General features: G+C 45.7%; 1 protein-coding gene across 1 annotated transcript; it reads right to left on the bottom strand.

Annotated features, from left to right (window-relative positions):
* Positions 1-48,985: 48,985 nt before the first annotated feature.
* LOC142589017 (sulfotransferase ssu-1-like) lies at positions 48,986-56,454 on the bottom strand. The gene is made up of 2 exons (XM_075700810.1): positions 56,104-56,454; positions 48,986-49,638 (listed from the first exon to the last, which is right to left on the bottom strand). The coding sequence occupies exons 1-2, from the start codon at positions 56,427-56,429 to the stop codon at positions 49,020-49,022; spliced, it is 945 nt and encodes a 314-aa protein (XP_075556925.1). The 5' UTR covers positions 56,430-56,454; the 3' UTR covers positions 48,986-49,019.
* Between the last annotated feature and the right edge of the window lie 15,635 nt (positions 56,455-72,089).

Raw genomic sequence — 72,089 nt, 5'->3', positions numbered from 1 at the left:
GGTGACGAAGTACTGCTTGCTATTGACGCACCTTCGAACTGTCTTGTGTGACAAGTTCCAACCCAAATTGATCGGACCATCCTTAGCCTTGGAAAATACGTCGCCTGTCTGTTATCGCCTGACTTCTGTTGTCGCTGCAACCGACCGCCATTGTCGCAGAACTGAGGTCGTTCACACTTCACGCGTAAAATCCTGCACGTGACGTTCTCCGTAGCCTTCCCCCTGGGGGGGGAGGGTAAATTAGTGTCGGCGTGTATTACGCGTGTCTTCTTCATCTGTATATTAGCTTCATCATCCTACATTTATCGATCCTCATCTTCACAGCCGTGGGATCATGATCATCAGGCGTTTGCCTTTGCCGGTTCGATGCCCAGTAGTTGGTCCAAATAAACGTCGCTCCAACATAGACGTCATAATATATAAATATATATATATATATATATAGTCATTTCATAAGAAGCCCACAAACACTGAAACCAAGGAAAACATAGGGGAAATTCCTTATGCTTAATAAATGAAAGAAAGAAACGATAAATTAATGGAAATTAAAGTGGATGAAAAAACAACTTGCCGCAGGTGGGAACCGAACCCACAACCTTCGCATTTCGCGTGCGATGCTCTACTAATTGAGCTACAGCGGCGCCGTTCCCCCATCCACTCTCTTGTGTATTTATGTCATCATCATCATCATCATCATCAGCCTGGTTACGCCCACTGCAGGGCAAAGGCCTCTTCCATACTTCTCCAACAACCCCTGTCATGTACTAATTGTGACCATGCCATGTCTGCAAACATCTTAATCTCATCCGCCCACCTAACTTTCTGCCGCCCCCTGCAACGCTTCCCTTCCCTTGGGATCTAGTCCGTAACCCTTAATGACCATCGGTTATCTTCCCTCCTCATTACATGTCTTGCCTATGCCCATTTCTTTTTCTTGATTTCAACTAAGATGTCATTAACTCGCGTTTGTTCCCTCACCCAATCTGCTCTTTCTTATCCCTTCACGTTACACCTATCATTCTTCTTTCCATAGCTCGTTGCGTCGTCCTCAATTTTAGTAGAACCCTTTTCGTAAGCCTCCAGGTTTCTGCCCCGTAGGTGAGTACTGGTGAGACACAGCTATTATATTGACGCGTGTACTTATCTTTATCGGGCAACTACGTTTCGCCGCTTAACAACTGTAATCCCACAGCGAGGGACGCGCCTGCATGTATCCGACGTTTTTGGAAAGTTATCGACGCTTCTATCCGCGTGTCTGTTGTCGCCGAACCTTGTGTTATCAGATTTCATCGCGTGACACGAATGGTGTAGAACTTTGTGGAAGACACGCGGGTCCCATCAGTTAATCTGGAACATTCGAAGACTGATCTATAAAAGCCGACGCGCTTGACCCGCTGATCAGTTTTCCGACAATCGCCGACCGTGTTCGCCGCTATCGTTGTGCTATAAGTGTAGCCTGTTTTTGTGGGCACAGGTTCGCCCAATAAAAGCTAGTTTTGTATTCCACCGTATTGCTTCTTTCTTCACCGTCACTACCACGTGACATCTGGTGGAGGTGCTTTTCGTCCATGTACGGGACGCCCATGACAAGCCGTGATCCCAGCCCAGACCGCAAACAGAACACCAACGTAGTCCCGGACCACCGAGCAAGCCGCCGTCTTCAACAGCTGCCCCCGGAGCACGGACTTTTACCTGAGAAGACCAAGAAGATTGTGGCCAAGGCAACCGCAATGGCAGCCCCAGCGTCCACCATCGTGCTGCAGCAGCCGAGGGAACCACCGACGTTCCGCGGTTCCACATTTGAGGACCCGGAAACCTGGCTGGAAACGTATGAGAGGGTCGCTACGTTTAACAACTGGGCAAGCGACGACAAGCTACGTCATGTCTATTTCGCACTGGAGGACGCCGCCAAGACGTGGTTCGAGAATCGAGAAGCCACCTTGACGACGTGGGACCTCTTCCGAAGCGGCTTCCTGCAAACATTTCAAAGCGTCCTGCGAAAAGAGCGAGCCCAAGCTCTACTGGAGACAAGAGCGCAGCTGCCGAAAGAGACGATCGCGATTTTCACTGAGGAAATGAGCCGTCTGTTCCGCCACGCCAACCCAGAAATATCCGAGGAGAAGAAAGTACGTCTACTGATGCGTGATGTCAAGGAGGAACTTTTCGCCGGTATGGTAAGAAGCAAACCGAAGACCGTCGACGAGTTTCTTCGTGAGGCGACGAGCATCGAGAAGACACTGGAATTGCGGAACCGGCTATTTGACCGACACACCAAGCCAACAAGCTACTCCGGAATTCAATCACTGGCCAGGGACGATTTATGCGAGACCATCAGGGCCATCGTGCGCGAAGAACTGCGCAAGGTCTTGCCATTGTCGCAGCCTCAAGTGGCCTCGATCGCCGACATCGTGAAAGAAGAGGTGCACCGATCGCTAGGAGTTCCTGATGTGCAACCACAATTACCGCAGCCCCAGCCAGAAGCGATGACTTACGCCGCCATCGCACGCCGTCAAGCGCCCCCTCCACGACAACGCCAGGGCCCTGTAACGCCGCAATTCCGTCGTCTACCGCCGCCGCCGCCAGCACGCCCACCCGTCGCCCAGCGCACCTACGCGAGGAAGACGGACATTTGGCGCGCTCCCGACCACCGCCCGCTCTGCTACCACTGCGGCGAAGCCGGCCACGTGTACCGCCGATGCCCATACCGCGACCTGGGATTGCGAGGCTTCGCCGTGAACGCACAGCGCCCGAGGGAAGGTGAACGCCCCCGTGACATCGCCGACTATCTCGCCGCTACTCTGTGGAGCCCTCGGCGACCGTCCCGTTCGCCGTCACCAGGCCGCTACCTGTCGCCGCAGCACCGACCATACACCGGCCCAGCCCGGGGCCGCTCTGCGAGCCCATATCCAGAAAACTAAAAGCAGCAACCGATGGAGGTGCGGTTGCTGTTAGTCGAACTGACGAAGATCCTCCGCCGCCGACGAAGACGACGAAGAAACCATCATCATCATCATCATCATCATCAGCCTGGTTACGCCCACTGCAGGGCAAAGGCCTCTCCCATGCTTCTCCAACAACCCCGGTCATGTACTAATTGTGGCCATGCCGTCCCTGCAAACTTCTTAATCTCATCCGCCCACCTAACTTTCTGCCGCCCCCTGCTACGCTTCCCTTCCCTTGGGATCCAGTCCGTAACCCTTAATGACCATCGGTTATCTTCCCTCCTCATTACATGTCCTGCCCATGCCCATTTCTTTTTCTTGATTTCAACTAAGATGTCATTAACTCGCGTTTGTTCCCTCACCCAATCTGCTCTTTTCTTATCCCTTAACGTTACACCTATCATTCTTCTTTCCATAGCTCGTTGTGTCGTCCTCAATTTGAGTAGAACCCTTTTAGTAAGCCTCCAGGTTTCTGCCCCGTAGGTGAGTACTGGTAAGACACAGCTATTATATACTTTTCTCTTGAGGGATAATGGCAACCTGCTGTTCATGATTTGGGAATGCCTGCCAAACGCACCCCAGCCCATTCTTATTCTTCTGATTATTTCCGTCTCATGATCCGGATCCGCCGTCACTACCTGCCCTAAGTAGATGTATTCCCTTACGACTTCCAGTGCCTCGCTGCCTGGAAGAAACCATCTCGACGACCTAATGACGACACGCTGCCGTCCCGACGAAGTCAAGAAGCCAAGACTACACCGACGAAAGACGACTTGAAAAGGCGACGTTCCAGCTTCAATTCAACACGACGCAGCCGTGATCCGAAGCCACGACCTAACTGCAACGCCAGACAAAAAACCGCCGACCTTGACGTGCTTCTCGACGGCCACGCAGTCACTGCCTTAGTCGACACAGGGGCCGATTATTCCGTAATGAGTGGACACATCGCCGCACAGTTGAAGAAGGTTAAGACTGCATGGGAGGGCCCCCAAATTCGGACCGCTGGAGGGCACCTCATTACGCCGACTGGAATCGGCACGGCAAGAATTACCATTCATCACCGGACTTACCCTGCCACTTTCGTTATCCTGCAACAGTGTTCACGAGACGTCATTCTCGGCATGGACTTCCTGAACCAACACGGCGCAATCATCGACCTGAAGTCGCAGTCAATAACGCTGTCGGAAGATCAAGCGATACCATCGGAGAGCCCTTGTAGTCACCACGCCTTGAGTGTGCTCGAAGATCAAGTGAGCATCCCGCCTCGCTCCAGCATCGTTATTTCGGTCGGCACCGAAACACCCGCTGACGTAGAAGGCGTCATCGAAGGCGACCAACGTCTACTACTCGACCGTGAAATTTGCGTCGCAAGAGGGATCGGTCGACTGCACGGAGGAAACACGAGAGTGTTGCTGACAAACTTCAGCCAGGAGTTCAAGCACATCAACAAGGGCACGACGATCGCATTCATCGAGGAAATACAGGAAACCAGCGATGCCTTTGGCCTCTGGGATTCTGTTGCATCTACCCCGACGACCGTAGTTCCCGAGCCAGACTTCAACATAAATCCAAGTCTCCCCCTGATTAAGCAGCAACAGCTCAGAAGTCTGCTTCGACGATACAAAGACTGCTTTTCGACGTCATCAAGGATTCGACAAACACCAGTCGCAAAGCATCGCATAATCACCGAAGAGAGCGTTCGACCACTACGCCAGAGCCCTTCCCGAGTTTCGACGCGAGAACGCGAAGCTATAAGACAACAAGTCGACGAAATGCTGCGCGACGACATCATCCAGCCGTCGAAAAGCCCGTGGGCGTCTCCAGTTGTTTTAGTGAAGAAAAAGGACGGAACCCTACGTTTCTGCGTCGATTATCGTCGAATGAACAAAATCACGAAGAAAGACGTAGACCCACTCCCACGGATAGACGACGCATTAGATCGGCTCTGCAATGCTAAATACTTCTCATCGATAGACCTCAAGTCTGGCTACTGGCAAATAGAAGTCGACGAAAGGGATCGCGAAAAGACCGCCTTCATCGCGCCAGACGGCCTCTATGAATTCAAGGTTATGCCATTTGGACTGTGCTCGGCGCCTGCAACGTTCCAGCGTGTGATGGACACGGTTTTAGCAGGATTGAAGTGGCAGACCTGTCTTGTTTACTTGGATGACGTCGTCGTCTTCGCCGGAAATTTCGACGATCACCTTAAGCGGCTTGCGACAGTATTAGAGGCCATCAAGTCATCAGGGCTCACCCTGAAGCCGGAAAAGTGTCGCTTTGCTTACGATGAGCTTCTATTCCTAGGGCATGTCATCAGCAAATCTGCAGTGCGCCCCGATCCGCAGAAGACAGCTGCCATCGCAAAGTTACCGCAGCCAATCGACAAGAAGGCAGTGCGCAGATTCCTTGGCATGTGTGCCTACTATAGGAGCTTTGTCAAGGACTTTTCGCGCATCGCGGAGCCGCTAATACATCTAACGAAATCTGATGTCGAGTTCAATTGGGAAACGCCGCAGGCCGACGCATTTCAAGAACTCAAACGACGCATGCAGTCGCCGCCGGTACTTGCACACTTCGACGAGGACGCCGATACTGAAATCCACACTGACGCCAGTAGCCTAGGCCTCGGTGCCGTCATAGTCCAGAGGAAAGAAGGACTTGAACGGGTGATATCGTATGCTAGCCGGTCGCTGTCAAAAGCGGAAAGCAATTATTCTATGACTGAAAAGGAATGCCTCGCCATCATTTGGGCTACAGCTAAATTCCGCCCTTACCTCTATGGCAGGCCATTCAAAGTTGTCAGCGACCACCACGCGTTGTGTTGGCTAGCTAACTTAAAGGACCCTTCAGGACGGCTGGCGCGGTGGAGCCTCAGACTACAAGAATGTGACGTAACGGTAATATACAAGTCCGGAAGAAAACACTCCGACGCCGACTGCTTATCACGCGCCCCAATCGATCCCCCGCCGCAAGACGACGTGGACGACGACGCCTTCCTTGGGATAATAAGCGCGGAAGACTTCACTAAACAGCAACGAGCAGACCCGGAGCTAAAAGGCCTCGTCGAGTTTTTGAAAGGGAACACCGACGTTGTCCCTAGGGCATTTAAGCGCGTGTTGTCTTCGTTCACGCTACGAAACAACCTGCTCGTGAAGAAGAACTTCTCACCAGTCCACGCCAGCTACCTTCTTGTGGTGCCGTCAGCGCTCCGTCCAGAAATACTGCATGCCCTACACGACGATCCAACCGCTGGGCACCTCGGATTCTCCCGGACGCTGTCGAGGATACAGGAAAAATATTACTGGCCGCGTGTGACCGCCGACGTCGCCCGTTACGTCAAGACATGCAGAGACTGTCAACGACGCAAGACACCACCGACAAGGCCAGCAGGATTACTACAGCCGATCGAACCTCCTCGACGACCATTCCAGCAGATTGGGATGGATTTGCTGGGGCCGTTTCCGATGTCAACATCCAGGAATAAGTGGATCATCGTGGCGACGGACTATCTCACCCGCTTTGCTGAAACCAAAGCTCTGCCAAAAGGCAGCGCAGCCGAAGTGGCGAAATTTTTCGTCGAGAACATCCTGCTGCGACATGGTGCGCCAGAAGTCCTCATCACCGACAGGGGAACGGCTTTTACAGCGGAGCTCACCCAAGCCATTCTGCAGTACAGCCAGACGAGCCACAGGAGGACAACTGCCTACCATCCGCAGACGAATGGTCTCACGGAGCGCCTGAACAAGACCCTCGCCGACAGGCTAGCAATGTACGTCGACGTCGAGCACAAGACGTGGGACGCGGTCCTGCCGTATGTCACCTTCGCCTACAACACGGCGGCGCAAGAAACAACGCAGATCACGCCATTCAAGTTGGTTTACGGCAGGAACCCGACGACGACGCTCGACGCCATGCTGCCGCACGTCACTGACGAGGAGAATCTTGACGTCGCTACCTATCTCCAGCGCGCCGAAGAAGCCCGACAGCTCGCCCGCCTACGGATCAAAACCCAGCAGCGTACCGACAGCCGACACTACAACCTCCGACGACGCTTCGTCGAGTACCAGCCCGGCGACGGTGTTTGGGTATGGACCCCGATACGCCGGCGAGGACTCAGTGAGAAGCTGCTGCGACGCTATTTCGGACCCTAGAAGGTCATCCGACGTATTGGCGCACTAGACTATGAGGTCGTGCCAGACGGCATTTCGCACTCACAGCGGCGCCGCGCACGATCTGAAGTGGTCCACGTGGTGCGCCTTAAACCATTTTACGGACGCTGATGAACTTCCTTTAGTTTGTTGTTTTCTTTGCTACGAGTGCTTTACTTTGTTACTTTCGTTTGTTTACAGCATCGGGTCGATGCTTTTTAAGAGGGGGGTAATGACACGTGTACTTATCTTTATCGGGCAACTACGTTTCGCCGCTTAACAACTGTAATCCCACAGCGAGGGACGCGCCTGCATGTATCCGGCGTTTCTGGAAAGTTATAATAATATTTGGGGTTTTACGTGCCAAAACCACTTTCTGATTATGAGGCACGCCGTAGTGGAGGACTCCGGAAATTTTGACCACCTGGGGTTCTTTAACGTGCACCTAAATCTAAGCACACGGGTGTTTTCGCATTTCGCCCCCATCGAAATGCGGCCGCCGTGGCCGGGATTCGATCCCGCGACCTCGTGCTCAGCAGCCCAACACCATAGCCACTGAGCAACGACAGCGGGTTTTCTGGAAAGTTATCGAATCTTCTATCCGCGTGTCTGTTGTCGCCGAACCTTGTGTTATCAGATTTCATCGCGCGACACGAATGGTGTAGAACTTTGTGGAAGACACGCGGGTCCCATCAGTAAATCTGGAACATTCGACGACTGATCTATAAAAGCCGACGCGCTTGACCCGCTGATCAGTTTTCCGACGATCGCCGACCGTGTTCGCCGATATCGTTGTGCTATAAGTGTAGCCTGTTTTTGTGGGCACAGGTTCGCCCAATAAAAGCTAGTTTTGTATTCCACCGTATTGCTTCTTTCTTCACCGTCACTACCACGTGACAATATACTTTTCTCTTGAGGGATAATGGCAACCTGCTGTTCATGATCTGAGAATGCCTGCCAAACGCACGCCAGCCCATTCTTATTCTTCCGATTATTTCCATCTCATGATCCGGATCCGCCGTCACTACCTGCCCTAAGTAGATGTATTCCCTTACGACTTCCAGTGCCTCGCTGCCTATTGTAAATTGCTGTTCTCTTCCGAGACTGTTAAGCATTACTTTACTTTTCTGCAGATTAAGTTTTAGACCCACTCTTCTGCCTTGCCTCTCAAGGTCAGTGAGCGTGCATTGCAATTGGTCCCCTGAGTTACTAAGCAAGGCAATATCATCAGCGAATCGCAAGTTACTAAGGTATTCTCCGTTAACTTTTATCCCCAATTCTTCCCAATCCAGGTCTCTGAATACCTCCTGTAAACACGCTGTGAATAGGATTGGAGATATCGTATCTTCCTGCCTGACGCCTTTCCTTATTGGGATTTTGTTGCTTGCTTTATGGAGGACTACGGTGTCTGTGGAGCCGCTATAGATGTCTTTCAGTATTTTTACATACGGCTCGTCTACACCCTGATTCCGTAATGCCTCTATGACTGCTGAGGTTTCGACAGAATCAAACGCCTTCTCGTAATCAATGAAAGCTATATATAAGGGTTGGTTACATTCCGCACATTTCTCTATCACCTGACTGATAGTGTGAATATGATCTATTGTTGAGTAGCCTTTACGGAATCCTGCCTGGTCCTTTGCTTGACAGAAGTCTAAGGTGTTCCTGATTCTATTTGCGATTACCTTAGTAAATAGTTTGTAGGCAACGGACAGTAAGCTGATCGGTCTATAATTTTACAAGTCTTTGGCGTCCCCTTTCTTATGGATTAGGATTATGTTAGCGTTCTTCCAAGATTCCGGTACGCTCGAGGTCATGAGTCATTGCGTATACAGGGTGGCCAGTTTCTCTAGAACAATCTGTCCACCATCCTTCAACAAATCTGTAGTTACCTGATCCTCCCCAGCTGCCTTCCCCCTTTGCATATCTCCCAAGGCTTTCTTTACTTCTTCCGGCGTTACCTTTGGGATTTCGAATTCCTCTGGACTAATTTCTCTTCCATTATCGTCGAGGGTGCCACTGGTACTGTATAAATCTCTATAGAAATCCTCAGCCACTTGAACTATCTCATCCATATTAGTAATGGTATTGCCGGCTTTGTCTCTTAACGCATACATCTGATTCTTGCCAATTCCTAGTTTCTTCTTCACTGTTTTTAGGCTTCCTCCGTTCCTGAGAGCATGTTCAATTCTATCCATATTATATTTCCTTATGTCAGCTGTCTTACGCTTGTTGATTAACTTCGATAGTTCTGCCAGTACTATTCTATCTATAGGGTTAGATGCTTGCATACATTGGCGTTTCTTGATCAGATCTTTCATCTCCTGCGATAGTTTGCTGATATCCTGCGTTGGGCCTAATGTGCCCCCCTAGTAGAACCCTGGGAGTTTTAGCCAGCGCCACCACTCGCAAACCTTGGCGGCGGACGTGGAACATCCGCCGCCAAGGTTTGTGATTTATATATATATAAATATATATATATATATATATATATATATATATATATATATATATATATATATATATATATATATATATATATATATATACTTGTAGGTTGAGGACACGCGTGGGCTGTGGTCCGCCTTTCGTTGGGGCGGGACCCTGGCCGTAACAAGGAAAAAATGCATCGATTTTTCGTACGTGCGTCCGCTAACAAATGGGCCTGTTCAACTAGCGTATGCTGGCACTTTCGCTCCTGTATATATATATATATATATATATATATATATATATATATATATATATATATATATATATATCTGTTTGTGTGTGTAGTTTTCAGGTCTTTGATTCATTGATTAGGTAGAAGTAATTTCCCGTATGTTTTCCTTGATGCCTTTCTTTGTTGGCGTCTTCTAGTATGATTAACCAATATCAGGCCCCTCGGTGCCCTTTCTTGTCGTTAGCACACACACGCACACACACGCACGCCCACACACACACACACACACACACACACACACACACACATACACACACACACACACACACACGCACGCACGCACGCACATGTATTTATATTTATTTATTTAAATAAATCAGCACAGAAGCAATTTATACTAGCAAAGAGTTCTTTTCTGACCTTCGGCGTAATAAGGTGGTAATTCGAGCAATAATTGAAGGTTAATAAGCTTCTTGCCTAAACCGCAGTGCCGGCGAATTTTCAAGTATCTTCTAGCAGTTAGTCAGTATTGCCTCTGTAAAATTTTATTGCAGTTGCTAACTTCTTTACAATACAATCAAGTAAATTATTGTCGATAAAAACTTTGCTGGTCTCGCGCTAACGCCCTTAAATGTGGTGTTTTCATTGCGAGCATGTGTGGAATCTCGATGAGGTGTTGCGACGGCTCCCATATTTTGTTTTTTCTGGCCTTCCAAGCGCCGTTTCAGGTGAAGGGTAGTTTTTTTGTTATTGTAGGATGCAATGCAATAACACCGCTAGGCTTTAATTTACCTTGCTGTTCAGTGTCTTTTTCAATAATAGAGCATGAATGCATGGAGATCGCTTCAAGAGGCCTTCAGCGTGCCTGTAAGCCGATGAATACGTTTAAATTAGCAGTTTAGAGTTATGACCCCAATTATTATGGCATGCTAACGCACGAAACAGTTCCAAATGCTCCGCAAGGCTGTCTTGCTTTATTCAGAGCTGAGGCGAATAACGAAGAGTTATTGATCTGTTAGGAGCGCGTAGGCAGGAACACTCTAGCAAATATTTTCCGGTGACACAGCACTTGCTTGACTGGGGAGCTCGGATAGGGTAATAAAAGTCGTTCTAAGCCGCGTGATCATGTATACCCGGGACGCACAGCGCTAGAGGCCTATGAAAATAAGCCGGATGTGGTGACGGTAATGTCATTCCCAGAAATCTGCAGTTGTTATTCCACAGCACGTGTGATAAGATCTACACTCACCGTGGTTTGTATTTATTGCTATGTTCAGAAAGCATGCCGCTCACTCGATGCAGCCATGCGTACGTCGCCTTTGCGAGGACGGCTTGACAGGCAAATTGCACCAGTGAGCGACGGATGTGTTCCGCCTGAACAACCTAAGCAATAAATGTGCAGAAGGAAATTGTATGAAATACGGAGTATTTACACAGCAACAGAAAGAATCCATTTGCGCCCAGATGGTGAGCAATAACACGATGTCGTCTTCCCCGTTTATTTACGGCCAATTTCATGCCCATATCGCCTATTAGAGCCCGTACCCCACAGACACAAAAAATGAAAAAAAAACGATAATTCAGCCAGGATGCGACTACGATGATTATCTAAGTTGAAAAATGTGTAGTTATGTTTTGATATTCAAAAAACGAAACAAATAGATACTTTTCGTACAGTTGATGTCCAACATTCTATTCGCATTCGGACCTTCGTATTGTCACCGACCCGCACTTCTAACGGGCTAGCGGCGAGTCACGCATGCTCGTCGCTATCACGACAGCACGACGGTGGCAGTGAAATTCCGCTGCACCTGTCTCAAGTATTGTACCCCTTTCCTCAACCGTTGGCGTAACTCTAAGCATACGTGCTTCTCTATTATGTTTAAAGCCTGGATTTGATTCATCGTTGTGGCACGACTGTCTTCAGAGTTTTTACGTGGTTAGCATATTGAGGCCTCACAGACAGACCAGAGTAGTCAAAGTACTGGATCACTGCAACACTTGGTGATGGACTGCCAGGCAGGCTGCGTGATCTTTCGTGCCTGATGACCCCAAACAACGTATTTTAACATGCAAGGACCACCTTTGTGTTTTGACACGGTGCCTCAATTTAGTGGTGCCCTGTGGCCATTTGTAGTCGCTTGACGAGGAAAGAGGGTGTGATTTCGTGCAGGCTTCAATGGGTTGTAGCACTAACGCCTCACATCACTGGCATATGCAGGCTGTGAAGTGAGCGAGATGAATCAAAGCATCCTGCCAGCTCTTCCCTTATTCGGTAGAGGAGTGATGAACTGCTATGCGCAAATCAGTTGCTATTGATTTCCCAGGCGACCACATTCAAGAGGGGTCGCCACGTCGGCCCGGCCTATAGGAGCACTTGAGTGTAAAATGGCATGCAAAATGGATATATGCTACAACATATCTGCTGATGCTCTCATACATACAGGAAGTCAATTGACACTCCCTTGTATAACACGTGAGATATATTCCTCTGTCCTTTTATAGGCATCGAATCGATCCCTGAAAATAAATATGTTTCACTACGTTGAGAGCGCGCCTTTTGTAACAGAAACTACATTCGGATGCGTATGGTGGTACATGTCTGTGATAACAAATGTCGGTATGTTTCAAGCATGTACGTACACGTCTCAGTAGTTCATTCGAGCAATTTCATAGCCATCTAATTCCTCGACTTAAATGTATAGTCGGTATCATTGTCACAAAATCTGCGCTTGTGCAGAACAAGGAAAATTTTTCGACATATTATTGTACAATGTTTTTTATTGCAGTATTCAACCGATGCGATTTCTAACCATTGTTCAGACACTCCAAAGTTCCAAATGCAGCAGTATATCATGAACTACGACAAGTCATTGAATTTATTCAACATGGTTTAAGGATTCGCGAATTTCTAGAAATCTAGCGTTGTAGTCGAAAGCGAGCTATGATATATATATATATATATATATATATATATATATATATATATATATATATATATATATATATATATATCGTTTCTACAAGTTATTGTGTTCTTTTAACTAATCGCAACTGTGCTGCAAGGTATACATTACTTTACCTCAGTGTGGGAGGCAATTGTTCAAGCGATTTCTGTCTTAATAACGTCCTCTTTTGCCGCACTTCGGAGGTTGCACATGCAAGTGCAACTATGTCTGGCCGAGAAATTTTAACAGAAATATTTCTTCGTTTTAATAATGCGAAATCTTTTTTTCTGTGTTCTCCACGCGTTGCTCTTTCATGACATTAAAACTTATTACATTGCGTTATAACTGACATTGCTTTTAGACATGAGAAAAAGCCGACATTTGCCGTATGTATTATTTTTTAGAGAAAAAATCAAATCGTAACTTGAGGAAGATATTCACAATATGGGTTTGGTATGTGTGTCTACTAGATGCAAAAAGTACTCTGAGAAGAAATGAAGCCTCAACTTTAGGTTAAGATCATGTCAATCAAAAACGGAATAAAATGACGCTCGGATTCACATTGTGACTTCGTTTTCACAATGTAGCGTTGCAAGTAAAAATGTGGCCTATTACGCATTGTATAGTACGTTTTGTTGCCAAATTATTCACACAGCTGTAAAAGAGTAAATTTTTTTACGACGAAAAAAAAAAAAGAACTGCACAATCACCATGTTGCGCGGAGCATGTCTTTGTTTCGCCTTCACTGCAGAGCACGTCACATATAGCCCGGCTCGTATTACGTGTTCCTTTTCTTTTATTTTTGAAGGCAAGGTGTTCTTTGGAAACGTCAGATTAATCTGGGGTTCGTGGGGTATGGGTGTCTGGCGACTTTTGTCTCGTAAGTTGGACAGTTTGAGGCATTCTAGAGCACCTAGGACAACGAAACCAGCCGAAAATGTTGTCTGGAAGGAAAAAAAGATGCGTGAAGTTACCCTAGAGCTATTTAAGACATGTGAAGTTGATCTATCGAAGACAAAGTTATGATGCTCTTTTAATACAAAAAGGGCCAAAATAAATGTACATGTGGCCTTTCACACAGCGCGGCCATAAAACCGGCACTGGAAGTATGATTTTATTCAGTGAAATGCCGTCTGTGTCGTTTTGTAAGTGTAAAACAATGAAAAGTGCCCGTGGCCTGCTGAATACCGAGAATGTCCTCGAAGGAGTTTCTGAAGTGGGGTTGGGACACGTCTTCAAATCGGCAAAAGCGTCCCGCAGAATCCCGCACCTTGGTTTGACAAGCGACAAGACGGCGACAGTAACGAACACTACGAGCAGACGACAAGCGTAACGTCTGCTACTAGTCTTCAATCGTCTGGGGAGATTTAAACCCGGCACAGAAGCAAACAAGCGTCCACGTTGGCAGTTTCTTTCTGATCGTTCATAAGTGACGAAAGTGTATCAAGTCGATGGTGTGCTCGACAATTCTGGTGAGTCTTATCTTTCTGAGAGTTCAGGCGCATGGATATACATCCTGATTGAGGATATATTAAAACTACAAGCTGTATTTAGTCAGCATCAGTGTTTGTTGGCTTCTTATATGTTGTCCATGGTGTCAGTGTTTGTTGGCTTCTTATAATATGACTAATAAAAATCGGGACCCTTGGTTAACCCCCTCTACTCGTTTATGCTGTGTTTAGCTAACACAATTTTCTGCGGAAACCCGCAAGGTGGAGGGAAGTAATTAAAGAAGGGAAATGAGACGTCCACCCAATCGTAACAATTGCTACAAAAAAAAAACCCATACGGGTTACACACACACAAAAAAAAGCCTCGCAGTTGAAGAAAATTTCGTCCTGGTCCAGGACTCGAACCCGGGACCACCGCCGGTGGTCTCGGGTTCTGGGTTTGAGTTTCGGACCATGACGAATTTTTCTTCAACTGCGGGGCTTTTCTTTCGAGCGCGTCACTGGAGGCACTAGGCCTAATCCCGGTGTACAATTCAGCTGCAGGGCCGATAGCGTGACATTCGCTGAATGTCAGAAAACCAGACTGCACGTGAGCGTCCGTAGCGTCTTCAGATGTCTTGGGGTACAATCTCTTGGTGTATGGAACGTATTTACGCGTAAGGCGAGGTTTTTCACAGGAGCGGTGAGCAGCCACCTTTGCAGGGACACTTCGTCGTTTTAGTACCTACACGTGCCAAACCCACATTGTGAATATATTCCTAATGGCACGACGGCCTTTCTTTCTAAGAAATAATGAATATGCGCCAATTGTAGATATTTTCTCATGTCTAAAAAGAAAATTAAAAATTACTACACTACCACGGTGATGGAGGAGTACCGTCTGCATTATATAAATAAAACAGTCACAGTAATAGGTGAAAGCAATGTTTTAGCGGAAATTTTTCTCCCAACAACGTGTCACTTATTTGCATATTTGTTAAGCGTCCTGACAATATTATATTTTTTTCCCAGAAAAACCCACTAAAATAACAAATTCCGACATTCACGTGAATTAGCATGATATTTACCAGCAGAAACTGAGAGGGTCGAAAAAACACCGATCGCCTTTGAAATGGAATGACCCACATAAGACTATTTTTTCACGAACTACGGTGCCTGCCGCATCTGTAGATCAATGCAGCTGGTGTGTATGGAAGAAGAATAAAAAAGAAAGTCAATGAACTGAAAACATAAAACACCCTATATAAGAAAAATAATCAATTCTTTGTAAGTCGACGAACTACTCGTTCACTAGAAATTAGAAGAAAGTAATTGTTGAATGAGAACGAGAATAAACTAAGTGTGTGCACCAATAAGCTACGTGGAAAAATGCCAGCGAAAGACATCACGTGTACAGCATAGCAAAGCCGACAGAAGAACAAAACATTGTCACGTGGTAGTGACGGTGAAGAAAGAAGCAGTACGGTGGAATACAAAACTAGCTTTTATTGGGCGAACCTGTGCCCACAAAACAGGCTACACTTATAGCACAACGATAGCGGCGAACACGGTCGGCGATCGTCGGAAATCTGATCGGTGGGTCAAGCGCATCGGCTTTTATAGAGCAGTCGTCGAATGTTCCAGACTAATCGTTCGGACCCGCGTGCCTTCCACAATGGTCTACACCATTCGCGTTACGCGATGGAATCGGATAACACAAGGTTCGGCGACAACAAACAGCCGGGTAGAAACATCGATAACTTTCCAGAAACGTCGGATACATGCAGGCGCGTCCCTCGCTGTGCGATTACATTTGTTAAGCGGCGAAACGTGGTCGCCCGATAAAGATAAGTACACGTGTACATGCGATGCTTTGCAACTGGTGTTTGTCGAATCCTCGATGACGTCGAAAAGCAGTCTTTGTATCGCCTGAGAAGACTTCTGATCTGTTGCTGCTTACTCATAGGAAGACTTGGATTCACGTCGAAGTCTGGTTCGGGGATAATGCTCATCAGGGTAGATGCGGCTGAATCCGAGAGGACAAAGGCATGGCTGGTTTCCACAATTTCCTCGATGTATGCGATTGTCGTGCACTTGTTGATGTGCTTGAACTCTTGGCTGAAGTTGGTTAGCATAACTTCCACTTGCCCTCCGTGGAGTCGAGCTATCCCTCTTGCTACGCAAATTGCACTGTCGAGCAGTAAATTTTGGTCGCCCTCGATGACGCCTTCTACGTCAGCGGGTGTTTCAGTGCCGACGGAAATAATAACGCTGGGATGCGGCGGGATGCTCACTTCATCTTCGAGCACACTCAAGGCGTGATGACTACGACAGCTCTCCGGCGGTATCGCTTGATCTTGTGACAGCGTTATCGATTTCGACTTCAGGTCGATGACTGCGCCATGTATTCAGGAAGTCGATGCCGAGAATGACGTCTCGTGAACACTGTTGGAAGATAACGAAGGGGGCAGGGTAAGTCTGGTCATGAATGGTAATTCTTGCCGTGCAGATTCCAGTCGGCGTAATGAGGTGTCCTCCAGCGGTCCGAATTTGGGGGCCCTCCCATGCAGTCTTAACCTTCTTCAACTGGGCGGCGATGTGTCCACTCATTACGGAGTAATCGGCCCCTGTGTCGACTAAGGCAGTGACTGAGTGGCCGTCGAGAAGCACGTCGAGGTCGGTGGTTCTTTGTCTGGCGTTGCAGTTAGGTCGTGGCGTCGGATCACGGCTGCGTCGTGTTGAACTGAAGTTGCAACGTCGCGTCGTCAAGTCGTCGTTCGTCGGCGTAGTCTTGCCTTCCCGACTTCGTCGGGACGGCGGCGTGTCGTTGTTATGTCGTCGAGATCGTTTCTTCGTCGTCTTCGTCGGCGGCGGAGGATCTTCGTCGGTTCGACGAGTAGCAACCGCACCTCCATCGGTTGCTGCTTTTAGTTTTCCGGATATGGGCTCGCTGACTGGCCCCGGGCTGGGCCAGTGTATGGTCGGCGCTGCGGCGACAGTTAGCGGCCTGGTGATGGCGAAGGCGATGGTCGTCGATTGCTCCACTAAGTAGCGGCGAGGTAGTCGGCGATGTCACGAGGTCGTTCACCTTCCCTCGGGCGTTGTGCGTTGACGGCGAAGCCTCGCAATCCCAGGTCGCGGTATGGGCATCGGCGGTACACATGGCCGGCTTCGCCGCAGTGGTAGCAGAGTGGGCGGTGGTCGGGGGCGCGCCAAATGTCCGTCTTCCTCGCGTAGGTGCGCTGGGCGACGGGTGTGTGTGCTGGCGGCGGCGGCGGTGGACGACGGAATTGCGTCGTTGCAGGGCCCTGGCGTGGTCGTGGAGGGGGACCTGGACGGCGTGCGACGGCGGCGTATGTCATCGCTTCTGGCTGGGGCTGCGGTAATTGTGGTTGCAGTTCAGGAACTCCTAGCGATCGGTGCACCTCTTCTTTCACGATGTCGGCAATCGAGGCCACATGAGGCTGCGACGATGGCAAGACCTTGCGCAGTTCTTCGCGCACAATGGCCCTGATGGTCTCGCATAGATCGTCCGCGGGCAGTGATTGAATTCCGGAGTAGCTTGTTGGCTTGGTGCGTCGGTCGAATTGCCGGTTCCGCAATTCCAGTGTCTTCTCGATGCTCATCGCCTCACGAAGAAACTCGTCGACGGTCTTCAGTGTGCTTCTTACCATACCGGCGAAAAGTTCCTCTTTTACACCACGCATCAGTACACGTACTTTCTTCTCCTCGGACATTTCGGGGTCGGCGTGGCGGAACAGACGGCTCATTTCCTCAGTGAAGATCGCGATCGTCTCATTCGGCAGCTGCGCTCTTGTCTCCAGTAGAGCTTGGGCTCGCTCTTTTCGCACGACGCTTTTAAATGTTTGCAGGAAGCCGCTTCGGAAGAGGTCCCACGTCGTCAAGAGGGCTTCTCTATTCTCGAACCACGTCTTGGCGGCGTCCTCCAATGCGAAATAGACATGTCGTAGCTTGTCGTCACTTGCCCAGTTGTTAAACGTAGCAACCCTCTCATACGTTCCCAGCCAGGTTTCCGGGTCCTCAAATGTGGAACCGCGGTACATCGGTGGTTCCCTGGGCTGCTGCAGCACGATGGTGGACGCTGGGGCTGCCATTGCGGTTGCCTTGGCCACAATCTTCTTGGTCTTCTCAGGTAGAAGTCCGTGCTCCGGGGGCAGCTGTTGAAGACTGTGGCTTGCTCGGTGGTCCGGGACTACGTTGGTGTTCTGTTTGCGGTCTGGGCTGGGATCACGGCTTGTCGGGGGCGTCCCGTACATGAAAGAAAAGCACCTCCACCAGCTGTCACGTGGTAGTGACGGTGAAGAAAGAAGCAGTACGGTGGAATACAAAACTAGCTTTTATTGGGCGAACCTGTGCACACAAAACATGCTACACTTATAGCACAACGATAGCGGCGAACACGGTCGGCGATCGTCGGAAATCTGATCAGCGGGTCAAGCGCGTCGGCTTTTATAGAGCAGTCGTCGAATGTTCCAGACTAATCGCTCGGACCCGCGTGCCTTCCACAATGTTCTACACCATTCGCGTTACGCGATGGAATCAGATAACACAAGGTTCGGCGACAACAGACTGCCGGGTAGAAGCTTCGATAACTTTCCAGAAACGTCGGATACATGCAGGCGCGTCCCTAGCTGTGCGATTACATTTGTTAAGCGGCGAAACGTGATCGCCCGATAAAGATAAGTACACGTGTCAATATGATCAGCATACGACAATGTGAAAAGAAATGTTCTCAGGCTCGAACAGCAAACATTCTTTTTCTTGCGTTACATTCTAAGACAGTTACTCAGCTCTATTTGAGAACTCTTCTGTAGTACTTTCTGATAATACTTTCTGTGCTCTGCAGCATGCAACTTGCGCAATTAAACAGAAATTGCGGCCGTCACTAAATCGGCTGTCTTTTGAAAGTGTGTCTGCTTTCGCTAATTTATTTTGATTTGGTCCTTCATTAGTGAGAACACAATAATTTTTAGACCATCTTGCTCTTCAACCAAAGGCGCAGCTCTCTCAAATCAATATTCTAATCTTAACGGGAAAAATACAGTGGATTTTAACGTCTAGATTTAGTTGCCGACAATGGATTGGCCATGAGCAATGGCCTGTCAAGCAGTCTTACAAGCTCAGTAAACGTTTGAAATTGCATGCAGAAATATATTATGCGCTTCATCTGCGTCTGTGCTGTCAACTAAAGGGCTAAAATTTATATCTTTGCTTTCCATGCGAAATTTTTTTAGAGTTTCCTTATTAATTGTTTGAATCTGAAATAGCACAGAACTATGAGACTTACAAAATGCGCGATTCACCTTATATATTATATATACGGGCCAGTGATCTCCTATCTTTCGTTCAAGTGCACCAGACTGCACATAGCCCTCCGATCTATTTGTGGTAAACAAATGAACCAAGATTTGGGAGTTGGTACAAGTTCGTGTGGGTGCCGCAATTACGTTTATGTAGGAGAAAGAATCAAGAATAACCTGAAAACTTCGCGACTTTAGTGTATTTACTAAAAGGATAATATTGAAATTCCCGGCTATGAGAAGTTGCATGTGATTTGTGGTGATAAAACACAACGATCTTTCAAGAAATGTGAAAAAACTCTCAATGTCGCCCGCTAGGGCGTCGACACACAACAGTGAAAAAACACTTGTGTGATTCTAGACTTAACACTTCGTAATCTGTTGTGAATTCAGAGCACTATGGAAGCATGCTACATGAAATCTACTCCGATACAAGAATCTATACACACCCCCCCCCCCCCCCTACACCTATCAGAACGGTTCAAATAAAACGTTTGGAAAACAGGCATTCGGAACACTTTCTCATCTGATCTATACCATGTTTCCATAATCATTACATTTTCAAATCGAAACGGGAAGTCACCGAGAAGTGCGATCAACTGATTGTGCGTTACAGTGATGAAATGAAAGGTAATCGCGCGAATTCAGCTTTATGACGTCCGTTCGGCTTCATGACGTTATAGCAGTCCATTTCTGTAGCCGGACGCCCAAAAAACCAAGGTAGGCTAGTAATATGCAGCTTTCGCTGTGAAACGTTTCCTGGTTACTCATCTTCTCAATTACCTATTGAATGGCCACACCTAGCCGCGCATTCCTTGTGGTAGCGGATGTGGTAGCGTAAAGGTTAACGTGCCCAGCACTCACATGCAGAATGCTGCGTATACATGGGCTCCAATCACGGTAGCTTGTTTGTGAAAACAGCTTTCACTGCTGTAGATGAGGCGGCAGCCTGACGAGAACGGTCACCGTCAGCGTAACAGAATAAGCGGGCGTGCCAGGCCACACATAAGCCGAAAGTATATTTGGAGGAAATACAGCATGCTCCTGTCGACAAAAAAAAATTATGAATAACGAGCGGTGTTGTCGAGCGAGGCTGTAAATCGATAATGTCACCAAGGACGGGACCACGCTCCTATCCCGGTGATCAGCGGAAATGTACATCGACAGCATGTCAACTAGCGTGTAATTGATGATTCATTATGGGCGATGCGTGTTTGTGTTGTGTACAGCACGAAGGAATTGCGTAAGAAATGACACTGGAGAGAAAGCGGTGAGCGCATTCGGCGAAAAGTAATTGAGGATAACCATAATGAACGTCAATGCCGTCTTGAAGAGAGCCAGCGACGTCAGTTGCTTGGCTCGCCTGAAAGGCTTAAGTGGTAGCATACCGTTGGGCGTATTTGGTAATACACTACTTGCGGAAATAAACAGAGGAGAGGAGCCCAGTGAGTTGGACGGCCTTTTCGAGCTCTGGCTTAGTTTGAAAAAAGGGTGTGGCAAAGTGTAACGCACAAAATAGTATATGCGAACGCAAAGGAATCAGCGTGGTCAAACTTGTGCGACACGCCATGGTGGCCTGCCACTAGGACATCATGGAATTGCGGCGAGGATCGTACACATCGGATGCTTGAGATTAAAAACAAGCACATGCACGTCCGAGACGTCCGAGGGAGGTTGCTACGGTACAAGATCAGATACCCCCCCTCTCCCCCGAAAGAAAAAAGAGCTTGTCAGTAGGGGCATCAGAAGATCGAGCACTACGGCGCTTGTTAATCTTGTTTAGGATAACGTCAGCGTTTTATCCAGCGTTTATTTCTGAGAAACTGAGTTCAAGTTATATTTTTCTGCATCAGAGCGGGCGTAATCTGGCAGAAATTGAAAGCGTTTCATTAGAGGGTGCTTGAGTACTCCGTGTAGATTACATGCCACAGTGATAGCTAGAGTACAACGTTATTGGAGAACATAATTTCACAAGTTCGCCTAATATTGCAGTGTAGTAAAAAAGAAGTACAGCCTTGGTCAAAATCTTAACGTGGCTATGAACGCTGCGGGGAACGGCTGCGCTCCGCCATCGCAGCGCTACCACCACGGCCGCGTGCTAGCGCTCGCTTGCGCTGAGGGTAAAAGTGAGAGGGTGCACTTCTCTTACTCTCAGGCAGCCTTTGTTAACAGAGCTTGCGAAAGACTCGGACGACGTTCGTTCTGCCAGCTGCGAGCTCGTCCTGCGACCGCCATGGTACGGCGCTTCATGCGAGTAAATGCAGGTCGCCTGGGCGAAACTGCCCATTTTCCATGCAGCGCATTATAGTATAAAAATTGTCCTAATTTTCGAAATTTCTTCCTACAATTTGATCCTACACATTCAAAGGCAGGAGCCTTCGCATTACGCTCTTAGATGTACATTTTGAATGTATTTCTGACTGCGATGAAAACAAAACATAAATCATAAACCTAACAACTCTGAGTGTTATCTATTGTTGTACAGGCTGCAATGTAATACATGGGCAGTTAACTCATCTTTCCTCTAAAAAGGCCCAGAAGCGGTGACTGCTGCTACAAATGTTCTCTTTGTAAGGGCCAGTAATCACCGTTAGAATATTTCAAACACCTACACCGCGGCTCTACACAAAGGAACGACCACATCATTGTGTGAGACGCTTAAGTTCTTTAAATAAACCCACATATCCCACAGGTAACGCCGGAAGAAGAAAAAAAAAGCCTTGGTAGCTATGCAAAGGGGGAAGGCAGCTGGGGAGGATGAGGTGACAGCAGATTTGTTGTGGGATGGTGGGCAGATTGTTCTAGAGAAACTGGCCACTCGGTATGCGCAATGCCCTATGACTTCGACCGTACCGTAATCTTGGAAGAACGCGAACATAATCCTAATCTATCAGAAAGGGGACGCCAAAGACTTAAAAAATATAGACCAATCAGCTTACTGTCCGTTGCCTACAAACTATTTACTAAGGTAATTGCTCATAGAATCAGGAACACCTTAGACTTCCTTCAACCAAAGGACCAGGCAAGATTCTGTAAAGGCTACTCAACAATAGACCATATTCACACTATCAATCTGGTGATAGAAAAATGTGCGGAATATAACCAACCTTTATATATAGCTTTCATTGATTACGAGAAAGCGTTTGATTCAGTCGAAACCTCATCAGTCATGGATGCATTGCGGAATCAGGGTGTAGACGAGCCGTATGTAAAAATACTGAAAGATATCTATAGCTGCTTTGCAGCCAGCGTAGTCCTCCATAAAGAAAGCAACAAATTCCCAATAAAGAAAGGCGTCAGGCAGGGAGATACGATCTCTCCAATGCTATTCACAGCGTGTTTACAGGAGGTATTCAGAGACCTGGATTGTGAAGAATTGTGGATAAGAGTTAATGGGACAATATATTCGTAATATGCGATTCGTTGATGATATTGCCGTGCTGAGTAACTCAGGGGACCAACTGCAATGCATGCTCACTGACCTGGAGAGGCAAAGGCGAAGGGTGGGTCTAAAAATTAATCTGCAGAAAACTAAAGTAATGTTTAACAGTCTCGGAAGAGAACAGCAGTTTACAATAGGTAGTGAGGCACTGGAAGTGGTAAGGGAATACATCTACTTAGGACAGGTAGTGACTGCGGATCCGGATCATGACACTGAAATAATCAGAAGAATAAGAATGGTCTGGGGTGCGTTTGGCAGGCATTCTCAGATCATGAACAGCAGGTTGCCATTATCCCTCAAGAGAAAAGTTTATAACTGCTGTGTCTTACCAGTACTCACGTACGGGGCAGAAACCTGGAGGCTTACGAAAAGGGTTCTACTTAAATTGAGGACGACGCAACGGGCTATGGAAAGAAGAATGGTAGGTGTAACATTAGGGGATAAGAAAAGAGTAGATTGGGTGAGGGAACAAACGCGAGTTAATGATATCTTAGTTGAAATCAAGAAAAAGAAAAGCGGGGGGTGGCATGGGAAGGACACGTAATGAGGAGGGAAGATAACCGATGGTCATTAAGAGTTACGGAATGGATTCCAAGGGAAGAGAAGCGTAGCAGAGGGCGGCAGAAAGTTAGGTGGGCGGATGAGATCAAGAAGTTTGCAGGGTCAACATGGCCACAATTAGTACATAACCGGGGTTGGTCTAAAAGTATGGGAGAGCTTGTTGCCCTGCAGTGGGCGTAACCAGGCTGCTGCTGCTGATGATGATTACATTGAGATAATGAAAACTTTCTGCAACTAGAAGCCGTCTGTCCTTAATGGGTAGCCGATTGACTTAGATGCGATGTCTCAGCATTTTCGAATGTGCCCCCTACGTGGCCTTTTTTGATGTCTTCTTGCATACTGCCTCATTGTCGTTAGGGCCCTTTTGCAAACACGCATGAGGCCTGTGGTAGTTGATCCCATTTCCATTGGGCACCACGCGTTTGAATAGCTTAATGTAGACCACGGTCCCGACATTATAAAATTCTCGCTCAGTGAAGGTGAAGCATATCTGCATATCTACTTCAAGTACGAGCCGCGCGCCAACAAGCCACTGCTCCCTTATCAATCTCCGAACTCAAGTTTGCTCAAGTTGGGACTTGCGGAAGCATACCTGTCCAACGCACTATTTAAGTCAAGGCCTCTGCAGATGACTGTATGCTTTAATGACCAGGTCATCGGTATTCGGTAGGCGCGTTAGCCCATGCATGTACTTGTCAGCGTTGCTCAGAGTCTTCTGAATTCATATTTGTCGAGAAAGGCTTTTACCAGCGTGTCTCCAACCAATTCCAGTAAAGTTGTGGTCATCCCATACATGCACTGCTTATCGCACCGATTAAAAAAAAACACGAATAGGAGAAGGTGCGAATGTCAAGGTAGTGTTTGCCGCTCCGAGAAAATTGCGATATCTGTGCAGCCAAACCAGGCCTCAACTACCTGAAAAGCCAATGTGCAATAAGAAGCATCAAACAAGTTCGTCGATTCAGCTAAGGCAGTACTGTACAACCTACCATTAGCATGAGGTAAGAATTATGTGGGACAAACGGAAGGTGCCTTGACGAGCATTTAGGGAACACCGATATAATGTAAACGAAAAGGTTCCTGAATGCGCTCTTCAAACACCGTAGGCTTTACAGTGTAAGTGCAAGTGATGATGAACGTACTACGAGCGTTCCAATATGTCAAGACTGCTCCATTGTTTGCAGCAGTGGAGTGTCAGCTAACTTGCGAAAAAATGGCAGCCGAAATGATAGAGAAGTTAAGGCTTAACTACATTTCTAAAACCATCAATCGCGCTTTCGTCTAAAGAGTTATCCTATCTGCGTAAAGAGAGGAGAGCATTGCAATCTGCGCACTTGTGACGATTCTTGATGTTGTGTATAATGTGGTTCTCTTATTCCAAGCAAACTGTTGTAAGTTAGCGCCTGTGTGTACCACCTTTTGTGTCCTCGTCCTGCCGTGCGCTTTAAACCTCATCGAAAGGATCTCCAAGTCGCATGAGTCATCCAACACCTGCAAAGATTTACGCCGTGAGTATTTAAGAATTCGTTTGGCAACATGCATGCATACAATGCAGCGCCTTCTTAGTGTGATTTACCGCGCTGCCATATGATAAAAAAAAAACTTCACAAATTCAGGCCATGTCTGTTTCTGACGCTGCCACTAGGTTAAATTCATAAGAATATTGGCTCTGGATAGTTGATTTCCCGTTATACAATGCTTTTATGCCCACGCCATGTGCACTCAGACCAGTGTGTAACTTGTAGGTGGGCCCAGGAACCAAGTTTAGGGTACAGTTCACGACGGCTAAGACGAGGTGCCCATCCTCTCAAATGAAGTTCACCAAGAAGCGCTGTTCACCCAAGAAGAAAGTTGTAAGCTGAGCATTGAATGCCGCTATGTTGTTCATAGTTTTGCACTCGCCGTTATTTACAAAAGAGATGTATTCTGTGTCTTTCTCAAAATTTTCTTTTCGATGCGAAGTGGCCTCACGCGGCAGAGGCCCCTTCGTATTTTCTTTCAGATGGTTTCAGACGCGTTCCATTACTTAGGCGCGAAGTTGCCTTTAGCTGTCAACGTAAACTGTCTACAATGCTGGCAAGAATTACAGTACGCAGTGAAAGGAACCATTAATTAGCTTAGAGTGTCAACGCATTATATAAAACTATGCATTCGCTATTATCTTCGTATTGTGCGTATTGATAAAGGAAAAAATGAAGGTAAAAGTCGAATTCAGCAATTTATTGCCGTAATGCTAGGATCCATACGCCAGTGTGACAATGCGGATTTCAAGGAGTATTTTCTCGTAATTACTGTGGCAGAGTAAAAGTTCTTGAAACATCGCACGTGCAGTTCTTGGCTCCCTTAGAATAGAATCTAGTTAATCTTAACTTTTCGAGGCCTGACCAGGTGCGCGTATATCCGCGACACCACGCCAAGCTTGTGCGGAAAGTTCAAGGCGGCGTCACCATCCGTCTGTTTCTGCATCCTCTTTTTTACTTATCAACCCCTTGTCACTGCTGAAGTTTCTTTTCTTTATGGCATTGCACAATCGTAACCTATTTAACACCTAAAATAACTTTTCTCTGTAGTTTTAACTCTCACACATGCGTATGAAAACAGGTGTTTTAGTCGCAGGGGGGTTTAGTGCACACTGCAGCCCGTTTCCGAGTCCTTGTGCGAGTAGGTAGGTCTGGGATCTTTCTTTTCTCTTGTACTTTGATCCGTGGCTATATAATTAAGCAGTAATACCATGCCAAACGTTTTCTTCGGTGAACCTCCCCATAGATCATCGAAATTTATCTCACCAGCAGCGACGCATTTTCACTAATGGTTCATATATCAGTTTCCTTGTGATACGCTCTTGGAATATGCAAAATGTGTACATAGTGGATATCCCCTGCGGCATTACGAAAGTATGCCTTAGACTAGCGGTCTGCCATAACACAGCATCAACGTTCGGGCTGCGCAGGAAACAATATTGAAAATGCCATATCCTTTTGTCGACTGATGCATATGACGCGTGTTGTAGTCCGCCCATGCACCCGATTAATTCTAAATAATTGTTATGCCCCTAAAGAGTGACACGTTCGTAGGGGCACACAACTACCCAAGTTGGCTTTAAAGAGGCTCATTAAAGAGTGGCACATGTCGAGAAACATAATCAGTGACCCAAGTTCCTCAAGGAGGATCTTTGAAGAGTGACAGCACAAGCAAAGGTACACACCCACTACCACAAGCTGGCATGAACTGTACTAACACATGAGCGTCACGTACCAATTACTACATAGTAATTGAACCCAGTTTCTTCAATGGTTGGTTTTTAAACCATTTCCGACCGCACAACCACCCAGTTCTCTATACATTATACGAAGGACTTTCCAGCGACTAAAGTTGGAGTACAAAAGGCTAGGACACAGCTATATAGATAGAGAGGCCCCCGAAATTTGAGAATGGCAACCGCATAAAAATGTCGCTGTCACATGGAGATTTAGCCAGCAATTCATTAATCACAGCTACATGGCGAAGCATATGATATCCGCACGTCAGTCAACCTCAGTCATGTTATCTGGCAATCGAGCACGTCTTCTCGCCTGTCGCAGTCGCCACCGACCAGCTGGCTAATGGCATCTGAAACCACCGCGAGAATCCGTAATTGAGAAGCCCTCCACTCGCGTACGGATAGCTTCATTTGTTGGAAATACCCAATTCGGCCCCCTATGCACCAGCTATACCGCAATGGTTCCATCTATATTTTCTAATTTTCGGTGGAAGCTGACTCGCTGTACCTGTGAGTAACTGCAACGTTGCTAAAAAAATGATGGTCCGCTTGATTTATTGCTCCAAAATAGATAGTAATGCATAAATTTACCGAAAATCACCATATATGAGGACTTTCTTATCTTAATCGTAATCTCCGTTGAGATAAAAATACTAATTGGGAAAAAGGGCAGCTATAGTTCTAAAGCATTGAATAATCGGCACAAGAGATCGTCCCGAGAAATTTGTTTGTATTGTACTTCAATAGATTATCTGTGTGCCTTGTGGTTGACCTAAAGAAAGTGAACCTATTGCGTATTTGGTGGACACTCTGAAATACTTGAAGTAGGCTTGAAAAAAGTCAGTGTTACCAATGGTGGATACGTTTGATGGCCGGCCTCAAAAGATTGGCGAATTAGGGTAATTACAAAAGAAGTGTTACCCAATTATAGAATATCTATTTCCCGCCTAAGAAATGTTGACGAAGCACCGTTGCCACAAGGGCAGGTTGAGATGCTCTGTTATCACCCTCAAAAGATTGAGAAGTTAGGTTTGTTAATAAGGGAGTTTTTCCAAACGTTAGATATTCATATGGTAGCCTCAAAATAAATTGAGTGTATGGTTACCACAGAGACCCCCTTAATGAAGGCCATGTGTTGAGAAAACATCTAATTTCAATCTAATTTGATGCCCAAAAATGATACACAGCCGGAGGCGGGAATGTTATGACCATCTAGAGTTATCTGAGGCAAGGTATTTTTTGGCTAGATCTGCAAAACATGAATTGAGTTTTGAAAGGATTGATAACTAAATGTTTGGAAGAACGCCATCCAGCAATATGGTCAAGCTCATTGTATGGCTTAAGGATTAAGGATGTTAAAAAATTGTCATGGAACGTCATAGTAGTATCGTCTGCGTATAGTACACAATGTGCCAATTTAAGACACCTTGGTATATCATTACTATAAATGTAGAATAGTAAGGGCCTAGTATGGAGCCTTGTGGTACACCTTGGCTAACAATTTTAGTATTTCCATAAGCACTTCTAGAAAAAACTGTTTTTTCTGTATTATGTAGGTAACTTTTTAGGAACTTCAGTGAACCGCTAATTCCCAGGGCTTCTAATTTAGTAAAAATGTTTTGTGATTAATCGTGTCAAAAGCTTTAATGAAGTTCAAACATACCGAAGCAGCGAAGCTACCCGTATCAAACGAGGGACGAATGTAGTCGTTTAGGGATGTTAAAGCTAAGTTAGTGGAACTGCCAGCATGAAAACCAAATTGAGAAGATTGCAACAAATTAAACTTTTTAAATAAATATTTAGGTGCTTACAAAATAAGTTCTAAACAACTTTACTAATCGACGACAGAATAGATATAGGATGATAGCTAAACACCTCTGTCTTATCACCTTTCTTATATACAGTAATAACCTTAGCCCTTTTAGGGGAATTAGGAAAAATACATTTAAAAATAGTATTGTAATACAAAGTGTATCAAAATAGGTGGTGCAAGAAGTTCTAGATAAAAAACAGAACTGTTTGCTAAGCCACGGCTACTATTACTTAGAGGTAATACCACGGAACATACCTCATCTGCAGTTACGAGAAACAGAAAAATAATAATAATTGCAGCAATGAATGGGATAAATAACGGTTATATGACGACTGCTGCATATGAAGAAAGGGGGTTAACCGAGGCGCCCGATTTTTATTAGTCATATCATAAGAAGCCAACAAACACTGACACCAAGGACAACGTAGGGGAAATTACTTTTGCTGAATAAATGAAATGAAGAAACGATACATTAGTGGAAATTAAAGTGGATGAAAAAACAACTTGCCGCAGGTGGGAACCGAACCCACAACCTTCGCATTTCGCGTGCGATGCTCTACCAATTGAGCTACCGCGGCGCTGTTTCCCCATCCACTTTCTTGGGTATTTATGTGTCCTAGTAGAACCCTGGGAGTGTTAGCCAGCGCCACCACTCACAGACCTTGGCGGCGGACGTGGAACGTCCTTCTTGCCGCCGGCGTCACGAGAACGAGATCTTTTTTTTTTTTAGGTGAAGGCAACTGGTCAATAAACCTACATATGCTACCTGAAGGCGTCAATGTAGCCGGATTCGAGATCTCGTTCTCGTGACGCCGGCGGCAAGAAGGACGTTCCATGTCCGCCGCCAAGGTCTGTGAGTGGTGGCGCTGGCTAACACTCCCAGGGTTCTACTAGGACACATAAATACCCAAGAAAGTGGATGGGGAAACAGCGCCGCGGTAGCTCAATTGGTAGAGCATCGCACGCGAAATGCGAAGGTTGTGGGTTCGGTTCCCACCTGCGGCAAGTTGTTTTTTCATCCACGTTAATTTCCACTAATGTATCGTTTCTTTATTTCATTTATTCAGCACAAGTAATTTCCCCTATGTTGTCCTTGGTGTCAGTGTTTGTTGGCTTCTTATGATATGACTGCTGCATATGTTACATAAGTAGTAACGGAAACTATTTGTTATGCGAGAAGAATCTGTAAGAGTTTACCGTTGTAATTTATTTATCAGCAGTATTACCGAACTTAGGTAAGTTCATGAACGCATTAGGGAGTTGCCATTGTGCTTTGCAATTGTTCTTGTGTTTAGCAAAGTAATTTTTGTAATACTGTCGTCCAGACTTCTTTATAAAGTTATTCAGAATGCTACAATAATTTTATAGCGTGCTGCTAAGCGTACAATTGAACGTTTCTTTTTGATTATTTTTGTGTAGGTTTTCTTTTTTCTCATACTGGTCAGTAGCCCTTTAATGACCCATGGATTAACTGGAAATTAAAAATGTTGCCTGCATCTGACGGCAGTTGTGTTAGCGCGAACGGCTTCTAGAAAGATGGAACAAGAGTTTTCAAGAGCTTGGAATATTGGATAATGGACTGTTATCTCAGTATGTATGACACCACAGTTTGGAGTTATATTAACATACGTCAATCTAGAAAACAGAAACAAAACAAGAAAGAAGTGGAAGTTTGTTGGGACGTGTTAGTACAAAGAATTCAAGGAAAAAGTTCCGAGTGAAATGCTGACTACAAGTGAATTTAAAAGAAATGTTGTAAAATGAGCGTGCAATGAAAAACTTATTACCAGCCGCCTACCTCTACCTCACATCTGCACCATACAGGTAGTGTTCGAGCAGCAAGCTTTTGCCGCCTGTTGCCACAGTCGAAACACCGGAAACATGCGAGCTGAACGCACACTGACTGAAGCGGCACATACAAAACATGTACCTTTCCGGCTGTCACTAGCAGCATTTGAACTTTGTCGTTAATGCCGTTGGAAAAAACGATGGCTTGAATTAGACTCATACGTTAACAAATTGCTATTATGAGATTGCAGTCTCGCTTATAACAGTCATATATTTGATGCAAGACAACTTCAGATAAAGAGAATAATTTTTTTCAGCCATGCTCTTGTATTTTGAACTGAAAGGATAGAAGTCTGAAACTGAATTCTAAATAATAAACATTATTCAAGAAGCACTTACTGCTTTTGTTTTTATGAGGTGGACTAACAAAATTTTGGTGAATCATAAATATGTGGGTGTCGTCATTTATCAGAGACTCTGTGATTTGCACTTTGCATTGAACCTGCGACGAATTAGTCCTTCTTGCTTATTAATGAAAACAGTGGACTTCTGTCTGGCTCTGCAGTTAGACCACGTCGGTTGACGCATTTACATGGTGTTCGGTTAAGGTTGCCTTTAACTTTAGAATGGTTGTGCAGCGGCAATTTAGCATACCGAACCTGCCGTGGTTGCTCAGTGGCTATGGTGTTGGGCTGCTGATCACGAGGTCGCGGGATAGAATCCCGGCCACGGCGGCAGCATTTCGATGGGGGCGAAATGCGAAAAAACCCGTGTAAATAGATTTAGGTGCACGGGAAAGAAGCCCAGGGGGTCGAAATTTGCGGAGTCGTCCACTACGGCGTACTTCGTAATGAGAAAGTGGTTTTGGCACATAAAACCCGACAATTTAATTTAGCTTACCATCTTTTTTTGTGTAAACATTTTTATTTTATGTAATTTGATTCCTTCTTCTTATTGACAGCTTTTGAATTTACTTTGCACTATTTTTACCAAAAAATCTATATCTCTTAGTTAAATAACCTCTTAATATGCGCTATTATCCTCTCTTCTATAGATGCTGCGTAGTGTTGACGGTAGTCCAAAATTTGGCTAGATAAAAGCTATCGCTTATAATTGGGTATAGAGCGCCAATAATTTTTCCATATATGCGTTGTGTTGGTTCGTAGGGCGTTAACGCGTGACAATTTGATATGGCAGCAGATGCTGTGAGAAATTTACTCACCAGCAGAGCCAACGACTTGAGAATTTTGTCTAAATCTGTGTTTCCACGCAGGACAGTAATACGATTCTTAAAGCCAATGCGCGCAGAATATTGCGGGATTCAGTCAAGAGTGCCACAATCAAAATGTTGTCAGCGGAACTAAATCAATTGGCAAGCTTTAAAATTTGAATTACGAGAGACACGTTTAGCAGAAAACTTGATGCAACGCTAATTTAACGCCGAAGATAAGACCAGTAGAATACTGTTGCTAGTATTACCGAAGCAGGCACCGTGGAGCAGTACGTTCGTGGTTTCATGTCTATCTTAGGCACAATTATAGGGTCTCCACATTTATACACATATTACAAAAAAACTTGTAATGGTAAGTGCTATGCTAGGTACTTGTTTGTGGTGAGACGAAAATATATTGTCAGAAGAAGGGGCAGATGAAGCGACGCATGCTTCAGTCTATGAATTCATCCGGACTCCAGTGTTATATCCCTACGCATGTTTTGAGAATAAACCGCCAGTAAATAATCTCAGTGTAAGATTGGGTGAAAGTGCGGGGTAGGTTCCCCAAGAGCTAGAGCTGGATTTTTGCAACAGGTTTTTTACTTGGTCCGCTGCCAAGGCTATCAACGTTGCCCCGTCATTCTGAACGCCTATTCGAGTTGTACTGTCTAACCCACGTGACCCAGGAACCTTCAGTGGTACCGACGGCGTCGATATCGAACAATGGCTTGCTTGATACCACCGCGTCAGCAATGAAAACACGTGCCGTGTGACAAGTCTGCTTGCCAACGTTATATTTTACAGGCGATGAACTGTTAAACTGTCGCTTTGACGCATAAAAACAGCCTTTCGACCAGGGATACATGCAAAGCGAAGCTGTGTTATCTTGGAAGACTTGTTCGACGCCAATTAGCAGCCTAAAAGGAGCTTGCATCTAATGTGCAGACGTCCGTGCAATCTTATGTCTCGTAAATTCTAGACGTCCTTGCTTGCTGCCGAAAACAGGACAAGTGATTGTCGGAGATAAAGTGGGCTACAATTTAAAGTCTATCGAAGACAATACAATCTGCCCACTATTTTGCGAGGATGTGCGCAACGCTTTGACGCATAATAAAGCAGTCCCGACGTTTTGAGCAAGCTAATTACTACCGCATTACACAACACCCCAATAAGCTTCTTAACATAGCTGCGAGCTCCATCTTCGATGGCCTACCAATTTCACATTCAACTCCAGTATCACCGAGTTTCCCGCAGACCCGTCGTTAACTGTAGGCCATGGCTCCAAGCACTGATAGCATATAAGCAGGTTACCTGCTCATTGGAGTCGTCGTCCGCCAATACTTTCTGCCATTGGTCCGCGTCCCATGCCTATACCACTGCAGTTTCTGCTGCGGCTGCACCCAGACAAAGTCTCTAACGTCGTTACAAGAACCCATGCCAGTGGTGAACACCGCACGACAGACCTATTTACGGCATGGGGTCTTGCCTAGGCCACGTCTCCCGCTAATACCGCAGCACCTGGAGGGTACCTTTCACCTCAGTCAAGAGGCGGCCGTCGTTTCAAAGTGGAACCACATCAGCTGGTTCCTCTTGTTCAGCCGTTTAATTTCAAAGCTCTTACTCGGATGAACACCAACAGCCATCAGCTCTCACCGCAGTGCCACCAGTCTAGTTCGAATCCATTTCGATGGTCCCTGTCCCCACCATTCCGGCGTTGGATTGGTAATTCCGACGGAAATAGTTGTGTTGACCCTTACGCCTAGGCGCAAATTGAAGTTTGCGTTGAGGAGGTTCATGCTAGACATTTTATTAATACTGCAGCTGAGGTGCACGTAACGCGCTCAGACCATCGTACTCTAGTGCGTAAAGTACTGACTCATGTCAAGTTACCTGTCATCCGAGTACCCAAAGACCGCACTTCAGCGGTGAATGAAATATGTGCCGCTCGTGCTATAATCACTGGTTGCCCGGCATCAGTTCTCTTCTGTCTACTCACCCATTGCACTGAGGAAGTTATTCTTCGGACAAGCACATTGACATTGCATTCGGCGCTCATCAAATGTCCAACTAAATTAAGACAACTGAAATTTGGGCAAGCTGCTTAAGCTTCAACGAATGTGCGCGTATGTGCATCTGCACTCTAAATAAGAATAATAAATCATTTCACTCCGCCTCGAGCCTCATTACTCCATCAAAGCTGCCTTTGACCAATCAACACTTCCTTGCGCCACATATGTTCACATCCAAGCTTATGCTGCAGCTTGCGTTCAGATGTCTTTTCGTCGTCTGGGCCGTATCATTGCATGATATCCGCACTTTTCCACGCTCCCCTGATGCGCGACATAGCACGTCCCAGTGTCATTGTTGCAATAACCAGCTAACTTCCGTGGCCTCCCCTTCGGAAGTGTGGGTCGCCTATGGAAGGTTTTCTCAAGGTTTATCACTCAGCCTGTTGTCTATTTCGAAAGACTTCGTGGTTTCTACCATAACAAAGTGCGCCCTACCTACACCGGCGCACCACATAGCTCATTATAGGAGAATCACCTCTTACCTCGCAGGGTTGTACTAAAGTCACCTCTCTAATCTACAGTGGTGACGCCTGTCCTATTTTCTAAAGGTCCTCCCATTATTAAGCAGGTTGACACTATATAACACAAACCGAGGTGAATAAAATGGGCTCTAAAGACGGCAGTGAGTCATCTTGCAGTCTTTGGGCATCAACCGTCATTCTAGTTGAAACGAAGAAGGATACTTGGAGTTTCTGCTCCCACAATTGTCATTGGAACACGATTATGAAAACGGATGTGCATCATCTACCACCTATTCTTGACGTGCTCGATTGCTTAAAATGTGACAGCTATTTCCCTTTTATCGATATATATTTCGCCTGTTGACAAATTACTACAAGAATGATAGCGAGAAGACCATGTTTATCATGTTTAAAATGGAGTGGAGTGAAATTACACATGGACTTTACCAGTTTGAAGTCGTGGCCTTCGCACTATGTGACGCCCCTGCTGCCTTTGAACGAATGACGGCCTCCCTTCTACTTGGCTTTAAACAGTTCGCATACATGTTAGGTTCCAGTTATTGTTTTCAACACACGTTTAAGAGCCACTTCAAACGGCTTTGCGCGCTTCTTGGTGTCTTTCGTGGACACAAAGCGTACATGGACGTGGACAAATTAGCGTACACCAGCGTACAGCTAATTTTAGCCCAATGTCATTTCGACCGCCGCCAGAAGGAGTACTCGGCCACTCGTCTGCCGCTTCCGGTATATTGTCAGACCATGAAAAGTTTCTTGCTGTCACCGGGCTTGCTGCTCTCCCGCAACACTCGATCTCGACACTCTATCAAGAAACTTGCACAATTCACTCACTCTCTCACCGATAACCTCAAAAGATATGTCACATTTTGTATGGAACATGATCAAGCTGAGGCTTTTTGAACGCTTTCTTCTTGATTCATAAATACGTGCAGTTTGGTATATCTGCTTTCCCGGAAGTTCGCCCTGACGGTTGTATTGACACCTTACCTCACCATCGAACAACTTGTCAACACTGAAATGACGATGGGAACGGCAATTATTTCTTCACTTCAAGGCACATCTTCGCTCTTGAAACGTCTCAAAGCCTCTGAGGCCGTGTTCTGCGCTCTCCCTAGAGAGGCCCACTGGCAACAAAGCATAGCTGAACGAGGCATACGATGTAAAAGGCACCTGTAGACCGCGCTTGCAACCTGAGAAGTTCGACCACAGAGTCTATGTCACGTCCAGCGCCCGTTGAGATTGGAAACAGCAGATGCTGGTAAATATAATGTCTTCGACTCTCAGAAAGAAAAGCGTTTATAGGTAATCATATTAAAATCTGTATGCAGTCGTGTGCAGCTGACTGTGCACGTTACTATAATATATTTTTCTCCAATTTGCGCAAGATTTGATTCACTAACAATGCTGCAGCGCCATCCAATTTTGACCACAGCGCGACTGCTAGGTTGACTAGAAAATATCCTGCTTCTACAGAAAAAATATCGCTCTGCCTTAATCGAGATAAGACGTAAGCGTGCAATGGCTACCGGCAAACCAGGTTGCTTGGAGATGATACTAGCCACAATCTTGAAATAGGTATAGTGCATGCTCACAACGGCTCACCCAACCACACAACACCACAGCACACGAAGCCGTTTTGAAATGAACCTCATTGCAGTGGTCGTTTCGACGAAACAGCCATCCACAGCGCGCCAGACACTGCCGGCTTTGTCACGCAGCGTGTACCGGTTTCGACGCCGGTTGACGCCATCATCGACTACATCGAAGAAGTCGTAGGCGCCGGAGGATTGCAGTATCTGCAACATCATGGCGGAAACAAGTTCTTGGCAGCTGTCCGCTCAGCGGCTCAGGCAGCCAAGATGGCGGCAAAAGGCTCTCTGCTGCTCGCCAACAAGGCCGTACCGCTGGAACGCAAGGGCACTCCAGCGGTTTATGTGACGGTCTATCGTCTTTCACTCTGTGTCAGTGACGACGCCCTGATGGCAGCACTTGCACCGTATGGGAAGGGCCGAGGCATTTCCGACGTTGTTTTGAAGGACATGACGCACATGAGCAATGGCAGCCGACTGGTCAAGCTCGAGATGGTAAAACCCCCACCGAATTTCATCATGGTGACTGGCTTTCGGGTAATGCTGGAATACAAAGGAATGAAGAGAGTGTGCTCCAAGTGCGGAGCAGGAGGCTATTTTGGGGCCACCTGCACATCAGCTCGATGCGCCCGATATGCCATTTGCGGCCATGCGACTGCAACGTGCAACGCGTCATGCACACTTTGTAATGGCGAGCACGCCACTGTTGACTGTGAGTTGCTACGTTCGTATGCTGCTGCAGTGACACCACTGACGCCCGCCCAGCCACGACTGGGAGAGAATACATCTGAAGAGGCAGCACAGACGCAAGCCACAGATCAACCAGGAAAAGAAAGTGCCCCAGAGGAGCCGACGCCAGCGTCCGCCGATGACAGCGACGCTGCGTGTTCTCCCTCTATTGACGAAGAGAGCAACGAGACGCCACGAGCCACAATGGCGTCGTCTGCCACGGAAGATGACGAGGGGCCTACGTTAGACGCCCAGTCTACGCTCTCACAGCGGGAACGGCTCCTTGCATGTGATACAACACCGAACGCTAGCGATGACGCTCAAGGACGCCATCGCGGCCTCCACGAAGTCTCGGCCGGTCCGTCGAGCATTACGCCGGTTGCTAAGACAACGACCGTGCTTGCGAGTGGTACTAGCACAGCGGCGAATGACACGCGCGCGCTCGCAAACAGCGTCTGAAGAAGCCAAGAGAATGCTCTCTTCAGAGAGCTCTACGTCATCACAACCAATGGCGACACCCTCCAAGAAATGCAAGAAAATGCCGCAAGACACCACTACCATGGGCGTTGCCTCTGATTCGGAGACGTACTAACAATGGCACCTTATACTGCTTCTGCTGCCCGTAAGGGCTGCTTTTCCTCTACTCCTAGTTACGAAGCTCAGGCAGCGTTGACGGAACGGTATTTGGCGCAGACATCGCGTTCCCGTCCCTGTGGGAACGTCTGCAGCCTCGGTATTTTAGTAATCAGCTTGCATCCGGCTAACTTGTGTGAAGAACATGAAGAGTTCGCGTTCGCTGCGGCGTTAGTGCTATTTCATTGCTGACTTTGCTGCGTTCTGGCTGTTGCACTGATGTAGGACGCCGAGTCAGTTCGCAACTAGCTTGCGGTAAGCCATTTGTTTTAGTCTGTTTTTGTACGCAACTAACTCACCATGTATTTGCACATAATGCCACTTAACGCAGAAGGATTTCGTAGCAGAGATAAGCAGAGGGAAGTAATTCATTTCGCTCGCGAGAAAAAAGTCGACCTCCTCTTTCTTCAGGAGTGCAACTTGAAAAACAAGGAGGAAGTTAAAGGATTTTGTGATGAATTTACGGTTAAAGCTTATCTTTAATTTAGCCCCGGGAGATGTCGTGGTGTAGGAGTGGTGGTTTTTCGTAGGGTGCTTCTACATGGAAGTCACCGCCTTTTTGACTTGGAAGGTCTTGTAATAGCTTTTGATTTTTTCTGGGGTGAGAGGAAAGTTCGGGCATTGAATGTCTATGGACCCGCCGTACGGTCAGACCGCAATGACTTCTTTGCGAGACTCTCCCCTTTTTTGTTAGACAACCACCCGTTCTTTATCGTTGGCGATGTTAACTGTGTGCTCGACCCCATGCGCGACTCACGAGGGCCAAGACAAAACGCTTCCAATACGCACGCAACTCAATTATCTCGTATGGTGAAAGAAAACAATTTATCGGATGCCCGGGTCCATATCCATGGCGAATGTTTTGGCGCCACATGGCAGCAAAGGCAATCGCAATGTCGTCTAGATCGAATGTATTTTCCCCCTGAATTAACAACGCAAATTGTCCAGTGCAGCATCCTCGATCTCCCCGCGTACGCCGGGTACATTTCAGAGCATCGCCCTTTCGCTGTCATATTGAACCTCGAAGGAAGGTCAGGTGAACGCACTGATATGTGGAGACTAGATATTGCTTCATTGCGTGACCAGGCGACTCTAACCGAACTAAAAGCGTCAGTAGCTACAACAGTTTGCGATTAAGACTACATTATCGAAGCGTGGGATACATTAAAGGAAAGGTGGAGGTCAGTATGCATAGCAGCTAGAAAGAAACGGAAAAGGAATGAGACCGAACAGCTTTGTGTGTGCCTAAGAAGGATAAGAATAGTACGATATAGTGACTCCCACACACAGTTAATGCGCGAATACCTAGATCAGCAGCGTGAACGCTACCATAGACTTATGAGCTGCTATTCTCGCACCTCTGCAAAGGCGTGGATGACAAACAGGCCAATTTCTGACCCTGAGGTACTGCGGCTGGCTCGTGCGTCCAGCAAGAGGCAAAATGACAGCGCCTTTATTGAAAGGGTTATGTTATACGATGGCACAGAGAGTGGTGCGAGGCGAGATATCGAAATAATTTTTTGGAACTGGTTCTCAGACGCATTTTCATCGGAAAAGATTTACAATGCAGAGCTCTTGAGTGAAGAAATTTCGGACTTTTGCGCTAACCTACCTCAAGTGGAAGATACAGAAGGCCAGAATTTATTGTCTCCAACAAATCTGCAAGAAGGTTTTAATGTTATACGATCTATGATCAGCGGATCAACACCCGGTCCAGATGGCTTACCAGTCGAATTTTACCGGTCTTGCTAGGAGGAAGTAGGCACCGCCTTAGTATCGCTCCTTAACAGCATTCTTGCACGGGAAGGTATTCCTAAATTGTTTAATCGGGGCCGCATGATGCTCTTGCCAAAGCCAGACTCCAACCTTGCAGAACCTTCATCCTGGAGGCCTATAACGCTGCTCGACACAGACTCTAAAATATTGACAACCCTTCTTGTAAATCGGATGAAGATATTATTGCCAAAAATAGTCAGTGTACATCAAACATGTTCCGTGCCGGGTCGGAGTATATTTTCGTCTCTCAACTTAACACGTGATATCATACAATACACAACAGCGCGTGAAGCTTCAGGAGTATTAGTAAGCTTGGGCCAAGCCAAAGCCTTCGACCGCTTAGAACACCAGTACTTATTTGAGGTTTTACGATGTTATAACTTCCCTGAAGGGTTTGTAGACATCCTGCGGAAGTTGTATTCGCGAACAACAGCTGAGCTACTGCTTAACAGTATTTTAACACCTACATTTGATGTGACAAGGGGAGTGCGGCAGGGTTGTCCTTTGTCACCGATATTGTTTGTGCTTGCGATTGACCCGTTGTTAAGGCGGTTTAGCGAGAGCCGGCTCGTAAGAGGTCTTCTTATGCCGGGAACCGGGTGCATAAAAGTATCAGCATATGCGGATGACATCATTTTGTTTTTACCGAATGGGACAGTTTCGTCGAGGTATTTCGTATTTATAATCAATATGCTTTAATGTCAGGGGGCAAAATAAATATGAGAAAATGTGGAGCTTTAAATTTAGGTCGAACGGAAATGACGCTACCAGCGGAAATTAAACAGACCGAGCATATGCAAATACTAGGTATTAAATTTTGTACAAGTGGTGTTTTACCTCACACGTGGCGAGACATTGTGAGCTCCATTAAAGAACAGTTGGAAGCAGTGACCGCGTCGCCACCGCCGCTGGCAGAAAGGGCTTTCGTCATTAAGAACGTATTGTGCAGTAAACTTTGGTTTGCTGCAAGGGTAGCTTCTCCGCCGTCACCAACAGTACGATTAGTAAACTCACTTATTTGCTCATGGTTCTGGCTAAACAAGTCGCAATACGTAGCGCAGCAATTTTTGCGTCTGCCGAAATCAAGCGGAGGATGGAGCTTGCCGTGCATAGTTACATTCGGTAGGCTGTTGTGCACTAAGAGTACATGTGATCTACTTGATGATGAGGAGTACCCTGGTAGGCCGCTGCTCCTTTATTGGCTGGGCCATTACCGTCGAACGCTTATACCGCAGAGCCTGTACTCTGCGGCATAAGCGTTCGACGGTAATGGCCCGTTGAACTTGATTCCGACGGCGGTAACGCCAGCACCGCAGTATGCGGCGGCTGCACGCTTGCAAAGCCAGCTTGTACAACTAAGAATTACAAAGTGGCGTGCGACACCAGTTTCCAGGCTTTGTGAAATGTTGTCTGAGACAGCTGTACCTCCACGGACAGCTACTGCACAAACTTGGACAGCCATGCTTTCACCTGATTTGCCCTTTCAAGTGAAGGATTTTCATTGGCAATACCAGTGGGGCGTTCTACCGACAAGAGACAGGCTTGAACGCTGGCATATCGTAGCGAATGATAAGTGCATATATTGCGCACAAACAGAAACCAACGCGCATGTAGTAAAGGACTGCGTTGTAGCGCGCACCTTCTGGAAGCTAGTTCCAAGGATGTTTGAAATATCCATCGTGCGGCCACCGCAGTACCGAGATCGGTTTGCGAGTCTTGTCTACTACAGCGCTAGCTACGTTTTGTGGTGCTTCCGCAACATCGCAGAACAATCTCGGCAGTCAAATAGAGCAATGTACCCCAGAATGCGAAAACTACGGGTGATAGTATGGGGTCACCTTGAAGAACAGTTGTTCAAACTCGGTGAAGCCGAGTTTCTTCGCCGCTGGTCTACGCGGTACATAACCGCCTCCATAGGCAATGTCATTCTGCAGCCAGAATAATGCTCAATTCTGTTGCCTGAGTTGACACTGTCTCTGTATATGCCCCGGGTACCTTTCATAAATTCGAGGCTGACAATAATGCTTTTGTGTGGACGCTGTAATGAGTTTTGTAGTAGTTGTTGTTGTGTGTAGCAAAGCCAGTGTCAAGCAGACACCATTTATTATTTAATTTTCTAATCTGTTTTGTTTGCATCAAGTATGATGCAAACAAAATGTATGATGTGCTGTACCTTATATTGTACTTTTCGTTAATACCACAGTTGTAAGCGTGCCTACGGGTGAATAAATTTCCTTGTCAGCAACTTGCCTGCATAACGGGTCTCGCGTTTTGCTCAAGGTCACTCGAAGCTCACCAATAACGGGAGATAACAGCATCTCATGCTTAAAACCAGCCACTTGTATACATCGTCGAGATACAGATTACATAGCGGGCAAAATATGCAAGATACTGCACATAGTAGTGCCGGGGAAAAACACAGGGGTGAAACTCGGGCAACTTGACTAAACGGGTATTTGACAAACGTGTACCCATAAAAGGAAGTTACTGTCCGGGCGCCATGAGAGCGGTAAAGAAAGTCGGCGATCGTCGGAGTCTGATCAGTGAGTCAAGCGCACCGGGTTTTATACATGAGTTGACGAAGGTTTCGAAGCAATCAAAAGTGCCCGCTTCGAGAAACTGTTCCACAATTCATATCGCGTATGCAATCTAATTTTACAAGCTACCGCGATGACATACCCGACAGATCAAATGAACGATAACTCTCGCCTAAGTTCTAAATTATGCAGATATCTCTTGCGCCGAGCGATAACTTTAATGTTGCTAGCGGATAAAATCCAGTCCCCCCAAACTTTAAAATAATTACCCGTGTCATCATCATCATCATCATCATCATCAGCCTGGTTACGCCCACTGCAGGGCAAAAGCCTCTCCCATACTTCTCCAACAACCCCGGTCATGTACTAATTGTGGCCATGCCGTCCCTGCAAACTTCTTAATCTCATCCGCCCACCTAACTTTCTGCCGCCCCCTGCTACGCTTCCCTTCCCTTGGGATCCAGTCCGTAACCCTTAATGACGATCGGTTATCTTCCCTCCTCATTACATGTCCTGCCCATGCCCATTTCTTTTTCTTGATTTCAACTAAGATGTCATTAACTCGCGTTTGTTCCCTCACCCAATCTGCTCTTTTCTTATCCCGTGTAAATACCCGTAATTACCCGTGTAAATACTAGGAAAAGATAAAGAAGTTGCTGAGTACCACGCGAAAACGTATGTGAGTAAGAGTTCGGAAACACACTAGAAATATGATATTATATACGCTAAAAACCTTTTCGCTAATAAAAAAATACAAGATAGCTTTAATTCCGTAGTGCATAAGAAAGTAAGACAAACGCGTTTTATAAGAAAACTTTATTGGCTCGCAGTAGGAGCTTGTTTTCAAAGTTATCATCTGGCAGGCTGCCCCCTACTTTTCTAAAATACACAAGAAGTGACCAAACACCTAAACTACATCATCAAGCGTTAAGTGGTACTATACATTGCAACAAAAATGTGCAAAAGCAGTAACTACGTACTATGCACTACACGTACGTCATTCACCCTACGTTGTTTCTCGGACCTTGTTGTACATGGATGCAGTGGTGCAATTAAGTTCAGTGTTGCTGATATACATTCGAACTCGTTATTAGAACGTTGAAAGGGAGCCTAAATATTTCGTTATATTCGTTTTCGTTATATCCTGTATTTTTATTTACTGCAGTACATGCCCAATGGGGTGCACAATTGTAAACGTGAAAATAAGAACATGGCTTTGCGGCCTGCGGAACCACTGCACGGCAACGCATGCGATGAAATTTGAAGAAAACAACAAAATTTTCTTCGGCGTGTTCAATACGCCTCTTAGCATCTGACGCTTTCCATTTGGCTCTTCGCGGTCCATCATCGCGTGGTACACAAAGCAGCGATCCGCTGTTTGACTGAGGAGACAAGCGAACTTCGCTGCTCCGGCTTGGCTCGGCTGGCTTGTGGCCTCCTAAATTGCACCGATGCCCATGTAACATCAGAGGTCCAGCTGTCAGCCCGTGCGGTGTGCCATAGGGAGGTGAAGAATTGATTGCACGGCGTGGGGCATGAGTTGCGATATTGCGCTGCGGCCAGGTCTTCTTGCGGCAGCTTGCACATCTGCGTAGGGGAATATAGAAGTGCTTGTCTGTGGTATTTGTTTCCTCGTGTGCTTGTTTTATTCGCGCTGCTCAACCTCAGTTCTAAATAGAAGTGAATGCGTTATATTTAGTACCACGTCAGGTAGTCCCGCAGCGTGGCCTGACTCACGAAGGCTTGCGCGTAACCCCAATTGAGCCTGCCTGTGTTGCGCACCGCGCAGAAATTCCTGCTCTAACCTTTCGCACCGCCGCGCGTAGCCAGGCACCCGCAAGAGAGAGAGAGAGAGGTCTGTAGAGAAGTGCCGTAGTGAGGAGCTGCATCCGCGCAGGTGCGCAGCTCCGCGCGTGAATGAGAAAGACCAGTGTTGCTCGGCGACGCATTCGTCGCGGGGACGCAGGGATTTGAACCGCTGCGGCGAAGGAATGCCGAACCTTGCGGAAAACGATGTAATTGGCACGCTACGGTCGGATATTTTCTTTTTCTTGTTTCGAAGACCAATCCACTTCGTTATTGCTATTGGCAGGACAATTTGACTTCTTTAAAAGAGGTTGTCCAATACATCTAACTCTATGGAGATTTCAAGATGAATTCAATTTACATAGGTAATTCAATTATCTTGTTATATACCATTTTGTGATAACGTGGTTCGTGCTTAGATTGATGAACGTTTGCAACATTCTCCGTTATAATTCTAATGCGAACCACTCAAGCTGCAAGAATGCTGCGAGAAAGGAGTGGTAGATTCCCTTACTGTGTCTTGTCAATGTTGACAGCCCCACTTTTTTGTTCGCTTTTAAGTGCGCGGGCGCAAACGATCATGAGGCAAACGGAACCTGCGGCACCGTCCATCTGTGCACGACGTCTTACTGCAGATACCCGCATCTGCGAAATAATTTAAAAACACAAACATACTTTGCAAAGTACATAAACCACAATATGTTGAGCATAGTATTCAGCTAGCAAACATGCCTGCTCAGGGTATATGGCGCACGCTGAGTATCAGACTCATCTCGACAGTCGTGCGCACTGCACCAGGAGTTCTTCTGCTAGGTGATTCTACTGGCTATAATGTCCGCAGTGTCTCGAAAACCATCTTGGCATAATATTTTGTAGCTATGCACATACTTATATAATGACGCTTTCTTATCCGCGGGGCCATAGGCAGCTATAACGACTGCACGCAAGCGTCCAAGCTAAGTACTATATTGGAAACGAATGGAAATTAATAGATGTCATTGACTATACGGCCATTTCTGTTAGTAAAGAAGGAACACCTGTGCAAGCGCCACACTAGAGATCCTTGGAGCATTTTGATTATCCTAAAACATATTGCAATATATGAATATGTAAGTGAAGCATTTGATCCAAATATGTTTATTACCCCTGCTTTGAAATAAACAACCCAATGTCATATGATGCTTCTTGCAGGCAAACAACCTTTGCATCGCGGTCTTCTACTTCAACCCAGTAGGAACAGTTCGTCGTATCGACTCTGTCCTATGCGAACATTAAATACTCACTGTCTCCAAATGAGCGTCAATTGTCATGACTTGTTCACGTGTTTCTTATTAACGGGGAGACCGCCCAGTAAACGCAAGTAAATTTAATGCGCATGCTTCAGTGATGAAAATGATGTTCTTCAGGGAATTTCTGCTTATATGAATAGCAAACTTATGACAGAAAACCCCGTAGTTAATTGTTTTGTAAAAATTTACTGATTTGTTGAGGAATTTTACCCGTGGGAACTATTTAAAGTATCGTGCTGCATGCAGCCACCCAATGATTTTTGTAAGTTGTGCTCAAGGTCGAAGGATAGCGCCCAAATGATACGATGCGCAAATTTACGAGGTTGACTATTACTGAACATTAGTACATGCTTGCAGAGTAGGTATAAGGAAAATCGAACATAAACCAGGATATTACGGTCTTAAAATGCCATGTGACGGATAGAATGCAAGCGATTACTATCATCCAACATGTGCCTCACATTGTCGCGAACATGTGTGTTTGCCATACAAGGAGCAGGGTCAGCAGAGAGGCTCGCTGGACGCTCTATACGGTAGCCGCAAAAGTGCTAGCATGTCGCAGGTGAAAACCTTGGCACCTGAGGCACCCTTCCCACCCCGCCTCCCGTCAGTATCCACCGGTGCCTATATGCTCATATTCAATTCAGTGCCGAAATTCTTTCATTTAACTACCGAGCACGTGTTTTTATCGAGCCTTGGTAAATATTGACGGAATCTTGCCTAACTAATCTTACTGAGGTGCAGGCCTCGTAACTAATTTTTAGTACCTGGTATGATTTTACGCACACCAATTGGGCCGTTCAACAAAGCTTTTGCATACCCTTTCGAAAAACAATCACCTCCACCTCATGTGCGGGAGTTCAGTATGATTGCTAGGAATCCTCATGTGGGGAGAGGTGCTCCATGAGGATGCCAGACTACTGTTTCTTTCCCGGAACTAACCTAATGTTCGCGATACATGGCTCACATTCACGGTATGACCCCGGCGCTCCAACATCGCAAGCCCTTGTGAGTACAGTAAAAAAATGACTCGCCATCACGATCCTTCGGAATTGGATGTCCAGCGAAGCTCTTGAAAACAACCACTACAACTGTTGAAGGGTGTATGCTATGCTGTTTGCTTTAGAGTAATGGTCATATTGATAATTCAGAGGAATGGTGATAATGGGATTAATGGTAATTTTTACAGCACGCCACCGCTGGTCGTACTGGCGTTTCTTATTCCCTTTGCCTCTCCTATTCACCCTTTTCCTCAGGAATCCTAAATATGAGTTGCCTACACATAGCGGCATTGCAACACCAATGAAATCAGTGGTCAGGCTAGTTGTTTTACATACGAAAGGTTAGTGACGTCACTCCCCACGTCACAACGTTCCGTCGCCGCGGCAGCTAGCACAACGGTAATCTTTACCGGCAAAGGTATGCGCTGAGCGTCCTATCAATAATGTAGTTCGCATGTTTGCTTTGTGCTTGTTCTTTATTGGAACAAATTGTGCTCTTTAGATTGAATGCATGATTCTAAACAGTGTATGCAGTTGGCGCATCGCTTAGCTGAGTGACAGATGGCAAAACACTGATTACTGAGACATATTTCGCACACACAGAAACAAAACTAATTCCTTATTACGCAATACGAAGCGAAAATATTTCTGCAGTTACTTCGCTATCGGGATAAAAGAGAAATTGGACTTAATGAGAAGGAAAATTAATGAACTATTCAATCGGGTACTAAAGAATGCAGAGGTTCGTGAAATAACCCTGAACAATCAACTTAAGAAAGGAGCTGAATTAGCGGAAGAATTTAATCACCACTTCATAAATCTAGTCATCAGCTCTCATTGTCCGCAAGCAGCGGGATCGCGAGAAATTCTACGAGCATATATAGGAATCCTGCAACTGAGAGTGAAATAAATAACATGTACAAATCTCCTAAGAACAGCTTAATGTGTGATATTCACAACATTCAAATCTGGCCAGTAAAGTATGTTCTTGACATCCCATACTGCCACAGCTAATACATATTTATAATATATCTCTCTCGACAGCTGTTTCTCCGATAAAAATGCCAATAGCAACAGTTATTACGATATTCAAAGGCGGAGAAAAAAACAACTTATCAAATTGCAGGCCGATATTTAAGATGCCCGTGTTCTCCAAAGGTTTTGAAAAAATAATGTACGCTAGAAGAAAGGGGTTTGCCAACAATTACAATTTTATTAGCCCCCCTCAATCCGGATTCAGAAAAGTCGGGTCTACCGAACTTGGCCTTGTCAAGCAACAAAAAATCATCCTAAATGCCTTCGATGAAATGCGCCTGATAGCTGGTATATAAATAGACTTCTCGAAGACGTTCGACCGTCTAAAGCACTTAACACTGACTAAAAACTTGAATTATTTGGAGTTTGAGGCACACCGCTCGCGCTTATAACATCCTACCTGCAACATAGAATTTAATGTGCTTGCATTCTGGGAAACTTATCTCCGTGCAAAGCAGTCACCTCAGGTGTCATCTTGGAACGCTTCTATTTAATTTCTATATAAATGTCAATAGACAATGTAACCATGGCGCAGAATGTACCTGCATAATTATGCAGATGATACAACAATTTTTTTGCAGTCATCTTTATGAAGCTCTTTAAAGTAATAATAATGAAACTCTCCGCGATTTACACATGTGCAGCATAATAAATTCGCTTAAAATTAACATAGCTAAAACAAAGCCTATTATCTTCACACCTCAACAGTCCCCTACAGCACCCACTTTGAATCTAATGTTTGGGAATTCACGTATAAAAATTGGTGATTCGGTAAAGTCACTTGGTTCAGTTTTCAAAAAGCATCTTTCTTGGGAGACCCATGTTAACCATGTTGCTAAGCAGATTGCGAAGGCAGTAGGGATTCTGGCGAAATTCAAGTTTGACTTACCAGCAGCTGTAAAACTTCATATTTGAAGCGCACTATTTTTCACATTTAAGATATAGCTGTCTAGTGTAGGGCACAACCACGCTAATTAACCTCAACCAGCTGCTTATATTACAAAAGAAAGCACATTGCAAGCGCGGAAAAACTGCGCACACAAAACCTCTATTTATGAAATACAATCTTGTAACTCTGCATAACTTGTACCTTTTAAATCTAGCCAGAAAATATAAATACGACTCAGACGGTCTTCTACGTACACTTTCAGATTTGACGCCACTCACAAGGTCTTATAATTCACGCAGTGATAATATCTGGAAAATACCCTATAAACAAATGCTTTGTCACACGCTTCGGAAACTGTTAAACGAACTTCATGAATACGAGATGAAATTAGAAACCACTGGGAACTGTGCAATCAAGGCATTTCTGTTGGGAAAAATTGATGAATTTCTTTTGTGTGGAAGCTACAGAATATGTACAATTTTATTCCAGATTTTCGAATTGTTTTTTGCAGCGTTAAAACTGCATAAAGCATCGATGAATATATTGTCATGAATGCCTTAGGGAATTATCATCGTACAACGTGTACACACATTTTGTGTTTCCACGCTTTAACTGTATGCCATGTAAACGGGCGCTTGATGCTTCTCAAGTGGATAGATCAACTTTTTTCGAGCCCTCGTCTGCCACAAAAGAACAGATTTCTGGATGGAATAAAATTCTTATATTGATTGATTGATTGATTGATTGATTGATTGATTGATTGATTGATTGATTGATTGAATGAGTGCTTCACCACCCCCGCGAATGGGTCCGGTATCGCACAACCTCCGGATCGGCTCACATTTTCGCCCCACGGTGACGGACACCAAAAATGCCGACAAAGAAGAGGCTGACAGCTTCTCTAGAAAACAATACTTTATTTTCAGCGATGAAGGCAATCTTCTGCTCTTCTGGATTCCTTGCAGGGCTTCAAGTAACTGGCGGAAATGGCGCTTATTGCCCTGCTTTCTTGAGTGAAGAAAGAATGTTATGCAACTATGGAAGACACACCGCAAATTCCAAGCTGTAGATGGGCACCTACACTATTCCTCACCGTAAAGCAAGAGTATGGACTAGCTACCACAACATGGCGCTCAGCCTCAGCTATATGAGGGGAACTGGCATATAAACGATGAAACAAAACATTACCAAATTCAATAAGATAATAGCGACAGTATATAACAGTGGAAAGGGTCATATTTATTCTACACAAGTATCTTGTATAATACAAGTGGTTGGCCAACAGACTTTTCAGCTGCGATCATGCATTCCTTAATTGAAACTACCTTCATGCCTTCCTAGATTTCCTTAATTGGGATATGAGCCCTATTCCTTCCGCGTGCCAGCATGTTTTGTACGTCATCCTTTTCAGTATATTTTCAATGCATAGCTAAAAAAATTAAGTTATGTGCCACTTTGCGCTGGTGTAGGTGAATATGCAAACTTTACGTTAACAGCTATACGGTGACTCCTTGAAAGAGAGGCAGGATGGTGAAAGTATATGATCCCCTTGGACATTTATTAGAGGAACAATAGATAGGGTGTCAACCTACAGCGGCATACATTAATTACATGTAGTCTACAAAAAGTGCAATTTCTTTTATTCCCAAGAGGCCAGTCACGGTAATCCAGTGTTTTCCCATAGCTTCATTACGTCAGTGCTGTGCGTTTTCAATGCTATCCAATTTTTCATCTTTTCAATGTGCTTCTCCTTGAAATAGTTCCTCCAGTCGCCGACAACGCCTCTTCGGATAAATTCACTCTTGGCGGTAGACATGCGCTTCTTGCTCAATACGCTCCTGTACACTTCGACGGACTTGAGAGCCCTCTCGGGTGGCAGGCTAAGGAGGTTCGGTATGATGGCCTTGATGCCTGAGCTGAATGATTGGCGCATGCTGGTGGCACTCACCATATTGGTGATTTTAGCGAAAAGTGCGGCGTCGCGGCGCAGCTGTTCCCCGTACTGGTTACCCAGGAAGTCGGCGATTTCCAACACTGCCCCCGCAATGTCTTCCTTGAGCTTCTCGTAGGTGATGAGCAGTACATTGTCGTCATTCCTGTGCTCGTACCACGATGTGAGGTGGTCAAAGTAGTCACCACAGCTAACCTTTCCTTCGACGAAGACATCGACAAACTCGTCAAACGTTGCCTCTGTATAGTTGTAGACAGGCGAGTCGCGGACATGGTGGAAGTAGGAAACACAGCAGTCGTAAGGATTCCGAGCGACGTATATATACCTGCAGAAAAATCATACAGTTAAAGATATGGTTGCCCGCACCGGGCAAGCAGCCTATACATTAAATGTATGCATCCAATTTCGCAAAATCAGCCTTCTTACTAAGTCAGGATATGGGCAGTTGTGTTGTTTATTGTGCGGAAAAATACGTGTCAAGTAGCAATGAAATAATATTTTATGCAGCACTCTTGTGTGAACATGTTCCTGGCAAGGTCTTGGTCCGGAGACTGCAATTGTAACAGCAGTTGTGGTATCCGTTTCAGTCATGGTGACTTATTCACGCAATAGGAAAAGTAGTGTGCTCGACGATATAGGTCGCGTGGGTTTACTTGATAGCGAAACAAACTATCGCACCAAAGTGGTGCCACTACCCCCAGAAAAGTCAAGTACTCTTAAGGGAACAAAGAAAAACTGCGCAAAAAAGAACAAGACAGAGAAAGAACCACACGACACAGGCGCAGACTAACAACTCCAACAGTTGTTAGTCTGCGCCTGTGTCGTGTGGTTCTTTCTCTGCCTTGTTCTTTTTTGCGCAGTTTTTCTTTGTTCTCATAATGTCATACCAACTAGCCCCTCACTGTGCGCTTCTATACTCTTAAGGGCGTGGCTTGTGACGTCTACTAGGCGCACATGTTTGCTTCTGCCGCAATGCTATCAGTGAAATACCGACGGTCACTCATCTAGTAAAACTTGAAGGACGCATCCAAATCTCAAACATTGGTATAAACTAGGCGACGCTTGTGACAAAGAGCAAGGAGGGCGAAACGCCCTGTCACGTAGTATACATTGCGCATTGCGCAACTCGAGCTGCGCATCACAGCTAGGTCACTCATCCTTTTTATTGGCGAAGCATACGACACATGTTCGGTTTCACTCGCATCGCTAACAGTTCAGTTTATGTTGTAAGTATGTGTACTTAGCAATAATTTTCATGTTAACTTTGTCGCAATTAGCTGGCTCCTTATATTTCACGTGGGCGTTCGCTCAGGATGGCGTTAGAGGAGCCAATCACGATTGCTGATCATTAATGACGAGAAGTGATTGCACCCAGCAATCGTGAAATCAAACGTGCGTGATAAATGACGTCGTAAAGTCACTTTCTGAGAATTTGCTCAACCCATACCTGTCAATAACTCCGCTGTAAAATGTAAGGTTGAAGAGAAAGATGACCTGAGCAGACGGCCTCGAGGAGTCGAGAAAAAACAGAGAATAAACACGTAACGCCAACTGTATGACTAGTTGTTCTCGGTATGATTACAAAGTTGGCGCAGTCTACTTTATGATGCTGTAATAACTGCCTGATAGACAACTACGATTTCCTGAGGACATTATAAATCAACGCCATGGCCACCGATATGGATGGTGTCCAGCTGCTTAACGGCCTGTTAGCGTCAACTTTGACTATTTCTTTTCCTAAAACGTCCACACTTGCTCTCGGTGACCAAGCGGCGAAGAGAACTCTCAACGACTACGAACATGAAGTGGTGACCGCGATATTAATAGGAAGCATCGCGACGCGAAAGAGGCGAAAAATGGGTTCACAATGGCAAAAGGAGATCCCTAGAAGAAGGGTGTCTCCAGAGCAATATTTATTTTGCGAGAAGTGACTGATTTGCAGGAAAAAAACAGCCCATGCCAACAACAGCTGTTGGCACTGATAAGGTAAACGGACCTCCAACGGTCTGCGAGGACATCAATAGAATTTATTAAACCGGACATCTTCGACGGGTCGTTGACAAAGCGTGCTCCGGCTTGGATTGCTTTCCATGAATGCGTATGTGACCATAATTGCTGGGATGCTGCTTACAACGTTATGAACATTCAGTTGCACCTCAGAGGTGCCGCAAGGACTTGGTATGAGATCCGAGTGAGCGAATAGGCAAGATATACTTGGGCGCACCGGAGGAAAAGCGTTTAGACGACATTATCTGTAAGTAGGCTCGAGAGTTGCGACAAGGCAATAGGTTTCAAGTACGTTTCTAGCCCTGTTCATAACTATTTCTTTGAAGAGTGAAGGCTATTGCATGCAACAGATTCTGCACTGTGAGACTCATCGCTCGTGCCCCTCATCATACTGGGACTTCCAAAGCGGATACCGCATCAAATTCAACTTGAGGCACCACAAATACTAGAAGACCTACTGCAAATTATGGAGCAATTTATTCAGGAGTGACAGCATGCGGCGACACAAGTTAACGTCAATGAAATATCCCTCGAACCGGGGTGTTACGGTGACAGTTTTTGGAAGGCAGGTGGCAAATCTAGATAATTTATGGAAGCATTTTCTAAAATGAAGAAAACAAAATATTTAATGATGCCTGACAACCTCTCGCCACCTCCACAGGAAAACATTTTCCTCACTGATCGTGCCAAGCAGATAGATGTTCCTGCACAAATCAATGGAAAGGATGTGAAGGCACTTGTGCCCAGCAAAGCGTCAATCGCTGTGGTAAACCAGAAGTAGATCCCAGAACTAAATATAACCACAGCTTATCCGCTAATTGTCTATGGATATGCTGGAAACAAACAAGTGCACAATGCATGGGCAGATGTGCTCACTATGTGCCAGGGCAAGAGCACTTCCGCAAAAGCGTTAGTTCTCAGCGGTGTGAAGCACGAAGAGGTTTTTTTCCACTCGGTAATGGCAGAACTTGGTTTGCACTTATACTGGGAGGGCCAAGTCACAAAGCAAGACGATCGCCGGATGCCGTCCTTCAATGTCCTGTATGAAAATCCTCCCAAGCCCACTGCAGCAAAAGATGTCACTCCGAAGTACCCAGAGCCACCTTGTGTCGGTGGCTTCCCAAGAGGGACGTCAAAGTTTCAAGTTCCAAATGAACTTTCAGGTACAGCAGCAGTGAAGAAGAGTGCCTATAGTATGTCGAGAGATAACAAGGTTTCACTGAAAGAAAAGCTGCAGAAAATGCTTGACGCTGTTGACATACGCCCCTCTACATATTCTTTTGCTTCTTCTATCACGATTGCGCCTAAAGAGCATGGAAAATTTTGTCTCGGCACCGACTACAAGCAGATAAGCAAGTAGACCGACTTCTTCCTATGGCCTATGCCACATATGGACGATATAATTAATTATACGGAGACTGCAAGGTTTTTTTCTTGTCTCCACCTTTGCAAGGGCGTCTGGCAAGTGTTTTGCGAGTAGAGACGAAGGAGTTCTCAGCATTCATCACATCGTTTGATGATTGGGAACACAACGGACTCCAGATGGGACGGAAAAATTCTCCAGCCTGGTTTTAAAATATGATTAACGTTGTTTTGAAGTCATAGTTGGGACTCTTCTGAAACGTTTACATTGACGGTATCCTAATGTGCTCACGGTCAGAAGGGGAACACTCCGAACATCTGGCGAAAGTTTTGCAACGGCTCAGTGGCGCCGGACCTCAAGTTAAATAAAAAGAAAAGCGAGTTCTGGAAGTCACAGGTAGTTTTTCTTGGAAGAGTGTTCGACGGAGCTACCAAGAGCACCAAACAGGAGTCCACCCAAAAGATCACGAAGCTTAAAAATTCCCATCATATTCGCTCCCTCAGAGTGTTTCTTGGCTCGCTGGCTACTGCAAGAGCTTTACTAAAGTTTGGCCAAGGTAACCAAGTGCTTGACGGAGCTCACAAAGGATGTTTCACCTTTTGTCTGGACCGAAGAATGCGAAACGACTTATCAAGAACTAGTACACAGTATATCCTCGGACCCTGTTCTTACATTGCCGGTCCATAATTAATCTCTAGAGATTAACACAGACGCATCAAATTTTGCTGCAGAGGATGTTCTCTACCTAAGAGAATTCAAATGTTGTCCAAATCAGCATCTCCTATTTATACGACACTACTCCTATACATTAAACCCACCGTGGTTGCTCAGTGGCTATGGTGTTGGGTTGCTGAGCACGAGGTCGCGGGATCGTGTCCCGGACACGGCGGCCGCATATCGATCGGGGCGAAATGCGAGAACGCCCATGTGCTTACATTAGGTTCACGTTAAAGAACCCAAGGTGGTCAAAATTTCAAGAGTCCTCCACTACAGCGTGCCTCATAATCAGAAAGTGGTTTTGGCACGGAAAACACCATATTTTTAACTGAGAAAGAGGCACTAGGAGTTTTATGGGCTCTGTGTTTATTGATCGGTGGAAGGAAGTTTAAATTGTACAGTGATCACGCAGCACTAGCCCATCTTTTATGTAAGTCAAAGCCCGCCGGGAAGCTGACCCAATGGGTCAATGAACTTCAGCAATACGACTTTCAGGTCTTTCACCGTGCAGGCAGTCGTCTTAAAGAAGCAGATGCCTTCTCTCGATCGGCAGTTGAGGTTCCACATGGAATGGTCAACTAGACAAAATTATGGGAAGGGAATGAGCCCCTGCACTTCGAGGATAGAAGGTTCACTGTACCATGCTGAGACGCTGATACCAAAAATACTTTACTTATATCATGACAGCCCTGTACCTGGTGGTGATGACGGCTTTTGGCGGACGTATAGTAAGTTTCTTGACAGGTTCATATGGAAAAATATGAAAAAGAAAATCGAAGACTACGTAGAGACGTGTCACTTGCGCCAAGTAAACAAGGCCTAGTACTGGCCGCGACCCAGTGAACTAGTTTCGCTATATCATTCCGATAAACAATTTGAAGTTTTGCACGTAGACTTTGCTGAACTGAAGGCGAGTCCTGGAGTTCGCAAGAGGCAATTGTTTCTGATTGCAATAGATCAGTGCACTTAAATGGTAGCAACGTGCTCTGGAGGAGAAGACGCTAACAGCGTTATGACCCTTCATGAATGCACAATGTGTTCACAGCTGAAAGTTGTGATATCAGACAATGAACCCGCATTCCTAAGCAAGAAACTTCAGCACTGGACAGATAGCCGGGGTGTTGCGCTATGTCGTTGTGCACCATATCATCCGCAGTCAAATGGAGTGGCCGCGGGAGCGATCCGTGAGCTAAGGCAGTTCATTTTCACGTAACCAATGTGTAAAGGAGCGTGGAAATACTGTCTAGAAGCGGCTGCGGCGCCCAACAACTGGACGAACACTGCTAGTCTTAGGTCGAGCCCTCATTTTGCTGCTTTTGGTAAAGTGCCGACGCTCCCAGCTCACAAAGAACTTGGAATTAAAGACCATATGCGCCTGTCTGAGTGCCGTAAGATCAACGAGGAGCAAACTAGATATCGAAAAGCGCTGAAGTTGCAACTTGCCAAGTGACCCCAACGGCCCCAATATGATATTTCACTGAACGACCTTGTGCTTCTATGGAAGGGGCTACCCGTCAGCGATACAAGAACACTGGGTCTTTTCAAAATCTTGCATACATCGACACAACAGGTTGTGCTTAAGACTACTGGGCACCTCATTACTGGACAGCTAGAATTCGCGACCATAAGCAGTGTTCTCCGCTATCACCACAGGAAGGGTGAACAAGGAAACCAGGGTGTGTAAGGGTGATGAGATAGATGACGCGAGCGGATGACGTTTAGGAGTCGAGGAAGAAGAGAGAATAAACATGGAATGTCGACCGTATGACAAGTTGTTCTTGGTGTCATTACAATAGTGTCCTGAGAACATTGGCCCCGTGAGAAAGACATATTTTAGGGATAGTAAGCTAGAAGTGCCCACTCTAAATGCAATTATCTGGAGAAAAACAGTTTTTGTCGCCCAATTTTTTTTTGATTGAGCAACAACTTATCACTGAGTATCAACAGTTGCTGTCCAGGCTTAACGCCCAGTGGCTGCCCTTAAAACGAGGATACATGAGCCGAACTTTTCGATGAACCTTTGTAGAAGGTAGCTCAAATTAGTACAGCGCGTAATAGCACAAATTATCAGCTGGTATTAACCGTAAATTATATATAAGGCAGTTTTGAAGAAAAACAGTAAAACTCAGTTTATAAAACTACATTTAAATAAAAGGTTGTCGGCGAATGTTGACACTAACAGGAAAGAAATGATTTAGGCGACATCATTAACCGAAAACCTTCTGCTTGGTTACACCATGCTGCCGATAGATACCCGGTTGATAAAATTTAAGATTTAATATTAGCAGCGCTAAACGCGACATTTCTACGACATAGAGGCGGCAACACTAAAAGGAAAGCGTCTGATTGGCTACCCCATGCTGTGGGAAAAGACCCGGTTGATAAAGTTTAAGACGTAAGCTTAGTAGCTAAACGCTAAACGCCGCATTTCTTCGACATAGACTCTGAAGCCCTCTGGAGCAAACCGTCCGTACTCAAATCATCGGTGACATGCTTTCCAGAATATAATTGAATAGATTATTTCTGACCACATGAATGAGGATTTTCACCACAGTGAGAACACTCAACAACGAAGAAAGATTGTTTGGTTTGTTAGAGAGAGACAGAGAGGAAGGAAAGCCCAATGATGCGAGGATGCGTGCGTGCGAACCCATCAGCGCCTAGTACTCAAAGGACTTCAAAAAACACGAACATGCTTCTTACTTGCTCTGCGGGTGATACGGCTGCCTGTCGAATGGGAAGTGCGTCTTGATGGCACCCGGCCGTCGCATACGATGTGCCGACTCAGCACCCAGGAGCTCGAGGAACGGGGAGCGCAGCATGAAATCTGTGTAGTCATCGGGTGGCTGGCCCTTGTTGAGTACGCAGAAAGCGATGTACTGCGTCCAAGTTGTGCCGCACTTAGGGTAGCTCACCACGAAGATATCGTCTGGCCTGGCACTGTAGGTAAGAGCCGATCGCACGTTGTCGTCGTGGAGGAAGTCGTTGACGAGGAAGCCGTCTACTGTCTTGCACATGTTGCGCAACATTTTTGACTGGGGAGAGCGCGTTCAGTCGCTGAAATGAAAAAAAAATCAAAATGCGTTACCTACATCACTGTGACCAAAATCGAACAGGGATTATGACTTCTATTTCCTACACTATAGTTATCAGAGCGCGTATTTCAGTACCATCACCGGGATATAAATGAAAACTGAAAGACTTGGCACTTGCATCTTAATTCGATTGATCCTGCCAATGGAGTGATACCAATCGCTTTACTTCAAAGACTTGAGCCATTTTTCCTACGGAAAAGAAGCCGCCCTAGCCGTTGAAGTGCATACTGCTCCTACGGAGGACAAGCTGAGTTCATCCGTGCTTACACTTGCAAACACAAGTTCGCCTTTAACGCGCACACATTAGTTCGCCTTCACTGTATGCATTTTCCCTCGGTTGCGCGACAGCTGACGCCACAAAAAATAGTGTTTCGACAAATAAACCTACTTTGAAGAGCAGTACCTTCTTGTGCAGGAGCCAGGTGTTCGTCGAATGCAACGACATAATGGGGGGTCACGACAATATGAATCAGAACTTCACCTACTAACCATCGGTGCTACCAGAAAGTTGTCACTTAAAGATGTTGCTCCACATGTGAGATATCGCTGATTTTAATGCATTTACATACAATTAGGTGACTTGTAAGTATAACGCAAACATTTCACCTGAGTATAGGGGACGCTACGATTGAGAAGAATCATCTGCTCCAACCTCTCAAAAAATGGTGAACATCCTCAGCTGCTGAAACCTGTCACAGCTTGTCATTTGTCACTTCTCCAAGTTCATTTCAGCAACTCCTGAGACTCGAACGCTGAGAAAGACATAATTTGTATGCTCTAACGAATCATCATGTGATTGGCGAAGAAGTACTCGATAGAGAAGCAAGATCTTGGGTGAAGACTGCGTAGAGGACTAGTTAGACGCCCATTCGTCCAAGTGGTGGTAGGTTTTAGTGAAAACAACGCAGCGTCTTAGCTAACTTAAGAATTTGAGGCCTCTGCAGCAAAGGTATTGCTAGTACTGCAGTCTCGCAGATGTTTCGCTTCTTTTTTGGGTTTTTCAAAATGCTGGTTTTTACAACAGATACTACATAAATAGAAATATTGCATGGTACTTTTATTGACTTTTTGTTTGCGTATGTTTACTTGAACCAATGACAGGAATCGGTACACGGGGCTTCTTGCATAGAGAGCACAGTAGCGAAGTTGTAAAAGGCCAGACGCCTCGGTCTGCGGTGATCGGCATTTGCGTGCCGCTAGCGTCCGTTTGTATGTGAGCAGTGATCCGCTTTTGCACTACATGCAAAATATTGAATGTATTTCTAAACTTAGTCAGTGAAGAAATGATGATGGAGCTAATATTTACATGTGAACTAGCTTATCTTTTACTGGTTAGCGCTTTTCACCATCTAACAAATGTTATCGCTCACCGCAGGACGTGCATGTATGTATCGGAAGTTTCTGAAGTGTTGTCGATGGCTCTATCTGCTGTCTGTTGTCTCCGAACCTTGAGTAATCTGATTGCATGTATTCGCGATGCCAATTGCGCAGAAGTTACTGGAAGGCACGCTACTGCATATCTCCAGATACGCAATATCTTGAAATACTTCAGCAGAAGAGTTGATACCTCTGCAAAATGTTTGTGGTTCTCCGCATCTAAATCATTCCCGACAGTCATTGCTTCCATAAATCTATCCTTCACGAGACTACAGCGAGTGCTGGTGTGCGATACATTTAAAGAGGACAAAATATCCGACGAGTTCGAAAACGCTCATTCTCGAATCTAATGTGAATCACACAGCAAGACAATTCGATTCACATTTGAAATTTACAATACTCACATTAGGCAACTTCAGCCCACTTCGGTCACCTGTGGATAAGTGAAAACGGTGGTGCACAGCGGTACGCTGTCAGCAAAAGGTAGCTTAAAAACTCAGCTTCTCTAACAGATCGAGCCCCTACTATTTCGGGCTGTTATCACATATCCATCAAACCTTAGTTTAGGTTACTGTAGCTAGACGGGCAGCGTTAGCTTCGCTCAACAGTGAAGGTAATAGATCGCGTGCACTCTTTTCTTCGTATGCATGATCGCTTTTAGGTGGCGCTGCAATATGTCGCCTCCATATAAATCTGCTAATGTTGCTACGGCTGTACAAAACGTACGCTCTTTGCTTGATGCGATTATATTCTCAAGGAGCTTCCGTCGTGAAAGCGCACATGTGCCATATTTTTCGCTTCTAGTTTGAGCAAATTTTAGCATTCTTTTAAACTTGAGCTGCTGCGTTCAATTAAAAATTTCTTGGCACGTGAAAGTTCTCCTGTAGGTCGCGGTAAAACAAAATTGAAGTTTGCGATAGGCTAGGCGCTTCCACTTACCAGGCGCGCTTGTGTGTAGACTCAGCTCTGAGGTTGCTGCGAGCGAAAAACACTGAATTTCTGGGCGAAAGGTCTGACTAGGCACATCTGCCAGGCGCTGCTGCGAAACGGAAACGAAACCTTGGCTGCCTTTGCTTTGTTTTGTGATGGCATGTACAAGCGGATATGGGTGGCAATGAAAGAAAACAAGAGCTGAAACAAAATTGTTGCACTTGTGTTTTTATTTTAAATAAAAGGGAAAAATTTCTATACTGCGCCCGACAACTGTACATGCTTTAGTACTCTTACATGTAGGGAACAAAATATATCTTACAATAAAGATAATCCTTCATAGCACTTCACCGGAGTAGGATTAACAGTTCACTGCATATGATCCTGCAGTAAAACGCCAATAACATGCAATTGAGAGCTCTGTAGACATTTGGGAATAGGTCGCGGCGCGGTACTGCTGCACAAATACGGGAACGCAAGTAATAAGCTATATAGTATTTTTTTTTCTTGTGGCCTCATGAGAGAGCATTAATAACGACGTGGCACAGAGCCCTGAAAATATCTGGCAGTAATGTGACTAGTGTAGAATGTCATGTAGAGGAATGAAGTAGGTGTGGAAAACGGAAATGTTCTTCCGGTACTTTTCAAATAGGTGGAACATGGCATTGGCCTCATATAGCTCTCGAGTACTGCAGCCTCAGTCTAAATTCTGCTGCGCATTGCGCATTGAAAAATGCTTCGGTATAGCCCAAAGAAGGTTACAATAGCGTTGAAAATAGCGAAATGATAGCTTCCTCTGTATGTCCATATGCAGGAGCTCTATTAGGACTGTCTACTGATACTATTTACTGCTAATGGCCAGTGAATATCTACCTAGGCGCTCCGCCTACCGTTCTGGGTTGGCGTTTTTGGGTTGGCAATGGGGCGAGAATACCCAGCCTTTGCACAACATGCTTAGTTGGCTTGTACCGGAGCATAGTGAAAAACTGCCTCACATAATATGAAAGAATTTCGGTATTTGCGGTATACACATGCACCAGAAAAGCGTATACATAATGTGTCAAGGTAAATCAGCCAGTTTCGGTATCCCTCCTTTGAATTCCACAGTCAGGTGCGCTAACCAATGTGCGAATGTGAAGCTTTTCGTTTTATTACAATTAGTCATATATGGCGACTTTAGTCATATTGAGAGAGAGAGAGAACATTTTAACGTAAATAAGGCAAAGCGTTCCGCTGGCAGAGCATTGCACTCTGGGTAGGCGAAATTATGTATAGGGCGGAAAATGAGACATAGAGACAACTGCGGATGACGGTACAGGTGCAATAGCCAACATGTTCTCTGCACATGCCTCGTACGCGGACTCACATAAATTTCCTAGATTGAGGCATTAGGTAACTTTATGAGGTTGTGATACCGTCCTTGTCGTTAGATGTCATCATTCTAGCAATGTCATCCGCTTTTTATGGTGTCATCGTTGCTATGCCATTGTCGTCAAACAGTCATCTTGACTCTGTTATAATGCCTTCGTCATGCTATCGTTGTACCTCATCTTCAGTACTTCTTGATTGCATCGTAAAAATACTGTCATCAATCAGTCGTAATTAGGCCGCCGCTGTCACGCCAGCATCGTTGTCATGCATTCGTTTTAGTCGCCGTAGTCACCATGCACGCCGTAGTTGCCACACCATCGTCGTCATACAGTCATCGTCACACTCGCATTCACTGGCTGTCATCCTATTATCCTCATGTCCAGGTTGCCGCGCCGCTTCATTATACAAGAGTCATCATCTCTGAATGTTCATCCGATTGTCGCCATGTCGCCATCGCCATGTCGCCTACGTCACCATACGGCGTTATTACTTCTTTGTCATTGCACCATCGTCGTAATGTCGTCAAGCAATCGCGGTCATGGCCAAACTTAGCCGATAATATCCATGGCAATATTCGGCCAATCCAAGTCTTAGGGTCCACCGTATATACCTGAATTATGGGAAAACCCAGAATGACAACTCTATGCTCTAACCGAAGGTGTCTTCAGGAACACGGTATGTGGCTACACTGCCGGGACCTTAACCGCATCAACTTTGAGTGTTATCGTAAGAAAGAGTGAGATTGTTTTTCTTCATTGCGCACGAATACTGCAAGCAAATTAGGGTAAACATTATTGAAACTGCAGTTGGGCCCAACATACGCCTACAAGAAGTACACCATCCCAAATAGTCGAAATTAAAATGAAACTAAATAGGGCCAAAAAAGGAAAGAGAAGCATCCAGTAGCACAAACCTTTTCGGAACGAGTTCTAAAGTGTCGACCACCACTACTTGCGCGCTTATTCTCAGAAGACCGACCTTATTGAGAGAAATGGCTCATGGTGGCTGTCAATCCTACCGCTCCTCTATAAAGAATATAGTCCCTAGTAAGTAAATAAATAATGTGGCGCACCGCTGATTGCCTTTTTGAACGGGATGAAACGTAAAGGTAATAGGCAATTTTTTTCATGATTTGTCGCATACAACAATGACGGGAAAATACACCAAGCCATTCAGCTCAGCACAGACTCCGACTTTGTTTGAGTCTGTGAGTGCTTGCCTCTATGAGTGCTTGCGCTGTTGTAGGCGACCAGGACAACAACGTTGCGATCGCACATAAATTGTTCTAGTTAAGATGGCAGTGTGTTCACGCTCTCTTCTTCATGGTCATGCTCGTGAAAACAGCGTTGACGGCACAAAATATGCATGAATGGCAATAACGTTCACACTCACACGGGGAGTGTAGCCGCATATTTTTTTTTTACTTGCGCACGTCGGGTTTGGCACTGTTTCCTGTTTTTATACATACATTGCAGCAAACTGGAAACAATTGGCCACACTCATCTTGCCTGCCGGTGAGTTTCCTGACGAAGATGAAGCTTTTTCGAGGTCGATATAAATAATCTTAACCTCAAGATGGTTATTGCCGTCGCGCTTTATTTGGGTCTTTGAAGTTGAGGTACCTAACAAAGAATGTTTGCAGCCTAATGCAAGACTTCGCTAAAGTCTCTCACCGCCTTCTTTCCTAAGAAACTAAGATTATTCTTCTTATTTTACAACATTTTTAATTGAATACTGAATCGTGATCATTTCACTGTGAACACCATTGAATGTGCTCTTTTTCCGGTAATACTGTTAATTTCTTCCACAATGAATTACTCGATTTATGCGAACTGCTCTATTCTGGGCCAAACCACTCGATGGATATGTAGCCCTTCTGCAGAGGAAAAAAGCAACATACCCCAATTGAAAGCTGCGGTAGGTGCTAGAAAACAACGTCGAAGGCATCGACACTGCGTACAACGACGTTGTAGCTACCACGCCACGTAACTCTACATGAATAATAAATGCTGCACACAATTGGACGCCGTCACGTGCTGGGTGTATCTGCGCTGAAAAAGGACACAAAAAGATATTTCGATCAAATAAGGGCGTGATTTCGCTTGTGCGGTGAGGTGTGAAATACGTCTTGGCCTAAGAGTAACAAAATGGGGACCTATGACTTTGAGACAAACCATGGAACATGAAGAGAAAGGAGGAACTGTTTAAGCAGAACGTGTTGGGCACTGTTTCGCAAAAAAAGCCATGAATTTAGGAACTCGTGGGAAGAAACTGCCCATTTAGTCGTCCTCCCAAATGTCGCTGTCATATGTAAGTGTCCCGCGAACATCGGAGCGGACACCCAAGCTCCGTGAAGGAAGAAGGGAACAGGTGCACAAGAGCGGCTTCACCAGGCGTGATCTTGCAGTGTTTGGACCAGGCGGGCGCCAGTTACAAGCTTTTGGGGTGAACGAGGTCCTGCCGGGCGAGACGTCCGTGACGAGGTGCCATTGACTGCGGACGCGAGTGCGGACGAGGGCCTCCAACGTGTCAGGGCTCCAGGTGCCACTGTTCCGAGACACTGGCTGACCGGAGGGCCGTCATGTCGTGAGCTGCCGCACCAAAGCTGCGCGAAGGAGCGTTCCCGTCTGGCACAGCGGTGGCTGCTGGACCTGTCGTATCCACGCTGCCACTTGTGATGCTGAGCGGGGCGTGTGTTCCGAGAACCGTGCTAGACGGGGCCTGGACGTGTCACCCTCGCAGCCGAGACAAGCAGGGGGACTCCACAGTGCCGCGATGACGGAACTGTATGCCTCTCAGCACAGGAATGCTTCAAGCTGTTTTCTTGGTGCGCTCCTCTGTGGACGTACGGGCTCAGCTCGTTAACTTTCCTTATATTCTTTTATTGTTCTTTTAATTTATTTCAATTTCACAAATGAAAAAATTTTGCAAACGACTCTGTCTTTCTTCCGTATCACTGCGCACTAGCAAAAGTTCCGTACAGTCCTAAACACTAGAGTCACGGCCCCGGCACCTCCCACAGGTAGATGCTTAGACGTCGGAATATTGAACAATCAACGTATTAATAATGGTAGTTTTACGGAGCTTTTAGGCACCTTTTGCAGTGACGACAAGGCAACGTTACAATAACGACGATCACACACAAAAATATTCATTGAGCCAGCATTATTCCGTTTCCCAGAAAGTATTTTATATCAAAATCTGTATTGACAGAAAAAAATATCTGCAGTTCTTTCCTAAACCCCTGCGAACGCAAGGTTCTATAAAGCCGCCCATTTCGCCTAGGTAAATCAAATATCTTTTATTCTAGGGAGTATGAGAACGGTTGATTCATTTCCCACAATTAGAACTACCAGTCAAGCATTGCTCAAATAAGACTTGACCTTTCGTTTCAATCACTAAGTTGCAGGCGTGACATAGCATTCGAGTGCTTGCTTCATAGATATGTTCACGAAATGAAGTCATCAAACTTGCCACTGGAACACGCATCTGGCACAACACGACCACTTTATAATGATTTAAGCCTCCTTGGTATGTATGGGAACACTAACGGATTTAACTTCCCGGCTCTACCACGAGCAATTCGGTTATGGTATTCGCTTCCTAACGCCACTGTCGCGTAAAATAGCAATCATAAATTAAGACAACTACCGAACCCGCAGTCTTCATCATAACAAATATATTCATCCGTACATATGCCATGTCATATATTACGTGTCATATATGTGTCATGTCTCTCTCCTTCTTCTTTTTGTGGTTCAATTTGTTGTTTCAATTTTGTTTGTTTTATGTGCTCGCGCTATGTGCGTTATTTCTCGCGAGGGATACGGCACTTCTTATGTTACCGTGAACTGTACTTTTCATTCCTTCCTTGGCCACTATTTGTATTGCTTTAACGTTTTTATTCATAACACTGTATTGCAAGCACGTTATCATTGCAAACAAGTTCAGCTCTCACATGTATCGGTTTTCTGTTGTCGTTTCTTCAACGACGCTCCGCTTACTCAATGATCCTTTTGGGGCTCGTAAGGTACCTTGAAATGAATAAATACGTCATATATACAAGAAACTATTACTGAAAAGATTGCGTTTTTTTTTATTTTCTCACTTGAAAAGTACTTCTTTACCGTTTTAAATTTGTGATTTCTGCTTCTGCTATATATATATATATATATATATATATATACCCAGTTGAAAAACACAACAGGAAATTTTCACAGTCTGTCGTATTTTGGGACGTTGTTTCTGTAGTTCTGTTGTTTGTAGTGTTACGTCCTGTAGTAGGAAAGTTCTGTAGTTCTTCACCAATATTTAATTAAAAATTGACAGAGACATCCTTAAGGCTATGTAAATTTGTTAGTACAAAAAAGAAAAATATAAACGTAAAAAAAATTTAAATAAAAACCGTCTCTGCTAAGGATTTGAACTTGCGACCTCACTATGAGTGTACATTTTGGCCATGTCAATAGTACGACGTGCTGATGCGCTGATGTTTACATTTGCATTTTAAGAGCCAAGTTCCGCTATCACTCCACCGCGTCAAGTGCCGCATCTCCAGAAGAGCAAGAGTGTTCGTACCATCGACAGGTACATCGTGGAGTGCTAGAACATCGATTTCGATGTACGATATCCATATTAATTAAGAAATTCAGGAATAGACAACGTTGACTTTTAGGGTTATTACTGCTAGTTTCGACAGTTGTCTCTCGTTCTTTACACTTTTGAGCGCGCATATAATTCGTGTGTTCAATGCAAAATAGCTACATAAACATTCGTGGATGACGGTTCTTTCTGACAGCATACTGGCTTCTCACGGCAGCACTGTACCAGATTAATGAGACCCGAGTGAGACAGCTTTTCACGCAACTTTGTGGAACAACCCAAATCTTCTTTTCCGCTTCGCATAAGCTTCTGAAATATTCCTGGAAAATTAACTAATGTGTCAGTGTAACAGCACATGTAAGTCCACAGGCCTGTGTGCCACATCTTACCAAAAAAAAAAACGGATACGCAGCCATTCCCGCAGATGGTATGATTTTGATCAGCGGCCGATTTTGAGGAGGCCGGTAGGGCGTTGCTGGTGCCGCGTCATCATGGCAGAATTATAACTATTCGCCACGTCGACTTTAATACCGGTGTCGGTGGCATCAGCATTGCCGGCTTCAGAGAAGCGCGATTGAATAGCGCGCAAGAGAAAAGTACAGTGTACACCACTGATGCGAAACTAACATACAATTTTAAAGGGCCGCGACGGAAAGCGCTTCTGTTGCGACTTTGGAACTCTTGGCGTTCGCGACCGAATGTTTCTGCTGCGACGTCAGAATTGGTGTCGTAACGTCGGAGTCGCTGTCAGGATATAAAGCTGTTGTTCCGACTTCAGAACTCTTGTTGTCGCGACAGAACGTTTCCGTTGCGACTTCATAACTATTGGCCTTAGCGACAGAATGCTTCTGTTGCGACATCAGAATTTCTGTCGTAACGTCAGAAATTTCTCTCAATTAAGAAATGTCAAGAACTTTGTCGTACAACAGAATTTCTGTAGTTGCGACAGGAATTCCTCTTGTCTTTTTCAACTGGGCACTATAGAAGCTTGTCGCATCGCACAATTTCAGTGCACTTCTGTTGTCATCATTGGGTACATGTTGCGACGATAGCTTTCCGTTGTGGAACAGTTCTCTGTAGTACAACAGAAGTTGGTCCTTTACTTCAGGAACACTTCTGTTATGACAACTGGGGGCCTGTTCCAATGATAGGTTTCTGTCGTACAACAACATTTTTCTGTAGTACAACAGAAGTTGGTCGCTTTACTTCAGGAACACTTCTGTTGTGACAATTCGGGGCCAGTTGCCACAATAAGTTTCTGTAGTATTTCAACAGCTCTCTGTAGCATACAGAAGTTTTTTGGGTTACTTCAGGAACATTTCTGTTGGGACAACAGGGTGTCTGTAGTGATTACAAATTTTTCTGTAGTACTACAAAAATCTGTTCTAGAGCTTCAGCTTTCTGTTGTAACAACAGACATACGACAGACTGCACTTCTGTAGTCACAACAAGAAATGTCTGTTGTACATCAGAAAAGTCTGTCGCTCCATCAGGAATCTGTAGTTACTACAGAAAAATCCTGTTGTACAACAGAAATTTCTGTAGTACTGAACACAACCTGTGTTGTCATTTTCAACTGGGTATATACCTTGCCACAAGTATGTACACAAATATGTTGCCATGTGGATGCCTCGTGTTCGCGGAGAGGTTGGACCAGTCAAGGTGCCATTAACAAGTTCTTATCCTTCCATCACGACCGCTTCCATAAAACAATGCACATATGTAGTAAATAAACTTCAAACTTCGAAGATAAGGAGTTCCTTTGTGCACATAATTCAGAAATTTAACTAGAGTCATTATACGAGCGAGGTGCAGCGGTGGCGTAGATGTAGATCACCCGCCTCGCATACAAGAGGTCCGTGGTTCGAATCCCGGTGCCGCGCAATTTTCCACCGGATTAAAGAATAGAAAAAGCCGCGTGTTGATAAAATTGCATAAACAGGCCTGGAGTGTGGCCTGATCCCTGTGACCAGAACCGGTAACACACTCCCTCACCAGAGCAGGATTGGCCACCCTGGTGCAGTACTTGGCCGCAACCTCTTATATGAACACAACAATCAAACCCCGGCCCTCAGTCCCCAGCAGCTGGGAAGCAACTGACCATGGCGGTGGTCAGACCTGCGACGCAGCAGAGGGTGCTAAGAATCCCTGGCTCCGGACAGGCCGCCATTGGAATGTGATCCTCACAACGTTTAACGCTAGAACGTTATCTGGTTAGGCGAGCCTAGGAGTGCTATTGGAGGAATTAGAGGGCAGTAAATGGGATATAATAGGGCGCAGTGAAGTTAGGAGGCCAAAAGAAGCATATAAAGTGCTAAAAAGGGGGAACGTCCTGTGCAACCGGGGCTTAGCGGAGAGACGAGAACTAGGAGTCGGATTCCTTATTAATAAGAATATAGCTGGTAGCATACAGGAATTCTATAGCCTTAACGAGAGGGTAGCAGGTCTTGTGAAAGTTATTAAGAGCTGAAAAATGAAGGTTGTACAGGTCTACGCTGCTACATCTAGTCATGATGACCAGGAAGTCGAAAGCTTCTATGAAGACGTGGAATCGGCGATGGGTAAAGCGAAAACAAATTACACTATACTGATGGGCGACTTGAATGCCAAGGTAGGCAAGAAGCAGGCTGGAGACAAGGCAGTGGGGTAATATGGCATAGGCACTAGGGATAGCAAGCGAGAGTATTTAGTAGAGTTTGCGGAACAGAATAACCTGCGGATAACGAATACCTTCTTCCGCAAGCGGCATAGCCGAAAGTGGACGTGGAGGATCCCGAACTACGAGACGACAAATCAAATAGACTTCATACTCTGCGCTAACCTTGGCGTCATACAAGATGTGGACGTGCTGAGCAAGCTGCCCTGCAGTGACCATAGGATGGTAAGTACTCGAATTAGCCTAGACCTGAGGAGGGAACGGAAGAAACTGGTACATAAGAAACCAATCAATCAGTTAGCGGTAAGAGGGAAAATAGAACAAGTATTCGGCTTTAACTCAGGAAGAGGACCTTAGTGTTGAAGCAACGAACGACAATCATGTGGGCATCATTAAGGAATGTGCAATGGAAGTCGGTGGTAACTCGGTTAGGCAGGATACAAGTAAGCTTTCGCAGGAGACGAAAGATCTGATCCAGAAACGCCAATGTATGAAAGCCTCTACCCCACCCTAGAGCTAGAATAGAACTGGAAAAACTTTCGAAGTTAATCAACAAGCGTAAGACAGCTGACATAAGCAAGTATAGTATCGATAGAATTGAACATGCTCTGGGGAACGGAGGAAGCCTAAAATCAGTTAAGAAGAAACTAGGAATGGGCAAGAATCAGATACATGCGTTAAGAGAGAAAGCTGGCAATATCGTTACTAATATGGATGAGATAGTTCAAGTGTCTGAGGAGTTCTATAGAGATTTATACAGTACCAGTGGCACCCACGGCGACTGTGGAAGAGAGAATAGTCTAGAGGAACTTGAAATCCCACAAGTCACGCCGGAAGAAGTAAAGAAAGCCTTGGGAGCGATGCAAAGGGGGAAGGCAGCTGGGGACAATCAGGTAACTGCAGATTTGTTGAAGGATGGTGGGAAGATTGTTCTAGGGAAACTGGCCATCCTCTATACGCAATGGCTCATGACTTCGAGCTTACCGGAATCTTGGAAAAACGCTAACATAATTCTAATCTATAAGAAAGGGGACGACAAAGATTTGAATAATTATAGACCGATCAGCTTACTGTCCATTGCCTACAAAGTACTTACTAAGGTAATTGCAAATAGAATCAGGAATACCTTGCAGTTCCGTCAACCAAAGGACCAGGCAGGATTCCGTAAAGGCTACTCAACAATGCATCATATTCCCACTATCACTCAGGTGATAGAAAAATGTGCGTAATATAATCAGCATTTATATATAGCTTTCATTGATTACGCGAAAGCGTTTGATTCTGTGGAAACCTCAGCAGTCATGGAGGCCTTACGCAATCAGGGTGTTGACGAGACGTATGTAAAAAATACTGAAAGATATTTATAGCGGCTCCACAGCCACCGTAGTCCTCCAAAAAGAAAGCAACAAAATCCTAATAAAGAAATTCGTCAGACAGGGAGATACGACCTCTCCAATACAATTCACAGCGTCTTTACAGCAGGTATTCAGAGACCTGGAATGGGAAGAATTGGGGATAAGAGTTAATGGAGAATACCTTAGTAACTTGCGATTCACTGAATATATTGCCTTTCTTAGTAACTCAGGAACTCAGTGAACTGCAATGCACGCTCACTGACCTGGAGCGGCAAAGCCGAAGGGTGGGTCTAAGAATTAATCTGCAGAAAACTAAAGGATTGTTTAACAATCTCGGAAGAGAACAGCAGTTTAGCATAGGTAGTGAGGCACTAGAATTGGTAAGGGAATACATCTACTTAGGTGAGGTAGTGACTGCGGATCCGGATCATGAGACTGAAATAATCAGAAGAATATGAATGGGCTGGGGTGCCTTTGGCAGGTATTCTCAGATCGTGAACAGCAGGTTGCAATTATGTCTCAAGAGAAATGTTTATAACAGTTGCGTCTTACCAGTGCTCACGTACGGGACAGAAACCTGGAGGCTTACGAAAAGGGTTCTACTTAAATTGAAGACGACGCAACGAGCTATGGAAAGAAGAATGATAGGTGTAAAGTTAACAGATAAAAGCAGATTGGGTGAGGGAACAATCGCGAGTTAATGATATCTTAGTTGAAATAAAAAAATGAAATGGGCATGGGCAGGACACGTAATGAGGAGGGAAGATAACCGATGGTCATTAAGATTTGCGGAAAGGATTCCGAGGGAAGGGAAGTGTAGCAGAGGGCGGCAGAATGTTAGGTGGGCGGATGAGAATCAGAAGTTTGCAGGGACAACATTGCCACAATTAGTAAATGACCGGGGTAGTTAGAGAAGTATGGGAGTGGCCATTGCCCTGCAGTGGGCGTTAGCAGGCTGATGATGATGATGATGATGATGATGATGATGATTATGCGAGCATTCGAATGCACGAACACCTCGCTCTAAAGCATCCCAACGGCAGGCGACTGTCTTTTCAAATGACGCTGTCAGCAATGGGCCGAACCAACTTATTTTGACCAATCAGAAGTTTAAAGAATTGTTGCACAAATATGAGTGTCATGACATATAGGAGGCATTAGCTACCGCGTCGAGAGCGGACTTGGAACCATTTCACTCCTGGCACCAGTCATATACCAGACTGTTTGCTTCCAATGGTACTCGCTGACTGACTGGGGCTGTGGACTGATTTCCATATCATCGCTCAGGATAAGATGACTTGCGCAATATGAAATCTGCAAACGCCAGGACACAAGATTATGTGGCCAAGGAAGCAGCAGCAAGGACACAGAATCGTATCGGATACAGACATCGTTGGAGTAGTAACGTACCTGTACGAATAGCAAGCAGCGATTAAACATCGTACTGCTGCTGGTGCTGCAACCTAGCCCATTGAAGAAGGGATCGATTCGGAGGACATTTATACTCCTAGTGTCTGACGTCACAGATCGGCAGTTGTGTGTAATTGGCTGATGAAGAGGGAGGTCGCCGGCATGACTGACATGCAGCAGTTTGAAGAGGAACCCGCCGGGACTGTCACTTATTGCAGTGATAGGGTATTCCCAGAGCAAGCACTCAGTGGAATTCACGTGCACGGCCAGAAACGATGGAGCAAGCTCAGACGAAGCTAATCTTGGCCCTGTGACGTCCCGTAAGTTTTCATCAGCAAAAGAAGCGAAACACTGCGCGTAGAGCAAGCAACGATTAAACACCGTACCGGTGCTGCTGCAACCTGGCCCCTGAAGCATAGGTCGATGCGCAGGACATATATACTCATGGTGGCTGTCGTCCTAGATCGGCAGTTGTTGCTAATTTGCTGATCAAGCAGCAAATCGCCGTGAAAATTTATATGCAGAAGTTTGAAGAGGGAAACGCCGGACCTATCATTTATTACAGTGATATGGTAGCCCCAGAGCACACACTCGGTGGCATTCAAGTGCCTGGCCAGAAACGACGGAGCAAGGTCAGACGAAGCTAATCCAGGCGATGTGACGCCCCGGAGGTTGCGATCATCAAAACAGGTGAGGCATTGCACAAAGAGCAAGCAGAGATGAAAGAAAGTACTCGTGTTGCTGCAACCTTGTGCAATGCTTTGCTTCATTCACTAAGTAGTCGGTGCGACGTGGCATTGCTGGCCTTGTTACATAAATATTGTTTAGTTGTAGAAGTCACATACAAGGTTGTATTTACAATATTTACAAGACAGACAACGATGCGTAACCAAGATGGCTGTCGAGACCAATTCCACCTGTACACTTCAAATCGTCTTCTTACTGGCGTCACTCTTGGTTACTCCGTAACGTAATCACCGGCTGTAAAGTCACCCTCTCGGCGCTGACTATAAGGGACGTGAACTCGCCGCAAACTAAGGCTTCGGCCGGGACACATGCACAACGTCCATGGGGACACGCAAGCACAGCGGGGCGGTCTCGTAGTTCACATCGCCAAGCAGATGCAATATTGTGTAGGGCGCTGCGTAGCACTGCAGCAGCTTTTCAGACAAGCCGACGCGGCGACGTGGTATCTCTAGGAGGACTACGGAGCCAGGAGGAAAACGAACGTCCCCATGTTGGCTGTCGTACCGGACCTCCCGCGTGGCCTGAGGCTCAGTGAGCCGGGAGTCGGCAATCTGGCGAGCCGTGTGAGCACGGGCGAAGACATCTTGAGCATATTCAGTGGGTCTGTATGGCGAGGAAGGAAGCAGTGCGTCAATGGACAAAGAAGGGCCATGGCCGAGCAGTAGGTAAAAAGGTGATTTCAACGGTAACTTGACGACGTTCAAAAGTGCACTTGGATGAGTTCAATTGCCGGCCAGCGCATCGGAAAACAGCAAGAATAGCCGATAGACGCGTTAAATGACCCGTGAAAGTTGATGAAAAGATTATTTATTTATTTATTTATTGCAGACCTGCATCGCCCACGCGGGCATTACAGCAAGGGGGATTGCATTTTAAAGCAAGAAACAACTGATCACATGCACAAAGCACGATAAAACGCATCATTCTTTTCAATATTAACAATGTCAGGCGAAAGAGCATTCCATTCTTTTATGGATCGAACAAAAAGAAATACTTAAAGACGTCACCCCTGAAAGGAAACTCGTGGACTTTCAGTGCATAGTCGCGTCACAACGACGTCTCAAGACGATGTCGTCTCAACGACATCGTCCAGATAACTCAGACAAGTGGGCCACTTATAGCCGCGAAGTAAGGATTCCATCATTC

Source organism: Dermacentor variabilis, chromosome 7 (assembly GCF_050947875.1).
Source record: "Dermacentor variabilis isolate Ectoservices chromosome 7, ASM5094787v1, whole genome shotgun sequence".
Taxonomy (NCBI): domain Eukaryota; kingdom Metazoa; phylum Arthropoda; class Arachnida; order Ixodida; family Ixodidae; genus Dermacentor; species Dermacentor variabilis.
Note: the sequence above shows the minus strand (reverse complement) of the source record. Positions and strands in the feature narration are given on the sequence as shown.

Coding starts and splice junctions, on each gene's coding strand:
- LOC142589017 (XM_075700810.1), bottom strand. CDS start 56,429: ATGTTGCGCAACATGTGCAAGACAGTAGACGGCTTCCTCGTCAACGAC. Junction 49,639..56,103: donor CCGTATCACCCGCAGAGCAA/GTAAGAAGCATG, acceptor ATTTTTCTGCAG/GTATATATACGTCGCTCGGA.